At 34.6% G+C, this 72,089-nt stretch overlaps 1 long non-coding RNA gene across 1 annotated transcript; it reads left to right on the top strand.

The window, feature by feature from the left end:
• The first annotated feature begins 52,590 nt into the window (after positions 1-52,590).
• LOC118682587 (uncharacterized) lies at positions 52,591-53,237 on the top strand. Its single transcript, XR_004978403.2, has 2 exons — positions 52,591-52,914; positions 52,960-53,237. It is a non-coding gene; the product is annotated as an uncharacterized lncRNA (long non-coding RNA).
• Positions 53,238-72,089: the final 18,852 nt, after the last annotated feature.

Genomic DNA, 72,089 nt, shown 5'->3' with positions numbered 1-72,089 from the left:
CGGGTGACGCGCTATGGAAAACTGTTGCACAAACAGCAGTAACATAATTTAGCCTGGCAGTCAGCCTTATCGCTTTCACTTGTAGAGCGTTTCGATGAACTCATATGTTAGTGACCTGTAGGAATGGTTTGAACTAATGAAACAATGATTTATTGTCATATCAATATGTTTTTGGAAAATTTAAATAGAAAATGGTTTTGAGATAATACTGAAAATAGTTAAAACTATATATATGTATGCTAGTTACGAATATATGTATATATGGTATAAGTATAATAAATGTTTATTTTTATTAGTTGACAGGGGTTAAATTCCATAACTTGAATAGAGATTTTGAGTTCTTTATAAGTCATCCTGAAAGTTCCAGAAAAGGTTTATTTTTATTTTAAAACTATATTTGAATAAGAATGAGTTTTAAGCTATTTGACATTCCATGGATAGGTTTATATTTTAGCTGTTTTTAAAAATATGTATCCTATCCAAAAGGAAGGTTGAAAAAGAGTTCAATAGTCCTCTCATAATATCATAGGAATTTAAAAATATTCTAGTTTAAGTTGGAAGTTCTTAAAACCAGTTTATAATTCACCGCAGATTTCGTGATTGGAAAAAGTAATCATTGGTATACCCAATCTGATCAAATTTTACCCGGACTGTCTTATTTAAGCTTTGAGAAATATTTTTTCATGGATTGGTACAATTTTTTTTTATATGTCGAGTGAAGTTTGAACACCACAAGTTAATTAGTGTGAGTTTGGCAGGTATTTTTTTAATACGGTGTTTACCATAAAGAAAAAAATTAAAAACAAGTTTGCTTGAAATTTTGTGCTTCCAATCGTTGGAAATGCAACATCGTCAACATGGATTGACTCAAAGCATTTTGGTTAATGTTTCGGGTATGAAGCGTGTCGTAACAATAACAAGTGTACAAATGCAATTTTTTTTTGGTCATTTCAGGTCAAATTTGAACAGAAGTACATTAAGTAGCCGCAGAAATATCTAAAAGATGACTGTTTCGTATCCACGGCTTTACATTTCCTTCTTCAATCATTTCATGCTATTTTAGTCGGGTTATGTCTGTGCTTTTCTCATTTCCATTTTCGGAGCGATAAAGTATGTTGTTCTTTTTTATATATTGGAATGAAATCGCGTTTAAAAAACCAAAACCTCTCCCAATAACTTTGGTCATTCTCTTCAGATCTTCTGCTAAATTTAGACACAAATTTTCCGTATCTTTTAGAATTCGAACCCAACAACTTTCTCTAAGTTTATATTTAAGTTAAAGAAATCAAATGAAATATTATGTGATTTTTAAAAATTATTTCCTTATTAGAGCATATAAACACACATACAATCACAGGAGACGAGAAGCGCTAGCAACTACCTAGATAAAATGCTTTAGGGCTTTTACAGAAAGAATAAATGTCTTTTGAAATAGAAAAATAAAATGAAGAATCGCAAAGAATAAATTATGGTGAGTAGCGAGACATTTGCTTTAAAGTTTTTAATTAAAAGCTCACAAGAAGAATAACAAATCTTAGTAGCGCTACTAACACGAACCAACGGAAGATAGGCAACCCGCTGCGTTAATGTGTAAGGCCACTGCGGTCACCAGTAGAGTTGAAAATTGCAACTGCAAGCGCAACACATTTACAATGCATGAGGAATATCTAAAAAGTCTTGCTTAGTAGGGTCACTACTCTAGTATGTTTGTATGTAACTATTTATGTAGCTCCAACAACTTTGGACACGATTAAATGACAAATACTTGCCGTTATCTTTTGTGCGGCCGCCGCTCGAGTGGCCACTCACTCATTTACCGCCAAGGAGAGCGCTTGTAAGTAATTACCACGGTTAATTAATTTAATGCTGTCATAATAAATAGTGAGTTACTAGCAAATGGTATGTGCAGCCGCACAGTTTTTATAACAGCAGCAGCAAAAGAAATTAATTAAGTTTGCTTTAAAGTTAATTTTAGCGAACGATTAGTGAGAGGGTGTGAGAAAGCACTGATTTAATTTACGTTTTTAGCGCTGTAAAATGTATTTACACAAATCAAAGGAGACGAAGAACCCTTGCATTTGAGCTCAACTAGCTGGCGTCCGCTCCGAACAAAAGCATTGCGAAAAGAATTAATGAAAGCATAAAATCGTTTTAGCGATAGTGAAAAGCGAAAATATTTGCTTAATTTGCTCAGCAATTGACTTTGGCGCGCTGCTCGCGCTCCGTCGAATGAGCGTGGGTCCAACACAAGTGGCTTCTTAGTGTCATTAGAGTGAAAAAACTTTCTCCACTCTTGTTTAATCACCGACAGGTGGTGAATGCGGAGCTACAACTGCATGCTTTGCAATGCCACGTCACGTCAATCTCCCCCTCCCACAGCCCCACCACTAGACCGCTAATTTAGCATTCAAATAGCTGCAACAAATGCTAATGAAAATTACATTTGCAACTGCTGTGATTCGAATAAACTTTTCCATTAAAAACAAGGGAAACATACTTTGGAAATCGAGATAAATTGAATCTGTTTCACAGTTCTCCCGGCAGCGCTTTGCTTTAAGTTTTCTTTATGACTTCTTATGTAAATATGTACTTCTATTAATGTGCCACTGCTTGAGTGTCTCGGTGAGTTCTCTTTACCTTCGCTCATCAATTTTGTTCTGCGAATTGTGCTGTCTCTTTAAAAGAGCTTTCCTTTGTCATTCAAATTTAATTTTCATCATCTTCAAAGTTACTTTTGTACATTTTTCAATTACAATTAGTATACAACAAGCTGACTGCGCTAGCTGGCAAAATACAATTTTCTTTTTAAATTGTCCTGATTAAAGTGTTCCATCGATTAGCACGTTATGCGTTTTGATTCAAATTTGGCTCCAGTATAGACGATTACATCTTTATTAGAGATAAATTTTCAGCGGTTTTTCTTTCGTTTGATTGTGAGCTTGAGCGACGTCCAATTTGCTTAGACCTTCCACATACCAAATTATTTATGAACTATAAGGCCAACACGTTCTTTGGATATCTTTAGCGTATTAGTAATCTCGATCAAGCTCATTTTACAGTGATCCAAAAAGAACTTGTTGGTTGTTTACTGTTCAGAATCGGGTTTGCAAATTCATTAGCAGGGTGTTTTCTGTGCATATATGGCCAGTGTGAATATTAGCGAGATGCTTTCAAAATGGGTCTCTCCCGACCGAGATAACGCTTACCAAAACCAATTTTTGCTATCATCAGGATTTCCTTAATAACCGAAATTTCTCTTTAACCCTTGTTTCCAAAATCAAATGTCCGATAGCTGATAGATATGACTTTTGAGTGTTGGGATTAATTACAAAACATATTAATTCTATTCTAATAAATGTTTCAGATGATTTATTATTATTAAGTAGTAAGTCCTTAGTTTTTTTTTTTTTTTTGTACTTCCTCCTTTGGGTTTATCTTTAGCTTTCCATTACATTGAGAGCTTAATCTCAAATTTACTTCTCATAGGATTTCACAAGCTGACAGTCTCAGTTTAATTCAAATATCTCGGCTTTCGTGACACACTTCTTTCTAGTTTATTTTCATGAAATTTGTATCGACGGGTTCAACCAAAGATAAAAAATAGTTTATTAAGATTTTAGTAGTTTCTTATAACCTTCCAATATCCTTAAAGCTTACATTCTTTATGAATAATATAGTTTTTCGAGTTGATAGCTGACCTGTGTTAGAGAATATCGAATGGAACAAACTTTATCTGCTACTCAAAGTGATTGACATCGTTTGCGGTGCAACATTGCGCTCACATATCTCAGAGACATCGGTGGGAACTTTAAAATTGGCGAGCAGAGAGATAGCAAATCGAGGACGGATACTATTTCGCTACCTTTCCTTACATTCAAATTCACTTGGCATATTCCCTAATGAAACTTGAGATATAAATGAATATTTGTAACAAAAACTTTGATGTTCAAAAAAAAAACTGTTCAAAAAGTGTATGATCGAGACTTAATTATTTCAACTCGAAATTCAAATTTTTAAATTTAAATTATTTTATTAATCACAAATTTATTTAATTTTTTATTTTTTGGCTAACGAACGTACATACCATATATTTGAGGACATTCTTCGAAATTTATAAGTTCATCCGACAAATAGTTCGGGAGATATAAGCGTGTTTGTATGAATTCTCTAACTTAGTGTAATCGGTCTCCAAAAGTTTTAACGCGTTTTTCTCAAAATGGTGTTTTCAGAGTCGGTGAAGAATATTTCTCCAAACCGATTGAAGCGTTCGACTTGAAAATTGTACACAACTTTATTAGATATATTTATCAGTAATAATCGGAGGATCAAGGGTATCAAAAATGTTACAAAATTAATCACAGATTAAATTCTGTAAATGCACATTTTTATTTATTTATTAAATAAAATGCCTCTGGATGGATAGTGGATAGAACCCCTTGAACCAATATCTCAATTACTGACAATATAATTACGAATATAATATAAGAACTGAACTTTTGTAATTAGAAGCATCTTCTAACTGCCTGAAATATACACGAAAGATACATGAACATATATCCAATACTTGCCTTCTCACCACAGGCCACACAGAGACCACAAACGCACATATTTATTATTCTTAATTTCTTTGTGAACTTTGAACACTCGGGTGTTTTTCAATTAGCTCATTGCCAACTCAAAATGCAATAAGGAAAATTTTTCTGCAATACCTCTGTATACTATTATTGCTTTACTAGCCATTACAATTGCAACAACAACAGCAAATCAGGCAAATAGTATTGAAGGTAAAACCTCAAATAGCATTAAATAAAATCTGAAAAAAAACACAAAACAGCAGAGAAGAAATTTACTCAGATAATGCACTTTACTTTTTTCTTCCCATTTTCATTTTATATAACCGGTTGAGGCTGCGCTTGGCTGCGTTGCACCAATGGGAGAATTTCAATTTCAGAATTATTTTTCTTTTGCGTAGAAATTGTGCTGCAAGCCATGCTTGTAATACCTGCGGTGCTGTTACAACCCATCTGGCTGCCCAACGCATTTGGCACTGTAGCCCTGTGTCAGTTTACAGTTAGGTCATGGGTGGCGCTGGTATAAAATTCGCAACAATGGACATACGAGACCCGGGTTAGCATAAGTCAGCATAATGAAATTTAGTGTTGAACAGATCTATCTACATATGTGTCTGTTAACACCCACACATACACACACATACACATGCATGCACGGTTCGCTCAGGCAACAAGCCTTACAATTTAGTTCATTTTAGGCTTTTGTGTTTTGCCCCAAAGGTGACTTCATCAACGGTGTTAGTGCGAATGCATCTGTTGGTGGCGCCTCTAAGCCGATTTGCAGTGCATTGTACACGTTGCATCATTGTTTTCACCAAAACAACGACAAAGCTCTTTTTTGACGTCTGCAAATGAGAATTTTTGATTTCCAATGCCACTGCTGCTCCGGTAGCCTCAGTTGGCAGTGGTGCTCCGGTGTCACTGTGTGTTTGTGCGTTGTTATTACGCTTGCACCGTGTATTTGTATTGTTGCATATCGAAAAAAAAATATATGTAAGCAGATCAAATAACAAAGTGATCAATGCGATGGCTATGTGCTAGCTAAAGTTCTCCTGTTACTTAATCGAGGGTTCATCATTACTTTGGAACCAGATAAATAATTGTTAAAGTTATTATTTTTGACAAGACTCCTTAAAAATAGTGTCAACCTCACTTGAATGAAAAATAAACCTGTTCTTTTACTGAATTTAGCAAAACTATTATTTTTGTTTCAGATTTCGCATAACACCCCACTGTGCTGTGCATCGATAATTCAATGTCCGCTGATACTTTGAGTGCAAAAGTATTGTTTTTACAGCCGTAGGATGGACCAGATGCCTCGCCTTGCTGTTAAAGCTTCTCACTCGAACTAGGAAATTTTAAGTGCACAAAAACCACTAATTACTCAATACGCCCTAGCATATGCCTCTAAGCAGATTAAGCAATATGCAGCGCTGGCACAATGCGGCTTTCCGAAACACAAATGTGAAATTTAATGCATTTCTGAATAAGTAGCAAACAAAAAAAAAATAATTTACCGGATTATGGTAAAATGCATTAATAAGATGAAAAATATCGAGTAATATATGATTTTTTATTTATTACTGAAACATAACCTTTCAACTCACATACACACATAGGCTAAAAACCATCGAATTGAAGGTTAATTATTCAAATATTATTGTAATTCAAGCAAACTATGTTCAGAAGTTATCTCTGCATTAAAAAGCGCGTTAAAAATGTAAAGCTTCAAGTCACCGCAATAAGAGCAATACTTCGTGTCCATATACTCATAAAGCCAACATTCACTTAGAATGAAAAACAATAATATTGACCTGGATATATAATATAAAATATAAAAAGTGTGTCATGATAAAAAAGCTAGTTTCAGATAATTTCCACTTGCATCATCAGCTCTTTCTGCGTTTAATTTTTTTTTTTTTAACAGTTTAAGTCATTACTTTTCTTTTCAATAACCAATTTTTCATGCAAATACTTTATAGTTTCTTTCAAACTATTATAGAATACAAAAAAAATATATATAATATTTCAGTCGATCGAAACATCATATTACAAATTTGTTGGTATCCATGGCAACCTATCTAAAACGAAATGCATGCAGAATTATTGTTTTTTCTTCACCAGTGTATAAACGTATACAAATATTTTGTCATTTTTATCCTGCTTCGAAGGAAATATTTGCACAACATTGGAATTTTATATTATCCTAGTTATGGCTGCTCGTTTGACCGGTAATGCTGGCCGCTCTAAAATTGCTCGTTAACCCAGAAGCAGAGACAAACGCAGTAGAGGAGCATAATCAGGTGTCGAATTTCGTGCTTGACTTGTCTTGTTTCTTATGTGTTGACATTGCAACCAGAATAATGCAGCAATAATGCTATAAATAGAATAAAGAAGAGAAAAATCTTTATAAATTCAGTGATATAGCATGAGATAAATTCTTAAAATATTCACAGCAATATTGGGTAGTCATAATAATGCCTCTTTTTATAAAAGAAGTAGGTGTATTGTTTAATATTTGCTTCAGCTTTTAAATGTAAAATTAAAAAAAAAAAGTATGGACCAATTTTGTTATATCTTAACTACATTTAATTTTTATATTATTGAATTAAAATGTTTAAGCTGTTTAACGATGTTTAGTTCCATGTCTTTGATATATCACACTTACTACATATACAAATTTTAACTGAATAAAAAAATTAACTGAATTATAAAATTTGTCGAAAATAATTTTAACTATAAGTCTCCTTAAACCACTCAATTTAGATAGTATATTGTGACAATTCGCAATATTTATCAATTTTAATTGATCAAATTTTTTTAATCATCCAACTTCCTTCACAACAGCTTCTCTCTTTTAATTTTTAAAATGATGATATCATATTTAAAGTGTTATTATAAGAATTGAGTAATGATAAGTAATTTATCAACAAACTGTAAAAAAGCAATTTAAATTATTTTAATTGGCACTACTGAGCAATTAATTGGAAAAGTTATATTTTATACGAAAAAACCTCTTTTTTGGACAGGCATAAAAAGCTTATGGTCACATATTTTTTGCCTTGTATATACAATACTATAATATATTGATGAGATCTGAAAGTGACAAGGTCTAACAAGGCGCACACAGAGTATAAGGGAAGAAGTTTGGCGCAAACATCCTGTAAAGAGTACAACCCATACGTAAAGTATTGGAAAGAAGAGTTTACCTCCACTACAAAAATCTCTATACCATAGATAAAAATAATCGTTTTATTTCCTCAGTTTTTTCTGAGCTTAAAAGTAGTGGCTAAAATCTAAACTAAACTGGTCTACATCAAAATCATTTATACAGTTTTATCTCGAAACTTTACAGGTAACAATACTATCTTGACATTGATCAGAAAGTATATGTATATAAAGCCGTGGATCTTCGCAACTACCGCTGGACCGCTCTTGGAGTGCTGACTAGCACACTTCTCTAGCCAACGTTGAGTGGCTCATCGCAGTCGAATAGTTGCAGGTGTAATACTTCTAAATTCAATGCTGGGTAGTAGAAAAATAGGAAAAACTCACACGATAAAATACGTGCACAATTCTCTACTTTTATACAAAATTTATCTAAACTAACGTATCATTACTTCCACGACAATGAACGCCATTACTGAATTAAAAAATATTATATGTTAAAAAAATATTGGAACTACTCAAAGCAGAAAAGGAATGCCTATACTTATGTATAAATGTAATTTGAAGGGTAAATAAATTAATATTTCTGTTTTGGTAAAAAAATTTGAAACTGTTGGCAATTACCCAGACACCTCCAAACGTGACGAATTCCCAAAAAGGTTCAACATTAACCCAAATGAGATCCATATAAGAACACTACAGAAAATATAACAAAAAATGGGGCAAGAAATGCTCATATACGATGCCTTTAATGTTATTAAAGAATTTTCTCGACACAAACGGAAGCGGCAGAGCGTAAATCCAAATGATAATGATTACAAAGTATGAAGATTGGCTCGGCTTGGCGATTATGCGAGTAAGAGGGCGAGAAGTGACGAAACGAATGGAAGCACTCGATGCCAGATTGGCGATTGAATGGAGCGCTTATTAATATGCTTACGTACACAAACGCGCATACTGATAATTATATCCTTTAACCGTGTGCAGATGAATTGAAAATTGAAAAATTCTCACGCAATTTTATTACATATACACCAGCTCATTTTTCACTTCGATTTCCTTTTGTGCTGTGCTTTGCACTTTTTGCATTCGCATTTTAATGCCCCGCAGCTTCGTTAGCCTGTCTTTTGTGTGTTCCTTCAACGCGTCTGACAGCCAGCACGACCACATGCACACATACCTTTCAAAGTGTACTTATGCCTGAATGGTTTCATAAACTGCAGTTATAGGTGTGTATGTATGTGTATGTGTGTACAGCGACGCCTCAATAGTTTTCCTTTCATTTCATTCATACGCTGCGCGTAACGGTACAATCCATATTCATTGGAGAAACTACAGCAAAAAAAAATTCTCTAGCGTTGCATACTTTTCAGCGCACCGCTTATAACCACCTAACACGTACGCACATAACTACATATGTGTGCGTTCAATCATTTGTGGTAGCTTGTAATGGCTTCATGGGTACAAATTCAATCGACGCGGCACACACTTCGGGGCACATATAAAATTGTATTTCAATTTAATTTAATGGCTAATAATGTGGCTGCACTACACACTTGCTGGTTTGTGTGTGTGCGTGAGTGTGTGCAGCTATGCCAGCGATTTCAGTTACATTCAGTTTTAAGTGCTCAGGTTAACCGAAGCGCACTAAATTGAAAAGCGCAGAAACGCAACGAAAAAGGCTAAAGGGCTGCCATAAAAATTTTCGACAAATTGAATTTAATGTCACCTGGCGTGCAAATGCATAAATGCCTCGTATGGGAACCCGGTGGTGCACCTGCCGTTGTAAGGGGCTTAGCACCACCAGCCCACTCGAAGTGCTCTTATGGGCCTTCCCACTTCGAAATAAATTGAAATGCATGATTGTTGAATTTTTGGCAAACACTGAATGTTATTGTTATCGCCTACCTGCGTATACTTAGTTTGTATGTGTGTCTGAATATCAATATGAACAATATTTTGAGTCAAATTTTTTTCGAACTAAAATTAGCTTGCCAAATTAGTTATTGAAGAACACTGTCTACATGAATTTCTATATAGAGTTTGTAATCAATGATTTGCATTTTTATTTTTAAAAAAATTTTAATTTCTTAGTGTGCCTCCACTGACCATATACAAGTATATTGAGATGTGTAAAATAAAATAATACATAAAGTTAAACCCTCAAAGCTTCCCTTAGCATAACTCCATGCCTCCGATTTTACCATTGATAGCGGCCATAGGCAATGCATTTCAGCTTTATTATGTTAGTTCCAAAATTTTAATTTTAAAATTAAGTGCTTGAACAGAATTTCGAGCTTATGAAGACCACACTGTTGATAAATTTTTCATAACATTTTGCACCATCGCCGCCGCTATTTCAACACTTATACAAATGCTAGATTTCCGTTTATTTATGGTTGCTGTTTTATCCTTATAGACATTTACTTGATTTACTCTCACAAAACGTAATCTAACCATCCATCACCAAAAGTTCGCTCCAATACAGCACACATATTAAGAGCTGTATCGCCTGTAGGGTAGTTTTCGGTCTTCTGACACCTTTTAGCTTTTAAAATGGTTGACATATGAAACCAAAAAATTGCTAACCATTTGGATATATTTGTCTCCATTAAGCGTAATGATGTATGGCTCCCAACAAGATTATTTTGTGATTGACTGTAATTGATAATCAATCATAATATCATCCAAGTACACAATTTTTCATCTACAAATACTTATCATACAGTAGTGGTCATCGTTAATAAAATAATGTAATTTGGCGTTAAAAAAACATACTCAATGATTCCACTGCCTCGAAATCTGATATTCTGATTATTGTTCATAGAGATTATGAAATGATACTGACTTTTTGTCCACTTTTATAACAGGAATTTACGACCTGTTATTTAGGATTTCTTTTGTACGGCCAGTTAATAAATAAGTAAAAAAATAGAACTTTAACTTTATTATCATTTATTAAAACATATTTCGATTGTATAACTATAAATTTTAAGCTAAAAATATTTTTGGAACATGAGTTACAGCGTTCTGAACACCCCTGCCTCGAAAAAATGGGCTCGCACCTCTTCCACGATCCCCACTTATTGGCTTATCTGCAACAAAACACTTTTGCGGCGTTTTAATCTGTTAGCCTAGATGCACGAAATGGAGAATTATCAAATGAATATACCAAAAATTGGACTATTGGTAGACATGGTTTTGTTTTTTGATATAAAAAAATCAAAATTTTTTATAGATATCATAACAGTTCATTTCATGCGTTTACATGTGTTGAGTGTATCCTATAAATTTTAAGTTATTCGTTCAAGCTCTTTTTGAGATGCGATGGAGGAAAGTTTGAAGACACACATTTTTGGAAAAAACGCGTTTGAAGTTTCAAGTCCGAGAATTCAGCGCTTTGAACAGCTTTTTCCTCCTTAAGACGCCTTCGATTTTTAAAAAGTCGCTTTAATACCGTATTCTAGAAAAAAAAAATAGATTTTTTGAGCCCATCACTTGGTCTGACCCCTTTAATAAATTTATTTGAAACACCTTTTCCTCCCAAATAGTTATTGAAATTTATAAATGGCTTTTTCATGTTTTATATGTTATGAAATAACTTTTTTATTATGTCGCAACATGTTGCACAGAGTAAAAGTATTCATGATAGGTATGGAGTTATAGACCGTTATATGCCCGTCTGTTATATGATTAAGATATTTTGTCGAAACTTCGTACACTTATTCCTTGGCACTCAAAGAGGGATATTGCAGATGGACGAAATTGGTGCCGTAACTAAACTCCACATTTAGATACAAAACTGTAATTTGTGAGACAGTAGTGAGTAGTAAGACAGAGTAGAGTGGCGAGTGACATCATTGGGTTAAAAATGTTTTCAAAGAGGATGTGGCACTACTCTCTAAATATTTAATTGTCTATAACTTAGAAACTTGCTAATAAGAAGTCTTTTTAGTACTTCGTATAACGATCTGTTAAATACCACCTAATTCTTTCACTTTATAAATAGTATACAAATCATACATCAAGGTAGTTATCAGAATAAAACTTATCAAAAATGAATTTTCAGGTTATTTCATCTTATGCCCAATAATTGTAGAAATCGGACTATAAATTTTTAGTTACACAGACACCAAATATGTGGACCGCATATACCAAATATACGGATTTTGCAACATTCTCTTTCACTTTATACCTTAAATATTGGTCAATCTGTAAGGTTTCTTAATGAAATTTAAAAGACATCTATTTCTGGTAATGATATGTTGTTATAAAATTGGGTCAAAATATTCCCTAGCCCCCATCTACCTTGTATAAGAATATTAATAAGAATTATATAAGAATTTCAATTTCCATGTTTTAATGCTGAAGACGTGTGATATTGATCCACATATAACAAGAAAGAAATTGGTATTTCCCCTCCTTTAGTTGATGTTTTCCCCATAGACGCCATTTAATAAACTTAGCTTTGAATGAGTTTATATCACAAATATTGTACATATGTATGTAGCTCATGTAAGTTAATTAGGTTATATTGTTCCGCAACATTTTTTAAAGAAAATTTTGCAACAATTAAAAGCTTTCCTTTTTTCAAATGGCAAGAGTATAAAATGTACAGTTACACCCGTATTTAGCGCTACCTTACATATTCTCGATATTTTCTCGACAAAATATTGGACCCATCAACCGTTTATTTAAACCAGAGCCAAATTTCGTCTAATAAAAAGCTCCTCTTTCAAAATTTCCAATCCCTATCAATAAATTAAAAGTATTCCCAGATTTAACAAAAAAACAAAGCTAATAATTTGTGTACCTGAGCGATCATTTGGGACCAATTAAAGAATACTTGTATGTGCAACACTGTATGCAACCAAAAAAACAGACGCAATGATTTAGTACAATGCTAAGTTAATGCTAAGATCTTTATGATCAGTTTTTATTCTTCTTCTTTGTTTATATAGTAGTTCATCACTTCAATTCTACAATTACAAAACAAACTTGGCAGTAAGTACCAAAAGATATTTCCACTAATTATGTTTTATTAAAAGGTTAAACAAGTGACCCAATATCCTTTGTTTGGCGTGTTTAAATTATGCTTTCTTATTTTTCTTCGCAGATTAAATAAATAGTAAAGTACTCCAAATTAATGCGCCCTTTCAAATATACATACATATTTACATAAGTACAAAAACAACAACTAAGAGCAAGAAAAATAACAGCTTTGCAATTACAAAGCGTTATGTGTCTGTGGAAACAATGAATACACTCAAAGACAATAACTCACCGAAACTTTTGTGTAGAATGAAAGAAAACAGCCGACGGCTAAATGTGGCTGCTTCACAGCATACAAAAGCAACAAAGCAACAGACAACTGGCAACAATTTGCACTGCAGCTGCCGCACACACAAGCACACAATGCAGTTTGTGGGGCGTAGAAGAAAAATAAAACACAAAAACAATTTACGGAAAAGATGAAAGTTTTACTTTTTGTTGTAGTAAATTTGAAGAAGTGCCATAATTGCCACCGACCAGAACTGCATTTTGTATCTCATTTAAGTGAATAGACGCAGCATGCGCAAATTATAAAACAATATTAATAACTGTTTTGCTTTTCTATTTTCTATTCTATTTTTTTTACTGCTTTATGTTTTTAGATTTACTTTTCTAAAAACATAAAGCAGTAAAAAAGTGCGTATACGCAGTGGGCACCGTCAGCTTAGTGAAGAAATATGCGCTCCTAGTGCATTTTTATGGCCAAGTGAGAGGGCTGGTATAATAGAATTGCTAAAGTGGGGTATAATAGAGCGTATGCGAAAGTATTTAGCGGTCAGTTGAAGGAAAAGTAAGACCGCTCGCGAGCTTATAAACGGAAATAAGAGTGGATGCTAACAAAAGATAATGAGTTGTACTCAACTTTGCATGCTTTACTTAAACTACGTTTTTGCTTTTGGCATTTTAATAGTTGTTTTTAATAAATATACGCTTTAACTGTAATTATGTATGTAATTGCAAAACTTTAAATGGACGTTTTCATCATAATTCGACTTCGCTGCGCATCGCTATTTTTTTCACATGAAATGTGTTTGTGTGTGAAAGCAACAGCTGCTGGCAGCGAGATAACTGCAACTAAAAGCTGAGCTGTCAGCGCTTCGAAATCGCACTGTTGCAAGTGCTAAACGGCCAGCTGGTCAAATGGGGCAAATGGCGCGGATGGGTTTGTGAAAGAAGAAGAAGAGCTTAGAAAGTTCCAGTACAAATCTACCGCACGTACGCCGCTGTGCTTAATAATTGCAATGCAAAAGCAGTAGAGTCAACATACAGCAGTTAGCATATGATTACGGCTACGTGCGAGGCCAAGCGTTCGCTGCGGGTCGTCCGCGCAGGAGGAAGCCCGCTAAATGTCCCTTAATTACAGCGAAAGCACAAACGCATATTTCCATTAATGCATTTATTATTATGCAAATAAATTTATTTTTTGTTATTGCGTCACATGCAACACACACATACACACGGAGTACTGTGTGCGGAACTACGATACTTTTGTGGTTTCACCGCTCGCTTATCGAGCGTTTCGCATGAATTATTTGCTCAAATGAAAATTAATTACACATTTGTTGATTCTAAATAATGCAAGTTTCATTCAATGGACAAATGCGACAAAGCTATGCCGCAACAACAACAACAAAAATTAATACAAATACAATTTAATGCCTATTATGAAATTAATTAATTCAAGTATCACAAAGATCGGCAGATAAGATACTTAGGAAATTACCTTTGTTGTTATTTAAATTTGTCTTGTTATTATGCATGCTATATGTACATGTGTGTGTTGGTATGTGTGTGTATTAGGGTGGATCAAAAAACTAATATAAACGAAAATTTTAAATTGCAAAGCTCATAATGCTATACCGAAAATGGCCCGTTTTTTTCATTTTCTTATACTCTCGCAACCTGTTGCTACTGAGTATAATAGTTTTGTTCACCTAACGGTTGTTTGTATCACCTAAAACTAATCGAGTTAGATATAGGGTTATATATATATAAATGATCAGGATGAAGAGACGAGTTGAAGTCCGGGTGACTGTCTGTCCGTCCGTCCGTCTGTCCGTCCGTCCGTGCAAGCTGTAACTTGAGCAAAAATTGAGATATCTTTATGAAACTTGGTAGACATGTTTCTTGGTACCGTGAGACGGTTGGTATTGCAGATGGGCGTAATCGGACCACTGCCACGCCCACAAAACGCCATTAATCAAAAATAAATAAATTGCCATAACTAAGCTCCGCAATAAGATATAAGACTGTTATTTGGTACACAGGATCACATTAGGTAGGGGCATCTGCAGCTACATTTTTTTTTAAGTGGGCGTGATCCCGCCTCTAATAGGTTTAATGTGCATATCTCCTACACCGCTAATGCTATAATAACAAAATTCACTGGTAGCAAATTTTTTTAGCACTTCTATTGACGGTGTGAAAATAGTTGAAATCGGGTGGCAACTCCGCCCACTCCCCATATAACGGTACTGTTAAAAACTACTAAAAGCGCGATAAATCAAGCACTAACCACGCCAGAGACATTAAATTTTATCTCTGGGATGGTATGAGATGACTTTATAGGAACCGCGTTCAAAATTAGACAGTGGGCGTGGCACAGCCCACTTTTAGGTGAAAACCCATATCTTGAGATCTGCTTAACCGATTTCAACCAAATTCGGTGCATAACGTTCTTTTCATGTTTCTATGTTGTAGTGCGAAAATGGGCGAAATCGGGCGAAATCGGACTACAACCACGCCTATTTCCCATATAACACCATTTTCAATTCCATCTAATTCTTTCACTTTCCACTATGCATATCAGGCAACAATGATTATATCGGGGTAAAACTTTGCGTGAATAATACGTTTAAAGTATGCCACCTTGTGACCAAAAATTGTCTAAATTGAACAAAAACTGTTCAAGCCCCTAAGTACTAAATATGTGGACCCCAGAGCCTATAGCGAAAATATCAGCAAATCTACCGAAAATATCAGCCAAGCCACAAAGAAATCTCAAACGAGTATACCATTTGACTTTGCGAGAGTATAAAATGTTCGGTTACATCCGAACTTAGCTCTTCCTTACTTGTTTTTTTTTGTTTTGTTTTTCTTTGATAGGCATTGATGTTTGACGATGAATATCTCGTAAACGATTAACTGTATCGAAAAATGATATAGATAATTTTTGAGAAAAACAATTTGCTACAAGTTTATGAGCTTTGCAATTTAAAAGTATTCTTTTTCTTTGAGTTATAAAATTCAAAAGAAAGAAACAAATTTGCCTTAAAATGGTCAAACATCAACCGTTATTATCTTTTAAACGTTTAGGTTTACGAGAAAACCGTAACATTCAATTCTATCTACAAGGTCTATGAAACGATATATTTTTTCAAGTATTTGAAAGTGAGATATGAATTTTACTATCTGCTAATAAGAATAAAATAGAAAACCGTTAGACGGAGGACCTTCCCACTACAATTAAGAGCTCATAGTTGGAGTTAGTACGAAGCGAAAAAAAATATTATTATTATTGTACCACCCTAGTGGGTATGCATGACTGCATGTGTGCGTAAGCCTTGCAAGTAAGTATTGGATTGTTTATTAGCAATTTCATTTTGTAATAACCGTAATTAATTTATTAAAATACCACTCGGTTCTTTGCAATTAATCTTATTGAACAAGTCAACTGAATATTGGTTTGGAGACAATTGCTCTTTCCATAACGTAGATAAGTATCTAACTGGTTAACATTACATAAATCTCAAGTGCCGAATTGTGGACACTTTATGCATTCTTCTATAGAAACAATGATATCATCTAAATTTAACACTGTCAATAGCACGAATATATCTTTATACGATTTGTTAGTTGAATACAAAAAATTATTTTTCTTCTAATTTCAAAAAAACCGTCACGCCATACATAGACATACAGGTCCTTTGTAATGCAGGACATGAACGCTGTTTGAGAAGTTTATTAGTGACTTGATATCCAATTTTAATACTTTGTTCCAGCGTCCTCTCATACCTACTTCCCTGCACTTTCTACAGTGTCATCGTTAATAATGCTAATAAGGCTCACATGTGATGCCAATAAGTTATGACCTATGACTAGAGCCATTGTTATGATGGAAGACGCTTAGGGCATATTTATTTTGCTCTAGAGCTCTCTATATTTAAGGTTAACGAGTGAAGTGCAGTCTCAGTCATATAAAATCAGTTTGTGTATTCATATTAAATTTGTTTTAATTATAATCTCTTATAGTGCCAGCGTAAACTAAAATTTCAATATCGCCTCTAAAAATATTTTTGTTCCAAAAAATGTTTCTAAAAAATATTCATGGAACGAGCGCAGATAATAGAAATGGATAAGGATCCTATTTTGATAAATAAAATTAAAATGCGGCAACAAATTGGAAAACAAAAAAAAAACATTATACATATATAGTATACGTAGGTTACCTTTATATTTGTAATCTGGCAGCTCACAATTTTATCGTACAGTTGGCATTATTGATGTTATACATTCTCAGAACGTTTTGACATAGAGCGCTATTTGTGTTGTGTATAGTAACTTAAAATATTCATCTCGGCCAAATAATGGAGTTAAATAGCGGACATTTCCGTGCGACAGTTTTTTACAACTTTTGACGTGTAATACCTAAGCAACAGTGCATCGATGAACTTAATTCAATTTTTCCCGATGAAGCTCCATTAAGGAGCAGTGCTTATCGATGGTATGGTGAATTCAATTGAGGTTGTAGATCACTGCAAGTTGAATTTCGTGAAGTTCGTCCAAAATCAGTTATTTTTATACTCTCGCAACCTGTTGCTGCAGAGTATAATAGTTTTGTTCACCTAACGGTTGTTTGTATCACCTAAAACTAATCGAGTTAGATATAGGGTTATATATATATAAATGATCAGGATGAAGAGACGAGTTGAAATCCGGGTGACTGTCTGTCCGTCCGTCCGTCTGTCCGTCCGTCCGTCTGTCCGTCCGTCCGTCCGTGCAAGCTCTAACTTCAGTAAAAATTGAGATATCTTTATGAAACTTGGTAGACATGTTTCATGGTACCGTGAGACGGTTGGTATTGCAGATGGGCGTAATCGGACCACTGCCACGCCCACAAAACGCCATTAATCAAAAACAAATAACTTGCCATAACTAAGCTCCGCAATAAGATACAAGACTGTTATTTGGTACACAGGATCACATTAGGGAGGGGCATCTGCAGTTAAAATTTTTTTTTTTAAAGTGGGCGTGGTCCCGCCTCTAATAGGTTTAATGTGCATATCTCCTAAACCGCTAATGCTATAATAACAAAATTCACTGGAAGCAAATGTTTTTAGCACTTCTATTGACGGTGTGAAAATAGTTGAAATCGGGTGGCAACTCCGCCCACTCCCCATATAACGGTACTGTTAAAAACTACTAAAAGCGCGATAAATCAAGCACTAAACACGCCAGAGACATTAAATTTTATCTCTGAGATGGTATAAGATGATTTTATAAGAACCGCGTTCAAAATTAGACAGTGGGCGTGGCACAGCCCACTTTTAGGTGAAAACCCATATCTTGAGATCTGCTTAACCGATTTCAACCAAATTCGGTGCGTAACGTTCTTTTCATGTTTCTATGTTATAGTGCGAAAATGGGTGAAATCGGATTACAACCACGCCTATTTTCCATATGACACCATTTTAAATACCACTTGATTCTTTCACTTTCCACTATGCAAATCAAGCAACAATGATTATATCGGCGTAAAACTTTGCGTGAATAATACGTTTAAAGTATGCCACCTTGTGACCAAAAATTTTCTAAATCGAACCAAAACTGTTCAAGCCCCTAGGTACTGAATATGTGGACCCCAGTACCTATAGTTGACCTTCTACCGAAAATATCAGTCAATCCACAAAGAAATCTTAAACGAGTATACCATTTGACTTTGCGAGAGTATAAAATGTTCGGTTACATCCGAACTTAGCCCTTCCTTACTTGTTCTGTAAACTATTGATGCTGTAAGCAAACTGATATTGCAAGATCGCCATGTGACCTATCGTGAGATTGAGACAATTATAGTCATTAGTCGGAACAGCGTACATTAAATATTGCATGAACATTTGACTGTAAAAAAAATTCTACACGTTGGATCCCACAAAATTTGTCAATCGCTCAAAAAATGCTCGTTTCGATTAGTCGAGTGAAGTGTTGAAAGTCGATATCGGTGCTTCGAAAGACGACGACGACATCGCGACAGGTTATGAATCGTAGATTTACGCGTATGAGCTCGAAAGTTAACAGCAGCCGACTGTATGTGTGTTTCAAGATGAGCCGAAGCCAACAAAAATATTCACACATGAAGCACTTCCAAGCATATGGTTGCCTGTTGTTTTTTGGAAAAACTGGACATGTCGCAATCATACTACTAGAAAAACGTAGAACTGTAAATTTGTGGAGGTACAAAATCATTTGTTTGCCACATGTCTTCCAAGAAAGCAGGAAAACCAACCGCCGAAGACCGATCACTCTTCTCCACAACAATGCGAGCTCTCATAAATCCACTGAAACAACTGCATTTTTGAGCACTCAAAACATCGTTATGATGCGTCATCCACCATATAGTCCTGACTTGGCACCGAATGACTTCTTTTTATTTCCGTGTTAAAAAAATAAACTAAGAGGTCAACGTTTTTCGACACCTGAACAGGCGATTGACGCATTCAGTAGGCATGTTTTGGAGATACCTCCACCAGAGTGGCAAAAGTGCTTCGACAATTGGTTCAAACGCATGCAGAAGTCTATAGATCTTAATGGAGAATATTTTTAAAAACAATAATAATATCGCAAATAGACTAATATTTGTTTTTGTTCTTTAAAAAGCAATCCTCGTAAGACTACAAAATATGTATTGTACGGCTGTCAACCAAAACATGTCAAATTTTAATATATTAATTGAATTGCCAACATTTAAGTCAATACAGTATATATTAACTTGTGCTATAAAACACTGCTTTTCGAAACTATAATAAAATAGTATTAGAACATAAATATTTCTTTCTTCAATATTTTCAATCAATATAGCATAAACTACTTCATACAAACATACAAACTTACTAAGTATAACTATCATTTATAGAAATGAATTTGATCCTCAAGCAATCTAACCTGTCACAAAATCAACCAACTCGACAGTTCATCAAAACAGCTAACATTTTAGCCGTCGGTAATGCTCGCACATGCCTGCACATTCGTAAATGCCAAATATTCTGACATATGCAAAATATGGAAATAACCTCCAAAACAACGTAAAGTTTAGAAACACACTCACTCCTCACTAATGTCACTGACAGTCCTAGCAGTCACCACCAAACGGCCTACTCCTAGCTCGCGGCGCTACGCTGATGTTAACACATCCATTAATACATATTTGCATACTTTTTATAAAAATAAAATACCGGCAATGAATTCAAATGTCAAAATGTGTGCATTTGTTATGTTAATTTGGTAAATAAAAAGTATGTCGGAAAAGTCATCAGCATGTTGCAAATGAAAGCAAGTCGTCCAAGTGCTCGCCAAACCATCAGCAACCACCAATAACTTACCTCTAAAGGCATCAAAAACTTCGTTTGTATAGAATAAATTAAAAATAAATTACTTTTTAGATTTTTTACAATAAAAATTATGAAAGATGTTATAAATATTAGTAGAGTGGTAGGGTTGTAGGAATATGTTATTCACATTTACTTTGGGGAGTGAAAGGAACTACAGAGTTATAAGCTAGAAATTTTTGAGTACGAAACTAATGCAATTCCACCAAATTAGTAGCAGTTTTTTATAACCCTAAAATGTACAACCCTGATAGTGGTGTTTTATAAGGGAACTTCAGAGGGGTTATTAATTGAACACAATCTTCATTTGTTAAACATCCAGCAACTTGGATACTGCCATCCGCACCGCTTTTCCTTAGCGTTCTATATTTTACTGAGGTGGATTCCTTTTTAAGCTTTAATTCATATAGCTCCTATTAATTAAAAAAATTTTAAAGGTCACTCCAGGGGAGTCTTGTAATCGCCCTACAAAGTTTTCAAGTCTTAGGCTTGCTCTCCATTCTTAAATAATATTTCGGTCAAATATGCACAATTTAGTTGGATAACTTTCCGCTTTTATTAGCTAAAGCTGGCTTCTCTGGACGATTGCTTCGTAGATGATTTCCTGCCAATCCCACCAAACATATAGCAAAACCTTTTTGATCATCAATCCAGACATGGCCACCGTTTACGCCGGCACACCGCTATTCGACCATGACCTCATTCCCTTGACGTTTTCGTAAGTGAGCTACTTTTCATCCCCAGTAACCCATTCGCTTCAGAAATGGATCGATTTTATTGTGACTCAACAGCTTTGCTCATATGTAAATTCGGTCAATGAGCACCGTTAACTCGTGTAGCACCAATATATCGAGCTTTTGGGCGATCGAAACTGCCATGCCACGTTCGTTCCCATATTTCATTCATATTTTCCACAATTAGCCGTAGAAACCGAAATTGTGTGTGATTAGCACTAGTAGCATCAGGACCATAAAAACTCTTCCCATTTTCAGCCGACTGGCTGGCGTATTCGCCTTTACCGAAGAAAAGCGGTAAAATATGGGGTATTTTGTCTTTGCTGGTGTCTATCTATGCCGCGGCTAAAACAATACGGAGTCAAGTAGCTCTATATGTTCATTTATGAAGATGATGATTTTATTAATTTCTTTTTGCTTAAATGTGGTCTGATGTTCCGGAATTCTACTCTTTAACCAAAATATTTCAGACTTTTGCAAGTCTAAGTTGGCTACTATTTGGTTTTTACCTCACTTCCTGGCGCTTATTCTAAGCTATATTATTCTTTATTTCCGATTATTATCATACCATGAACAGGGTATGCTAAGTTTGCCACGAAGTTTGTAACACCAAAAAGGAAAGCTCGGAGACCCTATAAAATATATACATAAATATTCAGCGTTACAAGCTGAGTCGATTTAAAAATGTCCGTCTGTCTGTATGTCTCTATATACTCGAACTACTACTTCAGTATTTGAGAATTGAAGTGATTTTGCACACGTCTTTTTCTCTCCAAGAAGCTGCTCATTGCAAAATTGGCATGGTAACGGTGCAAGGCAACGGTATAATCTCTGAAATAATTGTTCAGATAGAGTCACTATAGCATATAGCTGCCATTCAAACTGACTGATCAAAATCAAATTCTTGTGAGGAATATTTTGTATTTGTGAAGGGTATTATAGCTTCGGTGCGACATAAGTTCACTTTTTTTCGTGTTTTATAATAAGTAAAATAATTTAAAAACCATTATACATAGTTTCAACATTTTTTATATTATACATTGTGTTGTGCTATTTAAACGTCAATAAATAATTATATGAGAATAAAACTTGGCATGACGCTAGAATTATAAAATTTCAAAAGGCTGAAAACTGAAAAGTCATTATTGCTATTTGCTACAAGTCGCTAGAAAAACAAAGCCGTGGACACCACCAGACTTAATGTGAAGCAAAATAATAATAACAACATTCTATTATATATATATATATATATATGTACATGAATATGTGCATATGGGTAAGTTCAAATGGCAACCCTTATCAAAATATTTATGTGATTTTGCATATGCTACGGAAAGGCAAAAAAGGAGTGAACGCGATTGAAGCGATTGGTTGACCGAGCACGATGAGCTTGGGGGAAACGCTTAATGGCCTGTAATCAGCTTAAAAAAATTACCGGGAAATTTGTAAGCCAAAAAGGTCAATTTACATACACATGCAAGCGGTAGTCCGCTTATAAAGTACGCACACACACAGCCACACACATTTACAGAAATGCACGCATATGTGATATTTCACGAATAGGAACACACATATACATATGTGACTTATGCATATTCATAAGTGGATATGTGCACACAGACACATATGTGTGTGTGTGTGTTTGCGTGCATGGTGGATGAGCTGACCACTGGGGTGAATGCATATGTGGAAGTCAACAATTGTAGCATCTCCAAAGGCAAATCAACAATCATTGTTGTTGCTGTTTATGCTTCTGCTTAATTTGCCATCACAAGCCAGTTTAAGCGCACACACACACATGCGCACATGCATATGTATGCCACACGCACTCACGTCCGCCTAATCCTTTTCTGTTATAATTTAAAATTCAAACGCAACGCAACGCATCCTTTTTATTTAATTTCCTTTCATTTTTTCCGCCACAATTTTCTTCATTTGAGCGCATTTACATGTGGCCGAGTAAATATGTGTGAGTGTGTGCCATAATGTTGCTGACCACAATATACGAACGTATCCACTTTCCATTTGGAGTTGCCACATGCATATTTACATACATGTATGTGTGTATGGACATTAAAAATTCAATTGTGGCATGACGGCAGCGCTTTCACAAATGAAACCTGTTTGTGGATGCTTCTTGACATCTCGTGCATACATCCTTTTTAGCTGCCTTATCCTTGGCTGCACATGACTGCACGTTGATAACACGACCGCCGTTGGCATACTGCCTAAAAGCACACGCACATACGCGCATACAAATTTCATAAAGTGATATTGTATGCGTGAAATTAATTCTATGTTGAAAGTATTAAATCCTGTGAGTTAGAACTTTTTTGTTCACGTTTCTGCTTTGTTAACCTAACATTTTTTTTTTTCACTGACATTCGTATGCGAAAGCAGCCCAGTGATAGCACTATGATTTGCTGACCTATTTTTATATTTTTTATTTCAACTCTATTTTGTGATTTGTTAACATCTTAGTCAGCAAGCTGTAAGCAAGTAATTATGCGCAAAATATTATTTGCGTATTTTTGCTTTTGCATATTTCCTTTTTGGCTGTCATGGCTGAGAAATTTTATAGCATTGAAATAATTTGACTCTCAAAGGCATCACATTCAGTTGGTAAATATTCATAAAAATTATGAACTTCTGCATTAGAGGTATAAATATTAAAATCAGACGACGAAGTTGACGTTTATCTCAGGTTAGACATTTGAAATTAGTATGGAATTTAAACTTGTCTCAAATATGTACTCATATGTGAATGTTTGATGAGCTTTTTGGGTGCCAGCCTTATTTTATATTTAGAACATAAATGAAGTTGCCAGTGTGATACAGAGCTCTCATATGCTAGAATAGTTTTTGCAATTTCGGGATGACCCTTGCAGCCTTCATCGAGTCTTTTGCATGCTTCGTGTTTCAATCAAGGCGAACAAATTTGTTTAAATAATCAGTTATTTTTTGTATGACATCAATGACCACAATAGGTATTTAATAAACAAGAAAAAATGTTAACTTCGGCTGCACAAAAATTTAAACATTTCTTACAAGCACTTGATTCAGATTGTTCAGTTTGTATGTCAGCTATATATATGCTAAAGTGATCCGATCTGAAAAATTTTGAAGATTGCACCATTGCACAATACCGGCGGTTCGGACAAATGAGCAGCTTCTAGGGGAGAAAAGACCGTGTGTAATTTCAGATCGATATCTCAAAAACTGAGAGGCTTGTTCGCGTATATACAGATATACGGACAGACGGACATGGCTAAATCGACTCAGCTCGTCATGCTGATAATTTATATATACCTATATATATATATTATAGGATCACCGACGTTTCTTTCTGAAACAATATTCGTAAGGATGATGAAAAGCAAGTTTTTAAGTGAAGCTGATTTCCTACTGACCCGTCCACTTCATACCCATTAATATGTTAGAGCTAATAAAAATAATGAGATTCAACACATGAGTACTATTTAGCGCCACGAAATTTTTTAAATCTCACAGTTAATTTTATTTATTTTATTTTTCTTGTTAATTCAAAGTTTAAATCAACTTCTACATATCTAACTCAATTATTTCATTTATTTCAGTAAACTGCATTCATTCGCAGTTGCTTCGAGAAAACTTCACAGAAATTTCCCATCTCAGCCATTTTGTTATTATAACAGAGTTGCAAAAATAAGGGAATATTTAAATAAATGCGTAGTGTAGCGGCTGCACGAAATGGAAATATTATTTTGCCTGAAAACTTGTGCTCGCAACCGAAACTTTTGCACGGAAATTCAAATGGAAAACTCAACAAAAATTGGATATAAGCAATTTTCCGCCTGCAATTTGAGAAATGACAATGGCAGCCAAGGAAAATTGGTAGTGAGTGTTTTCTTCTTTTACTGAAGTGAGTAAAGCGAATGCATTGTAATTTTCCACATTTTTTCGTTACTCTTTCGTGAAAAGAAGGCAAGCACAAAAAAAAGATTTTATTCTGTTTATGAATTGTGCTTTTAATTCGTGTGAAAAAACAGTGAAAATAGTAAAATTTGCAAATTTTCAATAAGAATCTTACACAAAATATAAAATTATAATTGGGGATTTAAATTTAAAATTTTATTTTGTAACTTTTACCAACACTTCGCCTGTGGCGTAATACTTGCGCAAAAAGCGTGAAAGGCAAAAGGATAAATTATTTTTGGACCGTCTACAATAAAACAACATTTCAACAGATGCCAAACAATAATTAATAGGTTGCCCAAATTTATAAAATGAGAATCCAAAGAAGATTTTCTAGAAGTTGACTTCGATAACTCTATTCATCAAAATTCAATGAAACTTAGAGCCTTCTTACAATACCAAAGCTAACACTTTATGTTAATTAAATTTTGAAAATTTCATTATCGAAATTCGATATTTGCAGCTGAAGAGAATCGTAAAAAATATCAAAAATCGTAGCCTCCTGCTATTACCAACGTTATTTAATAATCAAAATGCATCCATATGCAAGCATACATACGAGTTTATACATGATAAAGCAAAGTAACCCTTTCTGAATGAATTACAACAAAGCGATCTCTTCCATTCATAATATCTCTATTACCATATAATCGATTGTTGTACAATATGCTCCTAGAGCTCCCAATGCCTACAAACAATAATTTATATTGCAATAGAAGTGTCTGCTTGACAAACACACAACTAAGTAGTATCTAAATCACTCATTGCATAAGATACATATTTTCAAGCAAATATTATTGCAATATAGTAAAATGAATAAAAAGATTTAAGCTAATATGATTACATTATTGGTTAGGCAATTAATATATACAAGAGTAGTTTTATAAATTACATACTAGCTTATAGCACTGCTTACTACATTTAATACCTGTCAAGCAATGAAAACAGATAATGTACTGAAAAATCTAAAGAGACGGTTTTATGAAACTATACGGTCTGAATGCAATAATTTCAAGTCTTTGAGATGTACCACCACAATGATCTAACCTTCAAATTATCATTCAAGTCAAAACTGTTTTCATATTACTCATGCTTTCACAGCTGAGGCGTCTAACAGCTTTGTAAAATCTTTTTGGCATTACTAATGTACTGCACTAATAAAAGTACAACCCGGTAGTATTAACTGATATTACTCTTAAAACATTGAGTAAACCCGAAGTAGTCATATTGGTTGATAAGTACACTAGCAGAATTGTAGGCTGTTTCTACCATAAACCTGATTAGAAAAAATCATAGTAATATTTTAAACTAAATCCGTCATGATTTTTCAATTTTGTTTTTAATCATTTTGGTTTTAAATACAAAGCATGATTAGAGTTAAACTCAAGTTGCAATTAATATAGGTATATCTCAACAGTTCGATATATATTTATATTATTAGTTGGGATATTTGAACAGGTACAACAACAAACACTGCAGTTTATATATGATAAAATGTAGGAAATGGTTAGATTTCGTTCAAAATGTCAGAAAAACTCAGGGAAAATAGATATGAAAACCTTCTTGCTCGATTATAGTTCATCGATTGTGGTCTAATAAAGTATTTTTATAGAAAACCACTATGTATGTATATATTTAGATCAAAAATTTTTCACCTACTTTTATTTTACATAGGAGTTTCTAGCTGTACAATGTGTTATACCTATACTATTTTATATCACTCAAATCTCTAAAGTTCTTCTTTCTAAAAGACCTCAACAAAAAATCATATTAGATATCAGTTAACAACTACTTATACACCACTTTACAACTAGTGCCAACCACAAGCCATTCATAACTACTAAGGCGACAACTGCCAGATTTCGTTCAAAAAGTCTGGAAATTCACAAATGATATAAAAAAAAATCTTCTAGTTCAACTTTTAGGTTGAATGGTCCTATGATCTAATAGAGTAATCTTATAAAAACCCACTACATAATTGAACCAAAGTGTTCCTATCTAGCTCTGTTTCACATAGGGGTTTCTAGCTGGAAAGATTTGATGCTTCACTACAGGGTATTATCCAGAAACAAAAGCATAAACATAAATTCCCGCACAAATAGTATGTACATATAATGACACATGGAACATCTTATTGGCCGTAAATGTTTGGCATCCCCACTTTACTGTTTATTAAATAGGAAGTAACAAATAATTTCAAAAATTTCGATGAACCGAGATATGCGAGTGGATACAATTGCCACCACCGCTTAGATTAATGTGCGTAATTTGATCGGTACTCAGTGTTGTTGTGGCTGTTATAATGAATTGGTGGCATCAATCGCATTCATTGTTTGTTTGTAGCTCAGTCGAATGGATACACAAACGTACATATTAACATACACATATTGAAATCAACATTTTATAGGTTCAAACGATTATGTAAGCATATATCTAACATATATACGAGCATAAGCAGCAGGCAAATCGTTAGCAATTTCTCTTTCACAATCCTCACTGTTTATACTCGTGTATAATTGGTCTCGTTGAATGCGATATGTCCGTATGTATCATATACTTGTATTTAGCACGTACTCGGGGATTGGGATTACCTCATTGATATGCATGCGGCATTGTAATGATGTTTAAAATCGAATTAACCTTTGTAATGTAAGGTAATGTATATGAGCTCGGTAATTGGTGTTTGCGGCTCATTTTTCAAATTTAGAATGTGGCATCACTCTCGTTTAGATGAATGTGAGTAATTAAACTCTCAAGTCAGTAACGTATTATTAGACCTTTTATCTTTTATTAAAATGGCGCTTGACTAGTGCCAAGTCTTAAGCTCAGATAGTAGGTAGTAAAGTCCTGCACAAATCTAGATTTGTACATCGGATGCATTGTACCATAGCGAAGCCTATTGGTAAACACAAGCTAATTTTGTTTCTTTTGATGGTAAAAATATTTAAATATTTCGACTGGGACCTGGAGCGTAAAATAATAGTTTTTATCATACCCAGAAAAATTTGAGAAACTACTCATCAATATTCAATCCACACACTCGAAACCACTTAGTTTCAGACACTTTTCAAAAAACTTTCGAACCAAAACATCTTTACTAAAGTTTTGTTACACATAAAAATTATTGAATCTAAAATAAATAAGATTTTGAACTAATGGAAATTTTTTGTACATTACTAGAAATAATGGAAAATGAACTGAGTTCGAGAGTACGGCATAACACATTTACTTTTAATAATTGGCGATTTATTTTGAAAAATTTTAGATGCAATTGATGCCTTAGCCGATCTGCAGGAGAACCTCCGAAAGAAGGTTTCTGAAGGTGAAGAAAGTTTTTATGCTTAAAGTTGTAGAAACCGATTACACTAAGCTAAAGAATTCTTACAAATACGCTCATATCTCTGAAACTATTTGCCGGATCAACTTCAATTTTTTGAAGAAGATTTTAAGGCTAAATTTACTATTTATGAGATTATACGTTGTCGAGTGATTATGGTATTTTTCAACATAGCCAATTTATGGTGGTTGAACGTGGACGGTATTTAAGTTGTCTGTGAGGTGTTTTAAATCGGTTTACACGCCCACTTTAAAAAATGTGGGGTAGCAGAGATTCCGCTTCTTGCAAATCAAAGGTCTATAGCGTAAATAGTGATTTGCTTATAGTAGTTTATTTATAACATTTCCAATTAACGAGACAAGGTATTAACAGTGCAAGTGAAGCTTAACCAATTACCTCCCAAAGTTATGCCATTATTTTTGTTATTGTTCTAATAGAAATATGTCAAGCAGTTAAAAGTAACTTGTTTGCCAAAGCAAGAGCTCGAAGTGTGCGCAGTGATCTGCTTTTGAGATTATAGTTCTCCGCTAGCGCAAAAAGCAACCAACGCAACCGGTGTCAGATGTCCTTGCCATATTTCCACATCTCCAGTTATTGTGTTTTATTATTTCCAGTATTGCCGACAGCTTTTCATTTTAATTTGTTATGATTGCACTTTATTTGCAGCATCGCAGTTTATTTCAATAATTTTTCACAACTCAAACAGAAATAAAAGCAACACCACCAACACACCCACACAAGCAAACAAACGGTATTTGTTCGTTTCGTTGCTCCAGCTGTGCTTCTCGTACTTGTTTTCAATTATGACTGTTGGCATGCACAATTATTATTAAAAAGCAAATATTGCATATCTTGCATGGCCATTTCGCTTTCATAAATTCACGATTGAGCGAACACGGCAAATAACGGCAAGGACAGCGAGCGCAGTAACGGGAAACGGCGGCATTTTTTATTGCTTTCCTTTGCAGGGCAAACAGTTGCGTGGCATGTTGACAATTTGAAAAATCTAGGCTCAGCACAGTAGTAACAGCGTGCAACAACGGCAACAAACGCGTAGAAGATGAAGTAAGCACCTGTAGAAGTGCAAGGACACGTTAGCGGTGGAAATGAAGGAGCAAAAAAAGCCGTTGGAGTGGAGTGGAAAACTCAGCCAAAGCGGAAGGTACAGCGAAACTGCTGCGAAGAAGCAATAGTCATGTTGTTTTTGTTGTTGTTGCTGTTGTAGCAGTAAACAAGCGAATTAATGAACGTATAGCTGGAAGCGATGTTTTCTAATCTAATTCCACACAAAAGCACAAAGCAAAACATGCAACGACAATAATTCCACCTGTAGCAGCTGCAACAACAACAGCAGCAGCAGCAAGTAGTGGTAGTGGCTGTGGCAGTTGGCAGCGCCAATGTTTGTCATTTCTCATTTATTTATTACTGCTGCGATTTTAATATGATTTTGCTCCTTTGAGTCGCACACATATTAACATATGCACACCCACACACATATTGTGAAAGTCAGGACCAGTGTTTTTTGTTTTTTTGTTCTGCACCGAAGGTAATTTTGATTGCGAGCATGGTTGTCATCTGGAAATAAACGAGTTCCATAAAAAATCTTGGCAAAATTTACACTAGTGAATGGTATTCATTTATAAGGTTTTCAAGTGTCATTAACAACGCAATGCATTTATGGGAGTAATGTAGTTATTTAAAAATATAAATAGACGATTAACACAAATTCGCCTACTATCTCTCGTAGTAAGCCGTCATTACCCATTATAACATCTAATTATATCGATATAATTTTTTATTTCCTAAATTGGTACAAAGTAATCTTCTTATGAAGTTCGATCTTCATATGTCAATTAGTGTGTTTGGCAGCTGTTTGTTTACGACACGAAAAGTTTGTCTGGCGATTTTTACCATGCAAAATTGCGATGCACTGTTCCGATGGAATCACGGAATTGTTAAAGATGCAGCAGAAGTGTTTTAAGAAGTCTACTTTATCATGAACGAAGTGGTAAAAAGCATTCAATAAAGGTCATGATATCATCAAAAACTTACTAGCACCTTTTGCGAGTCTTCCATTCACCTTTGTAAATTACGATAAAATCGAAAAAGTAAAAAAAAACAGTGCCTTCTCTTATGGATCGACTTAACACATTTTGGTAAATGTTTCGCGTATAGAGCGTGTCATACTAGACTCGCGCCAAATTACCAGAATATTTTGCAAAAACGACGACGAATAAAGGTCGTAAAAGAGATGGTTGACAACGTAGCTTAGAACCCTACATTCACCAAACCCATCATTATTGGTGATGCTACGGGGTTTTGGGAATATAACGTCGAAACTGTCTAACAATCTAGTAAATAGCGCTCCAAAAGTAAGCCGAAACCGAAAGAAACCACGACAAAGTCGGTCAAAATCAATGATGGTCATCGTTTTATTTGATTACCGTGTCGTAGTTCACCATAAATTCTTTGCACAGAGTCAAATGCTCATTAAGGAATACTACTTGGATGTTTTGAGGCGGCTACGTGAAGCAATTTGTCGTAAACGACCGGATTTGTGGCTAAAAATTCATGGAATTTCAGCACGATAATCCGCCGTCACATTCTAGCATGATTTTGACTGACTTTGGCTTTTCTTAGATTTTTTCTGTTTTTGAAACTAAAAAATCGCCTTCGCGTACGCGCCATGAATCCATTGAAACCTTTAAAAGTCATTCGCTGACAGTTTGAAGGCCAAAATCTCATCTCTCATCAGCTTCCTACTTAAAATATAAATAATCAGCATATGTTTTTTTTTGTTAAATTTGGCAACCCTGTTTGTCGCTTAATGCAATTACAGTCGCATATTCATATAAAAAGATTCTGAAAATTAAATTTTTTACTAATATAACAGCCAATCCATTCATTTGCATACGGCCACCCCTCATGTCGCATGTTAACCCGCAAAATGTGCGTTCGTATTTGCATATTTATGTAGCCTTAGCAGGCGCGAATATTGTTTTTTGTGATTTTTTTCTACCTCGCACACATGCCCGGCAGCTTTTGATTCCGAAAATTTATTTATAAGGTTATTTTTCTCAAATTAACTGCGAATTGTGTTGCATAACGAGTGAAGGAAAAAGTTTCTTATACCGTTGTATTGTTCGTTTGTTGTGAATTGGCTGTGCTTGCATAATAAAGGAGGTCGTAATGAAAAGAGTACTTCAAACAGGGTCTTAAGTCTTAGTAGTAAACCAATATTTTAATATTTATTTTTTGTCGCATACGGTCCGACTTAGTAATTTTAGGGTTTATTAAAAATTTTAATCTATAAACTGTGTAAGTTGTATCGATTATATAATGAAAAACGAAAATCCTCGAAGATTATGCCGAGATAATAAAATAGAAAATTAAGCATTAAACTTTGTAACAGTAATTTATTGTGAATAACTATATTATATAAACAAACTTCTTTCGAGTTTTCGATTTCCAACAATGGAAGGAAAATGATATAAAGGAATTGGTTACCTAAAAAATCACTAATCATTTTACTGAGATCTAGCTCGGTAGTGCTGGACGCATAAAATCAGAATATAAATACATCATAAGCTGATTGTCAACTTCATAATATTTCTCATATATATTTATAAAAATTTCGAAACCACCCTGTTTGAACGGCTAAAAAATGCGCATATGTAAATGTAAGGAACTCCAAGCTGAATGCTGGTAAATGTACAATTTAAATTAAAAGTTATGTCAATGAATGCTAGGCTGTTTCTTTTTTAACACAACACAAAACATAAAAAAATATGTCTGTTGTTACAAAATTACTGCAAACATTTCGTTGTTTAAAATTGATTTTTTCATTTTTTATACCTTTCACCTTTTTGTTCTTTTTCAATAGCAGAATGGGAAAACAATGGAATATATACAGGTGGGTTGAAGAGTTTCTGCTCTCACCAAGAAATAGCAATACTAGCTCCAATTTTTGTTTCCCAAGTTGGTACATCTGTCGTGAGGTAAAATGCAAAGTTACAAGTCAATTAATTATTTGTTTAAAAGTCATTTAAATTTGACGTGTCAGAGTGATTAGATTCTTGAAGACGATCCACGCGAAGGACGATCAAAAACCGTAACCACACCAGAAATCATTGAGCCAGTTCATAATATTATTAGTGAAGATCCAAGTTTGACTAAGCATGAAATTGCTAATGCGATATGCATCTCAGACGAACGAGTACCTCATATTTTACATGGAGAATTACATATAAAAAAGCTGTTTCGAAAGTTAGTGCCGCACACGTTAACAATTCAACAAAAACTGGAAGGAAAATAAATGTTTCAGCATAATTTGGAGAGTTTTAAGCAGAATAAAACCGATTTATAGCGTCGTCTTATAAACATAGATGAGACTTGGATCTACCACTAATATCCTAAATTGAAAAAAGAACGTGTACAGTGGACTGAAGCTGGTAGTTCAGCTCCAAAGCAGGTGATCGTTGAGACATCAGCAAAGAAGGATATGGCATCAGTTTTTTGGGATGCGAAAGGAATATTGTTAATTGATTAAAAATTCGTGAGAAAATACCTTATTTGCAGCACAAAAAATCATTTTTCATCAAGACAATGCACCTGCTCAATAAGGTATTTCAACAATGACAAAATTCAATTAAATTACTAATTTAACTCCCTCTTCAGAAACCTGAAATAATTCCCTCGTGGAAAGCGTTTTTCGTCCAATGAAGAAGCTATTACAGCCGTAGACAGGTCTTTTGCAGAGCTTCCGGAAAGTCATATTATAGGGATGGCATAATATTATTGGAGGATCATTGGAATAAGTGTATTGAAGTTAAGAGAGATTATATGGAAAAAAATATATATTTCATACCCAAAAACAGTATTTTTTCATTTTGAGTGCAGAAACTTTTCAACCAGCCTGTACATAATTTATATATAGTTATTAAATTAACCACTGTTTCCAAGACTAGTTGTGCTTTTATTCCAATTATTCAATTTTATTCAGTTTCTGTTCCAAATTTAAGATGAGAATTGAGATTGTAAAGGACACTTTTTTGAATATTTCAAACAATCAATCACACAATTATATTACTAGACTATATTATTGGATACAAATTTTACATCTAAAATTAAAAACTCTCCCTGAGATTGCTATGTCAATCTGTTGCAAATTGATTACATGGCACATAGTGTAAAATTTAAAATACAACTGTCTGAAATAGTTTTTGAGTTACAGTCTTCTAAATTGTAGCCGCTCAGTTCGATCCGTTTAATCAGTTTATCTTCAAATGCTATTCTTAAACTAAAATTTTCAAATTCGCAATTTTTGTCAATTTTTCGACCATAGATCAATGTACAGACAATACAAGTATATTTTAGAAAATTATTTGTGTGTGTGTCATCCGCCTAGAAGGACGGAATCATTGAGACCGGAGATCGCGTGTGAGTCGAAAAAAATTTAATTTTCTTTTTTAATTTTACTGTCCCTGTTCCATTAGGTATTTTCCTTAATCGTTTAAACAGAATTAAAACTACTACTTAACTTGTTTAGATTTCTGTTCCGTGAGTTTCCATTAGTATCGATATACAAGGTACAATTCAAAAGTTCCAGGACTTTTTAAACAACGCGGCTTCTAGTGGCGCCATCTGTCTGAAATTGTTATCCCTCAATTGTGTATTCTTCAGTGTTGTCGTATAAAATTTATATAACAGCTGACTTGTATAACAGCTGAGATATCGCGCTACATGTGACATTACATTTGTAGTGTCGGTCGGAAAATGAGCATCGAACAAAGAGCCAACATTAAGTTTTGTTTTAAACTTAGTAAAACTTTTACCAAAACTCATCAAATGATGAAACAAGTACCCGTATTCACGAGTGGTTTAAACGTTTTCAAGAGGGACGAGAGGACTTGGAAGACGACGAACGTTTGGGCCGGCCAAAAGATGTTGTGAACGAAAAAAAAACGGAAATTGTGCGTGAATTCATTAAAAAAGAGCCGAGATCATCGCTTAAATATATGGAATCGGAATTATTAATATCCGCAGCGTCGATTTATCGTATTTTGACAGAAAATTTGGGCCTCAGAAAGGTTTGTGCTCGATTTGTCCCGCACACTTTGAAACAACACGAAAAAGATCTCAGAATTCAACATTCAAGACCAAATTTTTGACCAAAAATCGCATTCATATCATCAACCATTCACCCTATTCGCCTGATATGGCACCCTGCGATTTTTATTTGTTCAGAAAACTATATTTGGCCATGAAAGGAAACAGCTATGTTGACGTTGATGCCATCCAAAAGGCGGCGACCGCCATCCTCAACGCTATACCGACAAATGACCTAAAAAAGTCATTCGATAACCTTCTTGAACGTGCAAAACGTTGTATTCAGGCGGAAGGAGACTATTTTGAAATCGACTAATAAATTAAAACAAAAAAAAAACAAATAATATTCGTTTTTTATTAAAAGTCCCGAAACTTTTGAATGGCAAATTGTATGATACGAATTTCAAGTTAGCTTTTCTAGATATGATTCGCACTCGTCACCACCGTTATTAGAAATTCGGTTAGCGGTAAATCTGTATCTCATTACATTGATTTTAAGTAAATATTTCATTTAAAGTTTAGCCGGAGGAGGGAAAATTTGCGCAGAAAGGGAGACTACTCTTAAAAAAGGTGGCATATACAGAAATATATTATATATATTCATATATACAAGTATATAAGCGTTACAAACTCAACTACTTCAGTTGATTATAACTACTCATAAGATACTTACATCCCAGTTGCTGGTTAAATCTTGCAAAGCCTTACTGCGATTCATTGGGCACTTTATGTCTGCTTACGGAATAATGTAACCGCAGAAAGTTGAATGGCAACTACTTTTGTGGGCTTACCGAGATTTTTATTTGCTTTGCTCGAGTGGACGCTGCAAGTAAATCTACCAAATCATGGCAGGGCATCAAGTGGCAGCCGGGCCATTCCGGACATGCTAATGCGCATCATTCGCACAATTTCCGGTTAACTCGTTGTCACAAATAGCAACAAATCCATTGACTACAACTACAACAACAATGCGAATACTGTAATTTAACTTTCCACTTTGGATGTGAACAGGATGTGAAGCACTCTTGCCTCGGTCGCCTGTATCGTCTCTGCGGCCACTGTGCGCAACTACAACTGCTTTTGTGGTTTCCATTTGATGTAACTGTAAAACCGACCGCAATAGCCACGAAGCCAACACAACTCACCTGAAAACACTTCACCCATCCACTTGCGTAACTCCCCACCATCACCATTCACTACAACAATAAACTACTAAAGTCTCACCACCGCTTCCGCCCACATTTGTCATTTATATGCTGATTCCGCCACTCCGGCGGAGTGAAGTAAGCATCACAAAGCAGCAACAACAACTACATTAATGGGCTTTGTGTCTCTGTGTTGAAGGGCCTATGAAAAGTCAATTGAAATGAGTGATTTTGGTGTTTTCGAATCGCTGTTGTTGTTTGCTGTGGCCAAATTAATATTAATCCCTCATTTCATTGGTTGATGGCTGGCTTAAATTATAATAGCAAAATGTTGTTGCTGTCTACACTATGGCCATTGTGTCGTCCTTCAACTTTCTCTAGAGTTTGAAATTGTATTTGATATGGCAAAGGTTAAACACGGGTCTAGATAAGGAACAGTTCTTTAATTGAGTTTAATTGTAATATTCATTTCGTGCCTTTTAAAAATAACAAATCAGTATTTAAGCTCAATAAGTTTTATAATTAAATATTGTGAACATATCTGATCTATCTAGTAACAAGACCGAGGAAGACAGTTTCGAATTATTTATTATTATATTATATCAAATACCTGGACAAAAAGAAGCAGAATATGTCAAATCTGTAGAATTGCAGAGGTGGGCAGTCAATATCGTTTATTTTTTGCATCAGAATTTTTTTTTTTTTTAAAGTAGTTTGATTTGCAAAATTTGTTTACTTATTTGCGATCAAACATATTAAACCTACATGCATCGACTGTTGTTGTTGTATGTAGACTGAATCTAAATACTTCTTAGAGGAAAGGTTAAATTATTTGTCATCAATTTCATCTAACGGAAAGTTCTGGAAACGAGCTGTTTCAACGACTTCGGACCATGTTGTTGTTGTTGTTGTTTTCGCGGCAAAAATTATTTTTGAAGTAATTTGAAAGAATTCTGCTGAGTTGACAGTACTTTACTCGATAAAACTCCGTGGTGCATTCTGGTTACGTCAACCCAACTGTCGTGTAAACGGTCAGAGCATAGAGACAGGAGTGTTAAATGCCATCAAAAAAATGGTTAGCCATATGCAGGTGCATGCACGTGTCAGAGTCTATTCTAAATACAATACCCAGAATGAATTTGGACGAGATTCACTCTGGTCTCACAAGCCAACTTGAGCTCTTGTTCGATTATGAGTGGCAATTTGACTCTAAGAACACAATTCACTGGGAGAAAGTCGATGAAGGCGAAGTTTCAATGAAATTGGTCGTGTCCAAAGTCTGGTCGATTAAATGTTTTATAACGTCAACATATTTCAGAAATAACATACCGTTGTTTCTGAGAGGTGGTTTCATTTTTAATTGGTGACTCAAGGAAGATTTCTGTGAAAGCATACAACCATAAACCGCTTTGAAGTGAAGCTTCGTTCTGCTAGAAGTTCTTGACTAGAAGTCTCAATTATTCATTGCACAGGTGTGTTCAGGAGACATAAATAGGACTGGATCCAGGCGACCATATTGGTGCTGCGTTGTTTATAACCGGCCGACCGGCTCTGTACCGCGATCACAACCGCGGTTCTTTGCATAATGTTGAGATTATTAATTTTCGGAATTTAGCTTCGTTAAATAAAATATTAAGTTTCAGTCTATCCTTCTTCGACCAGTTAATAAATCAGTGCCTTTGCTGCGAAAAAACGGAACAGGTCAATTAAATATGATAAGTTGTAGATGTATGATCATACCATAATAAAGGAAGGGCGCATTATCTTGCAACTATAGTTTTACCCTTACAATTAAAACCAGATACGACAGCATAACAAATCATGTGCAATATTAAATAAAGATTATTATTAAATTATATAAATATAAAAAAAACCCTTTACGCAAACTCTTTTCACAGACCAATGGTTGCTGGTTAAATGCAGCGAATAAAATCGTGGATAAGAAATTACTACAAATTCAACAAGTTGTTGGTGCTGGGCGCCAATTTCTCTTTCCCTAACGCCTGTTGCACTAAACGTTTTACGAGCGAATGCCCACAACTCCGCTGTGGCAGCAGCAACAAATGAGAATGTCAATCAAGAGGCTATACAATGTCGCAAATGGATGCGCCTTCATCTCCACCACGACACACAATCGCAAATTCACAAACGATAATAACACCAACGTTCAACGATAAATGCATCTGTGCAATTGCAAAGCTTTCACACACACATACATATATGCGCCTATGTTATATACTCCTACCAATGATGGCCGCACCAATGTTGCATTTTCAAGTGACCTTCCATTCGTATTACCACGCCTGTTCGCCCTCACTGATCGCAAAGCCTGTGTACAGATAAATGCCATATTCGTGTGCATGTATGTGTTTATACGCTAAAATGCAATGCCCAGACACGGCGCCATAGGCAATCTGTCCATTTGGCAATGCTGAACGCAGCGCTGGTGTGCACGAGAGGGGTGTGTGACATGCCATCCCACATGCCAACCACTGAAGCCATTCCAAACATGGAATCAGCCAGTGGAGCATGTGAGCTCCTGGCTTACCTGTCGCTTTTGGCAAATGAATGAATAGGAGCATTTGTGGAGGGGGGCAGCGGAGCTGAAACGCATTCGCATATACATATGTGCGCGAAAAGTGAGTCACAAAGTGTGCAGGAAAATTGGTGACATCTTAGTACAAATTATTTTAACAAGCAACCAGAACTTTTTGAAACTAATTTAGCCAGAGCTAGATCTCCGGTAGCCATGATTGTTGAAAAATCTGAGCAACCGATAATCGCTAAACTGTTTATTCATGTTAAAATACTGTTTTCATACTCAAGTTCGCTGCTATTTAGAGCTCAACCTTTAACTCGAGTTCAACTTATTTTACTAATCCTTAATTTGAGTTAAATTTATGGCCCCATAATGATATAAAAACACAGGTGCATTTCTTTTCAAGGTTCCTGATACGAATAAACTTTACATAACTAACTGATTAGTTATGCGTTGGAAACGACCTAAACCAGAGTTTCGAGTTCAAACCCCAGGCAAGCTAAAACTTTATAACAGCGCTCGGTCTGAGTATATTTCAGATAAAAAAAAGATGTCATAACTTCGCAAAAATCTGTTCAAGGGTTAATTAACCTAACTTATAATGTCATTCATTTGTCAGATGACATTATGCCAACCATAAAATATAAAAAAAGAAATACATTTTTTAAAATGGATGATTAATTTAAGTGGTCAGTGTATATTTACCTATACTCCCAAACAGATCCACACATTTAGATACAACTTACAAATCCATTGTTTATACATACGTACTAGCATAAATATGTAGAGACTGCACGGGACCTTGCTTTTATTGCTATTGTTTTTGTTGTACAGGTGACTTAACGATTGCGTTGCAACTGCTTCAGAGCGAACAATAGCAATAACAACATATGCATACAACAGAACGGACCAAGCAGCAACAACACCGAGTTGCACGAAATAATCGTAAACTGCGTTTCTTTATTGCAGTTCTGGGTGCAATTATCAGCGAGAGTAACAGGTGATCAATTGTAATAAAACTCCCAGGGTGCTTTACCTATTCATTTTGTGCCTTTCACCATACACCGTGGGCGCGATGGACGCTACAGAGCTGTAAATCGGCACTTAAGTTCAATGTGAATCCAGAAGGCAACTTGATGATCAAAATTATGAAAAATTATAATTAAAAATATATTTTGTCTACAATCTTAGAATATGTCATCACACACAACGTCATAATATTAAATATATTTGAAATATAAAAAAAAACTACAGGAACTGATAAATCATTTTTTAATGAAGAAAATACTTCTGGTATAAACTTTTTCATTTTAACTAAGTTGCAGTATACTAAACTTCTCAATGCAACTTGATCAAACTTATGTAATCAAAGCTGTTAATGAAAATTTTGAACATATAAAAATGGACGCACATGTATGTAGCATGCAAATCGCTTCTTCACAACTTAATTGTATATTCTAGTAGCTACAAATATTTACCCATTGAAGGGTGACATTCGAGTCCATTTATCGTCCGCTTCGTTACCTTCAAATGTTCTTTTGCTCTAACAATAAATTGTTGTTGCTGATCTCCCTTTTTGTAATCACTTCTTATTTACAACGATTGATGAAGCTGCTTCAATAGCAGGAATCAAGCGGAATGAATGCATAGAATTATGTGTCCAACGGTGATTTCGTTTTACAGAGAGAAACAAATCGTGTTTGCATCGTAAAATATGTACGAACTCAAAAACAAACAAAACCGTAATACGACTAAACGAGCATAAAGTAAACAGTTAGAGAAATTAAAAGTGTTTAAAGATTGCTTAAGTCTAAATCGGAAATTTAAATTCGCTCATACATGGGGATACATACATATAATAGATTCCATACTAGTACCATAATAGTTGCCAGTGTGCGAGCTACATACATACATTGCGGGCACAGACATTTTTTTTTTATTTGTCATTTTTGACAAGTCAAAGCAAATGAATTTTGTCCTGTCAATAGCTAATATAACACGTTTGACATATCTCCGCTCGCACAAAGGACAAGATGCAATCCTTTGAAAGCAATCGACCACCCAGAGTAATCACTTTGATGCGGTTTGAAAATAAGATATTCATTATATTTGCAGCTAATTACTAAAATAAAGGTAAGTAAGATATCTATCAATGTGTGCTGATTGTTTATATTTTAAAAAATGGTTCTATACATTTTCCATAACGAGTCGGTTTTCTGAGGGTTTACATGTTACTCTGTCAAAAAAGTCAAAAATGTGTCAAAGATCTGTCGAAATATGGCAAAAAAAACTCTGAAGCATGAAAAATGAGAGAACTTTTTAAAGATAAAAATAAAACTAAAAGGACAAAATACATATTCCAAAATATGGATTCTCGATTTTTGCAAGATTAACATCGTTGAAACAAAAAAACGCGTTAACTTTGATTGCCCAGAGTTCCATACAAGAACTTGATTTTGATTAATGCTATATGCTACAGTCATCTGATATAAACAATTTATTTGGAGGGATAGCGTTGCCTTAGATAATAATCCATGCAAAATTTCGTGAAGCTATCTTGTCAAACAAAAAATGGCAACTATATGATATAGTGATCCGATATCGGCGATTCCGACAAATAAGCAACTTCTTGAGGAGAAAAGAAAAAATTCAGAACGGTATCTCAAAAACTGATTGACTTGTTCGCGTATAAACAACAGACAGATAGACGGGCATGGCTAAATCGTCACGCTGATCATATACTTTTGTATGTACTACGTAAGATCAGCCAGGGTATGTTCAACCTAACAAACAATATACTCTATTTTTTCAAAAATATAAAGCAACGATCGAAGTCGAGTTTCCTGATTTTCGTAAGATAAACATCGTTGTAAAAGTGCTAGTAAGCGTATTTATATTCTAGTACTTTCCGAAAAAATAGCAACGATACAGTTCCAAAGTATTGTATTATATATTTAGAAATAAAATATTATCGAACAGTCATGTTAGAACTGTAACATTATAAATGAAAAAATCGCAAGCAGACAATGTCTTCTAAGACGGATCTATCGGGCTCTTCACAAGCTAGCAACTAGTAAAATTGCTGCTCAACTATATAGTAATCATATAACGACAAAATTTTGCACAAAGCAAATAAATAAAGTCAAAAAGTTATGAAAACTGAAATATTGCCGAAGCATTTCTAGTATCAGTCCAATTTAAGCTGCAGTGCTTATTGATTTGACGCACGAATTTATATAGTCATAAACATACATAACATACACGAACATCTGTCTGCAGCATGAGCTATAGCCGCGTGAGGTGGTGTTTCTGGGCGTTCAATTACATACACTAATGTGTCATGTTAAATTAACACTTTAATTTATTTCGAGTTACAGCACAAAGAGCATATTTAATCGCGTTGCTTTGGCTTTTGGCCTGCTACAAACTTCGTCGCCCTCCAGCAGCGCAAAAGTGTGCAATATTCCGCACGAATCGTTGCAAGGTCCTGTAGGAAAAAGTTTTGATAGTGCTTTTCTTTTATGAAGTTGTTTTGAAACTGCAGCCAGCGATATTTATCTAACTTCTATCTTCTTATTAGTGCTACAGAACACCTTAAGTAAATAGTAAATTGCCACTTGGTGACTGCATGTGTTGCATCTAGAAATTACATTAACATATTTTGGTGAATACAACCATTAAATCGCATATCTAGTTAAAAGAAAAATTATTAAAATTTACTATATATATTTTTTTTAATTGTGATTTGAAGTTATAACATAAGCTTAATGCATATTTATATTTATAAAAAGCTTTTCGTACGAGCGGTATATTTATGCACGAATTTGCTAGTGTGCTATGCGGCGCTAAGCTATAAATGTATTGTACTATGTTCACATAACCGTTTTTTGTTCTGCCACATACTAATTTTTTATTTATATTAGTACATATATACATATATATTTTTACTTATATACATATACTACATATATATATATTTATGCAAATGCACACATTTGTGTGCGAAATTAAAAATTCAAACAGAATTTTAAAGCACGGTTTAACATTTTATACATACATACTATATATTATACATACGTATGTGTGTGTATAATACTATGAATTCCACTTTTGTTGCATTACCACTTTATCTCGTATGTAATTTTATATAATTTACTGGATATTAAACATCAACACAGAATAAAAGTTTGCCATAGATATATGCTTATGGGTAAAATTCTATTTGATTAGAGTTAAGTGCAAACAAGTAGTAAAAACTGTGCAAGTATATTCGTACCTGTTCTTAACTACTTTCTTCGCTAAAACAAGAAAAAATATTATTTTGACTGCACCGATGCTATAATACCCTTCATGGTTGCATTTTTTATAGCATAAAAGGATATAAAAAGATATTTACCTTCATTCATTTTTTTTTAACGACAGCTCACAAATGGGCAGCTTCTCGAGAAGTAGAGGACGTGCACACAATTTCAGATTGATATCTCAAAAGTTGACAGACCAGTTCGCGTATACACAAACGGGCAGACAGACGGAGATGGCTAAATCGACTCAGCGCCTCATGCTGATCATTTAAATTTTTTCTTTTTCATTTCTTTCGTTTCAATTTCGAAAAAAATCTAGATAAATTATCTAGATCTATCATATTATCTAATTTGACCTATTCGAGACTCCACTGTTTACGTATTTCTTTGCGCTAATGTTAGCTATCAAAGCTTTAAATTTTTTCCGTCAAGTCAAATAACCAAACGGTCTAGAAAATAGACGCCACTGCAAAGGATCTTATCCAAATTCAATCCTAGTAACTGAACAAAATAATATTTTTTTTCCAAAAACGGTCATCCATCGGCAGATGATAGTAAACTGCGCTCATGTATCTGCTCTTCGGAGGTGGCTGAAAACATAGTTGGAAGGGGAAACTCGCTCCAACAGCTAGAGCAACTAAAAATTACACTTTTAGGATTTAGATTTACTCAATATGTTTTAAATATCCGTGCAAATAAATTTATATAATTACTACTAAATAATATCCAGATATTATTTCCTAGCCAAGCTAATCGGTGAGGGAGGTGGTCTGCTCGATACACACAAAAGACATTGAACGGACTTAGAGAACGGTAATAAGTAATGATTGATGCGTAACACAATTATACCTCAAATATGAATATTTAATTCATTGACCTGCATCTTTCGGAAGAGTAGTGCAGAGGGACAGATATTGTTGTTATTATGATGACATAGAACACTTCTTTTGTGATTTTGGGAAACGCCAATGTGGTGACAGTTTTTAGCATAATACTTTCCAGATCCTACTGTAGAGCCAACGAGCACTGAAATCACAGCTTGAAAATTGTATGAACCTTCTATGACACATCACACTTTCCATCGGTCAAATGCCACACATCTTTATGTTTATCAGCATAATTTTATTATACGTGTAGAAGAAATTAGTTGAAAGAACAAATTGCCTTAGCAAATTGTCATCTTGCTGCTTATGTGAGCCTCAACTTGTACTGGCAAAAATTTAATTTCGGCCGAAAGCAGACCGCGCACAATATGCGGACAATAGAAGTGCTTAGACCATGGAACAGCATGTGGTAATGAAATTGGGATTTGTACGAAATGAAAAGCTCCAATCCAGGTGGTTGGCGTCGGAATGTTTTCTCCGTCTGCTCTTTCATTTGTCACTGCAGTATGCAACAGCGCCACCGTACCCATCTACTAGCGCTGGTGCACTCAACACCCAGAAGCGCTGCTGAAGGGGTGGTGCGTATGCATTTATTGCCTCCAATCCTATTATGTCGTCTTACCTATAAACAATGGGCATTGTCAGCAGACATCAATCGCATGAAAAACATTCCATCGACCTTTGTCCTGTCACCGCGGCAGTGGCCCTACGTGTGACTGCCGAAAATTGTACATAGGAATGCATGTGTACTGTGTATGTATGTAAGCGCAAATATTTACATGGGGACATGAATATGCACAAGCGTTAGGGTTTCGCATGAAATATGGAATTTTCTGTAAAAATTCGCTTTCATACACTTGTATGTCGTTGCATATTTCATTCACCACGCTCACCAACTGCATTTGTTATTATTTGCATTCTTAAGCTTCATACATATTTCATTTATAGATTTTTGGAATAATCGCTGTCACAGCTGGTGAGTTTATGTTTTATAAAGCTTTTCATAAGAAAATAAACGAATTATAATTCATCTAATATCAAGTTCTTTCCTGAAACTTAATCTCTATATTATTAAGTGAAATATTAAAAAAAAAAGTATTTATATCATTAAAATAAAGAGCTATGTACTTTAAGGAAGGACATTTATAAAACTTGCAACACAAGGCCTCCCTCAACGGAAAAGCAAGAAAGTTTTAATCGGTGATTCAACGTCAAAATAGATAAAGAGTGCATATTCTAGAAGGAAGAACTTACAACTTCTGTACCCAGCAAAAAAGCAGCAACAGAGGATGAAATTATGCCAAATGTAAGACGTTCACAATTGAACTAATCCCTGATGAAATGAAAAAATAGACATTTCAATTAATCTGTAAAAAAAATCTTGGTTATGGCAACCAAACCTGGGTGACAGGTATGCTATACCAAATCCACAGGAATAGTTAACTCAAAAACAGTGCTAACTAACGTAGTAATATTTGTCTAATACAAATCACATAAAAGATTGCTTGAGTAAAGTGATGCTTGAAATAATTAATCCCATCGTCCAGGACTGACCTTATGAGCTGGGTTTTAGTTCAAGGAAGAAAAAAATCTACGTCTAACCATTTGTTTGTATGCTTAAAATTCGCTTGCAACTGTTTCGTGTGATCAATGCAATAACAGGGTGTACCAGTATGAAGTGAGCGCTAAGATATAAATGTGTTGGTAGGGAACATTTGTCGTGGACGAGCCTTAATTTTTTTTCTATTTGGTTGACCTGACATCTGTCTAATATATGCAATAACCTGACAGTCATTTAACAAACCACATCATATTTTTTATGGTATGGAAAATGAAAATTTTTTTATCAGAAAGTGATGATTTGCGGTAAGCATTAATTTTTGTTTCCATTTTAAGAAAAATGCTGCAAAATCGCATCGAATGCTTGTCGAGGCATATGGTGATCATGCTTTAACAGAAGCAACATGCAAAAGATGGTTTCAGCGTTTCAGAGATAATGATTTTGATGTGAGAACTGAAGATCGTGTAAGACCACCAAAATAGTTTGAAGACGCCGAACTGCAAGCTTTATTGGATGAAGACTTTGAACAAACAATTCAAACCGTTTAAAAGCTATGGGAAAGATGACTGATACACTTGTGAAATTTTGCCTCAAAGACACTAAAGAAAATCAGTTATGCATCGAATTATCACTGGCGATGAAAAATGGATGTATTTTAAGAATCCTAAAGAGAGAAAATCATGGATTAATACGGGACAATCAACATTGACTGCAAAAACAGATCGTTTCGGCAAAAAGGCAATGCGCTGGATGAGCTTCTAAAATTTGTTGAAACTGTTAATACTAATCGCTACCGACAACAAATGATCAATTTAAATCTTACATTGATCGAAAAATTAACAGAATGTGCCAGAAGACACAGCAAAGTAATTTTGATACACGACAATGCACCTGCACACAAATCAAAATCGATTCAGGATACAATCAAAGTATTTGGCTGGGAGCTGCTATATCACTCGCCGTATTTAACAGACTTGGCACCTTCCGATTGCCATTTTTTTTCATCGATGGGACATGCACTGACTGAGCAGCACTGCGATTCCTTCGCCGAAGTCAAAAATTGGGTGTTTGATTGGTTTGCTTCAAAAGACGAACATTTCTATTGGCATGGTATCCACAAATTGCCAGGAAGGTAGTTAAAATGTGTAAAAAGCAATGGTCAATACTTTGAATTTTTTTTTTTACTTTTCTATTCGAAATTAATATTTCATTTACACAAAAAAATGCTGACTTCTGCAAGTCACGATCGTGTTATTAACAAAGCAGACAAGTGGAGCTGGTTGCCAAGAAACCAGTTTTAATATAAGAGAGAAAGTTTTTAAGACCAGGGGATATAACAAAAGGTTAAATGATAACGAAACTTATGATACACAATCAAGTAAATAGTAGAATCGAATATGCATTTCCACGAAGTTTATATTGACTGCATTTTCATAGTATTCCAACTTTCTAATTCTTAGATTAGGGCCTTCGATGGTGTTTTGTATCATGTTAAGGCATTGTCTATACTATGGACGCTTTAGTAATATTTTAATATTCTTAATTTTAGATATCTCACATAGAAGATAAGCACAGTACTTCTGTTTATATATTATATAATGTGATTCGTTACTACGGCATCTGTATGGCCTAAAAAACTTCGACAGTTGCTTATATGTAGTAATGCACATAAAACAGAGATGAGGAAATGGCGACCTGAAACACGAGCACTGTAAGTAAATTTTTAATATTATTAAGTCCGTCTGCAAAACAATTTATTTGGGCTATTTAAATATACTTAACACAATAAACAAAAAGCATTACTACTTATTGAATTTATAAAGAAACATGCCATCTTTTTGCACATCTGCTTCAAATTCATTTCCTGTTACGAATTTTACGCAAATCAACTCGACCAAAAGCTCCTGTTACATACGTAATTTTTCGTAAGTAAACGACCAACTTTATCCTTGCAAATGAAAGTGCATCAGCTGGTCCAGGAAACTGTTACTGTATATGAATGTGTATATAAGTGAGATTACCCTTTTTCAGCAATTGGAAAATTTATTTAAGTGTTTAAATTATCTCTTGTAACTACAGCCTACGTGCACATGATAAGCACACTCTAACCACACACACACACGCAGTCGAGTAACCACTCAGGTGGGTTTTTACATTTTGAGCCTCAGGTGATTTTTCACTTTAACTTGCTTAATTAAAATTTAAATCTTGCCTTGAAGTTAATCAAAGTAAAATATCTTCACCTCTCTAAGCGTTTTTATCCCTTCACTGCACATATTTGTACACAAATGTGGGCGTGTGTGTGGGTGCTGTATGTGAGGCCTATAGGCATTTCTGTGTATTGCCTGTGAACTTGCTAGTTGGCTTCTGCCTCATCGTGCATGTATTAGCACTTCTTTCGGTTTATTTTCCTCACATACGAGGTGAGCTTTGCATTCGACGCACATGCGGCCTACTTAATCAGATTGGAAAAGGATTTTGAGGAATTGCTTTACTTATCCAGGTGCGTCCTCACGGCATATTGCTGGCATCAATCGGTTTTCCTTGCTGTTGTTGCTATTTACGTGCATTCGAGGGAATTTTATTGGATGAACTTCATTTGCTAATGAAATTCACAACGGGATATGTTCTATTCACACATTATGCGAGTAAGTTAGCTTGGATTTTGCATTCGAAAGCTATTTGTTAATTAAGGATTTATGAAATTATCTACTTGATATGAAGTAAAACCATGTTTTATTTGTCTTATTTCAATATTCCTTTTTTTGCTCATAGTTTATCATATTGAAATTTGATACACAATAAAATCACAATAAAAAGAAAAAACGTTTACTTTGGCTGAACCGAAGCATTAAAAGATATAAAAAAATCTTTATTACAATTTTCTTGATATAGAGCAGGTTCATCTCCGCGCGGTGCATCCTGAGTAACGCTAAACGACCTGCCGCCTCAACATCCTTTAGACTCCTACGAACTTGTTACACTTTGCTTGACATGAACCTTGCTATTGGATGGTTTGGTTTGAATACTGGGATGTTGGTCGAGGTATTCTGACACCAGATCTTGCCCAGCCACCCTCCGTCCCGTTAAAACCCTGGCAGGCCTCGGAGTACGTTCCCCTTCCGTCATCATTAACTTGGTGTGGTAGTTGTAAGTTGAGTTGACTACTTCTTTGCGTCGGTCGGCTCTGAACGTACTGCCTCATGAGGGCGTGCGTCAACCCCGTGCTTGGGCTCGTAACTGAGATAACCTTGGGACCGTACAAAGCGACTATCTTTACGCGTGGTAGATAGCGGCTTTGAATGGGGCAATGTTTTGGATAAAAATCTTGGCCAATTTTCGTGTAGGCACAATGTTCACTAAAAAATTTTCCTATACAAGGCCGTGAGTTTGATCGGTAAGTTTGTATGGCAACTATAGCATATAGTTCAACAAATAAACAGTTTCTTAATGATAAAAGGAAGTGTGCAAAATTTTAGACCGATATCTTAAAAATTAAGGGACATCGCGGACGTGACATTGCTTTCTGAGTATTACAAACTTCGTGGCAAACTTAAGCAGATTACCCTGTTCATATACCCTGTTTAAATCGTTATCTTAAAAAGTTAATGGACGTCGCGGACATGTCTAAATCACCCGTTTATAAGGCTTCTGATATTTCTTTCTGGGTATTACAAACTTCGTAGCAAACTTAAGCCTATACGCTGTTCAGGGTATAAAAAGCTTTTGAGAAAAAATTTGATAAATTGGCAAACTCTTGTACAACTAGTTTGCAGTTATTTGCAATCAAAATTTATTGGTTGTTACGTCAGTACTGATTACTCACACATTTTAACTTTTCAATAAACAATTTTATCGATAGATCTCTATTTCAAACAAGATGGTGCGCCTGATGTTTCACGTCTAAACAAGGACACATTGCTTGCAAAGTTTGGCGACTAGAACTCTAGTGGAAATATTAGAAATATTATAAGTAATCTCTGTATCAACCAACCCCATTTTTTTTAGAAAAAATCTTCCTACGCAAAGTCTGTATCGAACGCAAACTCGGTTACGAATGGCCAAACTGTAAGCAAAATGTCTACAACAATAAAGAAAATAACCACAGTTTTCACACTTCCAATTGTTCTTTAAGCGTACAAATTAATTAATCTATTTGTATATATGTGTATATATCTTTTTTTTGATACCCAGCTGAACAACTCAAATTGTTTCTTTTGCTTAAACCAATTAAATATCTGACAAAAGGTCCGTAGTTTAATTATAAACACATCGGAGGAAACAGTACAGCTGTGGCATTCTCACATAACGTAATGCAATTTATTTAAAAAGAAATCAACACTTAACTTTCGTCCTCCTTCCACTACTTTAGCACCGGTGCAGCACCTTTCCTAACAACTAACCGACGATTACGCGTCAGCCAACGCCAACACTTCATCAACAACTCAACAGGAACTCCACTTACTCGTAATTCATTGGCTCAATACTCCCAGTGACGTCCGCATTCACAAAAGGAAATTACACGCAAAAGACTACCATTTAACCGACAAATGGCGACTGGTGGTGCCCAAAGCGCCGACCGACTGCTTGGTGGCGAATCCAACTCATTCATCAAATGAATAAAAATAACCAAAAAAGCGGTAAAAACCAACTCTTTTCCATCGTCGTCCATTGTGCGCAATTTACTTCTTTACCCTTTATGCCTTGTTCCTTTTTTGTTTTTAATAGTGGGTACAATAAAAGAAAACGCCCGCTGGTCATGCCACCGCCCAGTCGCAAGTGCGGCAAAAACAATGTGTATTCAAAGGGAAGCTCATCCTCGTGCTGAACAGCGACAGCTTTGCATGCCGTCTGTCAGCGCACCGATTGCTTCAGTGAAAGTGGTCAGACGCAAAGAAAACACGGAGTTCAAACCGCAGCTTCCAGCCGCCCTCCGCTGTCCAATTTTTCAAAGGCGGCAGCGCTCTCTACATAGCATATGAGTATATGTGTAGTACCTGGATCTGGACGCATATTCATCATCTTGTTTCGCTTCATCTCGTTTATTGCCATAGGATAGAAATTTCAATTAAATTTACTCAAAAGTGGCAAATTTGTTTTCTTTATTTCCGCTTCCTCCTTCCACACGAAACCGATTATTTCACTCATTGTGTGTGTTTTTTCTTGTTTTACTGTGAATTATTTCCATATCTTGGGTGCAACAGTTCAATAAATCTACACTGGGTGAAGTAGAAGAGAGGAGCGAAGCGGATGCAGTACTACTGAAGAATACCCTATGATGAAATACACTTTTAAAAAAAAAAAATATATTTACCGTTTTTCGAAATTCTCGTCAATATTCAAAAATAGTTTCCTAACCTCAATATCTCTTATTTATTTTTTATACTATTGCCACATGTTGCTACAGCGTATAATAGTTTTGTTCTTACCTAACGGTTATTTGTATAACTTAAAACTGATCGAGGTAGATATAGAAGTATATATGATATATTTATAAATGATCAGGGACGGATCATCATTTCCCACCGTGCAAGCGCTAACTTGAGTAAAATTTCAGATACCTTGATGAAACCTAGTACACGTGTTTCTTGGCGCCCAAGGGGGATTGGTATTGCAAATGGGCAAAATCGGACCATTCACACGCCCCCGAAATGCAATTAATCGAAACCCTAAAAGCTGTCATGACTAAGTTTCACAATAAGATACAAAACTGTCATTTGGTACAACGAATCGCAAATTTTGATAATGTGGGCGTGGCTCCGAAATCGAATAGGTTAAACGTACATATCTCCCAAATCACTAAAACCAAATCAACCAAATTTTATCGCACCAAATTAGACATTCGATTTTACATCCAGGACGGCACGAGACGGCCTTATAAGAGCCGGTATAAAAATTGGACGATGGGCGTGACATCGCCCACTTTTAAGTGAAATCACATATCTCCAGAAATACTACTAAATTCAGTACATCACATTATCCTGGCATTCTTAAATTACTGTGCAACAATTGGCGAAATCGGGCTACAACCACGCCTACTTTCCATATAACACTATTTTAAATTCCGTCTGATTATTTAACTTTCCAGTATACGATGAGCAGGGGCGATATCAAGCTGCAAAATAGGGCACGACCCTTTAGCAGCAATTCAAGATGCACGACGCCCTGCAACCGAAGAAAACTGTGAGTAAACCCTTCACATTAGACCGAATTTGGCGCGCTTTCTTTAGTTTCCATTGGGATGATTGAGCTTCGGTTTCCACATCATAACCATAAACCCATGGTTGGTTACGAGTTATGATCTTCTGGAGTAGATCTGGGTCGTCGCGCACTGAGTCCAACATCCCCTGAGCAATATCAACGCGACATTGCTTTTTGTCGAAATTGAGCAATTTTGGCACAAACTTCGCCAAACCGGCTCATCTCATACCCAAATCATTGGTAAAAACCGAATAACACTAGCCAATCGATATGTTCAGTTCCTCAGCAATTTCTCGAATGGTGATTCGACGATTGGCAAATACTATTTTCTTCACTTCATTAATATTTTCGTCTTTGTTGACGTGCTCAGGCGTCCGGTACGCTCTTCGTTGTTCACATCTTCTCAACCCTCTGAGAACATTTTGACATGCCACCGATAAACGTTGCTTTTGTCCAAGCTAGCTACACCATATGCCACAGTCACCATTCGGAATGCATCCGTGCATTTCATTTTCTTTTTCACACAAAATTTTATACAAATTATTTGATCCATTTTTTTGAATAAGCAAAATCGCAGACGAACCAAAACGCGTCCAAGCAAAAAACCTTGCCAGCATAAGCAAGGTATATGAGTACCAAGAAAGAAATTCGAATATATGTATACCGCGAAAATTGAAAATTCGCGGTACGTTTTGAACAAACTTCGTATGTGGACGCCTTTTCCTATTGCGAACTTTTTACCGAAAATATCGGTCCACCTGTCAAATATACTATTGAAATTCGCAATTTTGAATTTTCCCCGACTTTGATCCGTGCAAGTTGAGAGAGTATAAAATGTTCGGTTACACCCGAACTAAGCTCTTCCTTACTTGTTTTTTATTAATTTTACTTCGTGAAGTAAAGTGACAAGTGAAGTGGCAATAAGCTAAATTGGTATTTGTTAGGAATTAAATTTTAATTATCCAATCAACTTAGATGATCGATAAGCTAATTGGTATTTTGATTATTTATGTGTGGACAATATATTTGGTTTAACGCATATTTGATTTTCAAATTTATTAGAATATAATCCAACAACAGAAGTTACAATTACAATACAATGAGTGCTGGCATGTCTATTGCTATTTGAATGTGTATATTCTAAACAAGCAAATATTTACATCAAAAAATTTATATAAAAAATTACTTTTTGCATTGTGGGAGTTATTCGGTGCATAACTTTTTCAATTGTTGCACTGAAATGCAAGTGTCGAAATAAATGTAAGTTATTTAGAAACAGTTTTTGTTAAATTTTGTTTGAATGAAAAAAGATTGAGAAATTTGAGAATGGCATTTGGGAATTGTTCAGAACTATTTTATTTTCATTGAAATATATTTCTTTGGAGGAAAGTTCCAATTGAAATATTAATTTTTAAATACGAATTAACAGTTAGAAAAAAAAATTATTATGAAAAAAATTCATAGAAATTCTTTTCAAATAAAAATCATAAATTTTAAACCTTATTTTTATTTCTTAAATAATCTTATCTAAAATACACCTTTTAAACAACACTATTGTCTGCGACGAACTATGAGACATAAATAATTCAGATATTTCCGTACCGTACAAATCTGCCAGCAACAAAATAATTTAAGCATACCACAACGGAAACGCGTGCCAGTTTGCGGAAATGCCAACCAATCGAAATGTTCATACGCATGAAAATGGACGACTGATTGCAAAAAAACACCTCTCAAAACTCATATGCGAGATGTTATGTAAGTTGGTATGGTACACGTGTATACATATGTATTCAATTTCAGGTTAAGTAAAGTTGTTTTCACAAGAACAAGCAAATCCCGGAAATTAGAAATCTATTCGAAATCAAATGCGATTATAATGATGACCAGAACAACAGGTGGGAGTGTATAAGTACACTCGTACTCTGCGTGTACTGATATAACGGCATAAGATGGATGAACGAAATAAACATTTTTATTAGGAAATGTACATTCTACCTTAACAAATATATTTGATGAGCTAATGAGATGTTTTTCAGTTGTCATTTATGACGAATAAAATTTGATAAGTTATTAAATTATTTTTCAGAATTATTCACTCAACGAAATAAACAGTATTTTCATATTCCAGTTGATATTTACTTTTAATATAAGTTAATGTGGATCATAATATATGCATAGAACATCTTCAATTACTTCAAAATATCTTAAAGAAGGATTCTGCGAAAATTGATTTAACAAGTTTTAAATTAGTGTTGCCACCTACTAAATAAAACTTCAAATTTTACAAATACATAGTCTGAGGCGTTCATTAATATATTCCTAAATATTTCAATTTGAACTTATTTTGAAATAGAGTTGCCACATAAAGAAAATAATTAAACCTGAGCAAAACATGACAAATTTATTTTCCAAATATAAGACTTTTAAGTGGTAAACCTAGTGTGAAATTACAAAAACAAAAACTTTTTTATATTTCAATAGATTATAAGTTTAAAAATAACATACTAACGTTTTAAATCGATATCTTAAATCGTTTTTGAGTTAAAGCCTTCTAAGTGTAGCCACTCAATCCAATTAGTTCGATCAGTTTTTCAGTAAAGGCATTTTTCTCGATTTTTATCAAATTTGCTCGCGGTCCCATAACTATCAAGTTTTATCAGCATGTTCTCAAAATAGTTCACCATGTAATGTCCTACCAGTTTTTTGATCTGATCAAAAATCGAATTTTGGAAAAATTTCAACTCCATTTTAAAGCCTTTTCGTCAATTTTTTATTATTTTTTTTCACAATACCTTCTAGAGAGATTTTATTTTTTTGGGTTATGATAAAGCCGGAATCACTACATCCTGGGAGATCGCGTGTAATTGGAAAAGCTTTTAATTTTTTTCTTGAAAAATTTTACTGTGCAAACACTCTAGTAGGAGTACTAACAGACCACTGTCTAATAGGCAGACATGCTAGTAGACTTAGAACGCCATGTAACGACCATTAAACATCTTCTATGCGATTGTACGACTCTATATAGGAAAAGAATCGCTGCTATCGGTCGAGGGTTTCCTGGCGAAGTCTCGGAGGTTATACGGATAAAACTTGTCTTACTTATGAAGTTCATCAGAAGTACGGGGTGGTTCAGAGAGAAAGGAATAGATTGAGAGGACTTTGGTCCCGGTGGTATCCCAATGGGCCTCCTAAAGGCATAGGTGTGTCGAAAAACAGCCACTCTACCTACCCACCTGGGCACTCTTTACCATAAATATTTATAAATATACAGTTAAAATTATTCATACATTCGTTTATTTTATAACTTCAAAAATTCCCTTCCTTTGAGTTTGTCACTCTAAAGTATGAAAAAAAGTAAATAAAGAAGTATAACTAATCAAAAATTTTTTCTATGCGAAGTACTCAAAATGGGATAGGCAAAAACTTATGCTTATACACATGTTATTCCGTACAATATAGCCTCCAATGCTTTCAAACCTCATATTATTCAAGTCTGCATCAAATAATAATTTTAGGTGGCCGCTAAGGACTTTATCAGCGAAAAGCGACTTTAATTTGCTATCATTGTGGCAGCTGGAATTCTTTATTTTTCTATTTGCATGTGTCTCTTCCGGTTAATACATATTAGCATATGTACATACACCCATTCTGGATGAGCCAACCTAAATACGCTACCCGACATTCATTGTGTGTTGCAAATGAGCGCAATCATCTGCCATTACCCAGTGATTTAAGGGAGCAAAAAATCGTAATTATGAAGAATAGCAAATTCTGCAGCAGAGAAATTATGGTCAGCTGACATGTGCCCACGCTACAAAATGCAGGTTTTCGGTGCTCACTGTTGTCTGTGGAGACTAGTAACCTTTATCCATCCATATTTCCTTGTATTTACACAATAGTCGACCACAATAAATGTTCACATGAACGCTTTTTAGTCGCCATAAATAACAGTCATCCGATGGAGGCCTTCGGTGGTCGCTACAGCATCAACGCCACATATTATGCACTCATCTATGCTTTCACAACTCGTTGCGGTCCATTTTTCTTCGTTCGTTTTTTTTTTATTTTTATTTCGTCTCGAATCCCTTCATTGCAGTTTAAATGTTGCAATATGCGCGAAAATGTATCCTGCGAGCAGCCATGCTTTTACACACATAATTACTTCACTTGTTTATTTATACATACCCTGCAGAAAATCTTTGATGAAAGGACTTCCTCTCGCCAAAGTTATATAAAGATTACATTAAGTAAGCTAAAATTTCTAACTAATGTATTGCTTATAGTTTTGGTTTCCTTCATTTCTTAAGCGTTCTTACACCGCTACATAATCTCATTTTCTAATTTTAAAATGTGTTAAGAGAGGTAGCTACTAGATTATTTTGAAATCTCTTCTTCTTACAAAATTAAATAGTTCAAATATTGCAGAATTTGTCCATCATAAGGAAAAGTTAGGGTTTAAATTTAAAAGCAAAATATTTCCTTTCAAGACCTTATCTTATAAATTTTTGTTTTCAATATCTTAATATATTATTTCTGAATTATTTCAGCATTTATAAAATGCTACAAAGTCCTATACTTTCCAACAGGCCAAGTATGGAGATGAAAGTTCAAATAAAAAGGGCAAAAACAAAAACAGGTAAGTGAAGTTTGCATAAATAATAAAAAATGTAAATATCCACAGAAAAGGAGAAAATAAACTACTCAAAAAAAATACCTGCCGTTACAACAAAAATTATAGCTGTCTACCATCAACCGCCTCATCATCTTTCAAAATGAAAGTACCCATGAGTTATTATATTCTTTAATCCTTTATGCTCTGTGTACCTTATTTTGTGCACACGAGTGAGCACGATCCTCTCCGGCAGGTTACCGTTTTGACTTTTGACAACGAAGAGAAATATATTTAAGCACTTAATATGCACCAGTTGCACACCAATAGACACACATGGATGCACCGTTCGGACAGATCGGCCATATGCAAATTCGTGCCCATAATAAATTCCAATGCATGTACATGTGTGTGAAATGCGGTTGTTTGCTGCTATTTTCACGTTTTTAATAACCGTTTATCGCACAGTCACATTTTCAAACGTTTTCGAGGTTATGAAAATTTTGAAAGGGTTGTTCGGTTGATTGGCGGAAAATTGCTTCTACACGCTTCGATTGTGGTGTCAAATCGATTTAGATGAAGCAGTTTTTCAATTTCTGGGCTCAGGTTTATTTAGCGAGGCATAAAATTAAACGTGATAATAATTATTTTATACGAAAACTGAAAAGTACAATATATTAGTCTTACAAGTATCATATGGACCTCTAAGCTATAAAATAGCCGAGAGTTTATTTATTTGATATCTTTACTATAATGGTATAGAGAACTCAAACAAAATCTTTAGAAAGAACTTTTAAACTATTTCTTAATGTATTATAAAATATGACCAAACTGGACTAAGTGGTCCTAGCTATATTTAGTGAGAATATGTTTCTGGTTAAAAAATTGCAAGAATAACAAACGACGTGAAAATTTAATAAAAGCGGTATATAAGGCTGAAATTAACCTAACTAGCTTTACCTAAAGTAATCTTATCTAACTGATCACATCCGCTCGAAGTACAGAACCCTTTATTTTTATACCCTGAACTGGGTATATTAAGTTTACCACGAAGTTTGTAACACCCAGAAGGAAACGTCGAACACCCCATAAAATATATGCATAAATTATCAGTATAATGAGCTGAGTTGCCGTCTGCCTGTATATATACAAACTAGTCCCTCAGTTTTTTAGTTATCTAACTGAAATTTTGCACCTGTCCTTTTCTCACTAAAAAGCTGCTCATTTGTCGGAACGGCCGATATCGGACCACTATAGTATATAGCTGTCATACAAACTGAACGATCGCAATGAAGTGCTTGTAAGGAGCCTTTGTATTTGTGAAGGGTATTATAGCTTCGGTGCTACCGAAGTTAACGTTTTTTCTTGTTTTCTGAAATTAAAAAAGATAGATTCTATAAAAATGATAGATCAGTAGTAATTCCTAGAGAGGGGGAGAGAGAGAGACAACTGTCAAACCCGCTGTCAAAGTAAACAAAAGTGTTTGACATCTATGTTTGGTTTAGTTAGACAAATAACCAAGCAAAGGCCACGAAACAAATTTGAAAGCTCGTGAACAGTTTATGCCAAAAGTGGCTTCTAAACTTCTGGCTTAGCTGAACAAAATTTACATAATCATTATAATTGCAGGAAAATAATGCACGTTGTTATTCAGGTAGTTTCTGGAATCCGAGTGAAAGTGAAAATTAAAATGAATAAAAAAACGAGTGATTTTGGTTGTGTGGTTCTGAAAACGAGAAATTTGTTCATTTTTATTTATTTTCCTTAAAACAAACGAATGAAAGCTTCCAAAGTATTCAAAAAATAAAATATGTTAAAATAATAATAAAAAATGAGTGCAAATATACTTTGCAACGATTTTTATGGAAGAAGAGCTGAATGAATTCTCTACCTTCAGAAATGCGCTCCAATAGGTCCAAACCTGATTAGCTTAAGAAAACTTCTGTAGAATAGAAATTACTGGTTTTCACCTTTTTCTATTTTTTTAGATATGTGGTTTTCAATGAGGAAAGACTTTTTTCAGAATTGATCTTTTTAACAGTTGTTACTAGATTTATACTGTTTGGTTTACCATTTTATAGTTAACAGACTTACTCCGGAACAACGTTGGCAAATCGTTCTAATTTATTACCAAAATAGTGGCTCTGTTAACGCGACGCATTGAGCGCGTCCAAACTTCTTTCAACATAATCGCCTAGCAGAGTCGGTAATTTAAGCAACCATGGATCGGTTTCGCGGCACGTTTCCCCTTGTTAAGAATACGCATACTCTGACTATACGGCGTAGTGCACACCGAAGACGTTATTGCTACTGTGGATCAGAGTATCGAAGAAGACCCGAATGAGTTCATTCGCCATCGCGCGCAACAATTGGAGCTGTGCCCATCAACTTTATGGAAGTTTTTTTTTCGGAAGGATCTTGGGCTTACATTATCTAACTCGTGCAAGAATTGAAGCCGAACGACAATCACCTGAATTGCTGCAAAAAGTGGTCGAAAGTTGAAGCCTCAGCTTGCGCGAAATCATTTTTAAAACATAATGGCACCCCCTTATCTTTATAATTAAGCGAGATGTCCGGCAATAACATTAGATTATATTTTTACTATTTTTTTAGCGTTTTATTTCTTCTTGATATTATTTTTTTTTATTTTATTAGCGTTTTATTTCTTCTTGAAATTCACATGTCTAAAAAAACACCCTTCACATTAAGCTACCCTTCACAAAGCCTCGACGATGTTCCTTCAGCTTCCATCGAATCGAATATTGATTGCATACTGCTCTGCGTTCTTAGGCTTCCCTCTCTAATAATTTACAATTATTTTTATTAAATTACTATATTAAATTTTGTTTTTCTGCATATTTTTCGTACTATAATTTACTATTGTTTGCGCGTACCAAATTCACGCAATTGATTTTATATGAATAACAACCCAATATTTTCTTGTGAATTCGTTTTTCAGAACACTCATTTTCATTTGGAATTCATTTTGAAAAACAATTAGGAAATTAAATAGTGAAAGCAAAATATAGAACACCAAACGTCGGATTGAAAGTGGATTTGCTTCAAATTTACTCGGAAGTGAATTACAGAAATTGCCTGATTATTTACTATCGAAACTACATAGCTAGGATTTCGAAAGATTACTATACCGCAGGACTTTATGCCTTTTCAAAGTACACAAAATGTGAAAATTTTAAATTAGCAGCACATGAAATACATACACTGTACATCGTTTTCTGCTCTCGTGTATGCAAAAAAACGAACAAAAAACCTATTGTATAGGTGGGTAATCATGAAAAGCATGAGTCATGCAACGTCTGCTGAAATATTTCATATGCTTCGCGTGCGAATTTTTGCGTTAATTAATACGTGATTTTAAGGGAAAGTACGATTTTAATTAGAACTGCATTAGTTTCACAAAAATGTAACAAGGCCGAAGAAATTAGATGACGTTAGGCGCCGTTTTTCAATATTGCCTCATTTCGTTAGAATTCTGACGATGTATGTATAGCATGTATAATTATGTGCTCTAGGGAATGTAAATGAAATTTCACATTTAGTCAAACGAAGTCGAATCATTTTCTATTATATGTGGTTAATGCCAAAAGTTGCATATCAACTGGCCACTTTTTCGTTGATTTCTTTAAACGATTCTTACTCAGTTTGTTGTGGTTGGAAGGAATCTTTTCAAAACTATGAGATTGCTCTGATTTAGAGAAAGGGGTAAATAAGAGAGTTGTAGATAAAACTTTGAAATATCAATGGATCACAACAAATCGTTGAAGATGTTAAAGCGGGAATTTGTAAGAATTTTTCAACTAAATAGCGCTCAAAAATATTTTAAAAGCAAGCTTCTAAATAAATCTTCTTTTTATTTAACATCCACATACATTTGATTACTTGATTCTACGTCTAAATCTTTCCTAAATAAAATGAAAGTATCACAAAAAAAAAATTTATTACAGCGGGCCATATCACATATTCTTAACAGGTATACTATAACTAATGTTTCTATTAGCCTTGCTGGAAGTCTAAAAGTTTTAGTTTGCTGGTACATATTGACTACTATTTATTGTAGCTATAGTGACATATATTTTCCAACTATTTTTGTAAAATGTTGTTAGCGTTTGGTGAGTACCAGGTCGGCTAAACAACTGAACCCGCTTCGGGTAGAATTGACTTTCGTGGCAAAATAATAGTCAATTGTCCCACCCATTCGCTTATCTTTAAAAGCGAGGCGATGAAGTGTAATTTAATTGGCGATTTATTTCTGATTCTGAAAATTTAATTCAATAACCACGGAATCATATTTTACTGCTATTCTTAATATTTATTTATGTAGCAAAATAATTGCGAAACTGTGCGATTTTAAAAGTAAAATATTTCGCCAAAATTTGCAGAGCAAAAACGAATGAAAATGCTATTTGAACACACATGTTTTAGATAAAAAAACAATTATATGGGTTGTTTTCTATGAACATGCAGCAATTAACTGTGAATATTTAGTGATGCTATCAATTTCACACAATTAACTACCAAAAATGCTCGAATAACTTCTCCTTGTTCAACTATTAATTCACGCCTAGCGATTCAGCAAATTTTGCTCGTGACCACACTTTATTGCGCATACTCAACAGCATGCCTACTAACATGCCACACACACACATGTGTAAATGTGTGCATGTGTGCGTGCGGTCTTATAATTGCCGGCGCGTGTGTGAAATGCTATATCAATTAAAATGAAATCAAATGAAATTAATCTTAAACAATATTTTTCAACCGAAAATTAACTAAACTGCCAGCGCCAGACCACAAAATGGCAGCTCATAACGGTTAGTGTCGCTATTAACTGCCATTACAGTCGGAGGCAGCTAAAACATTAGTGGTGGAAGCCTTTACATTAAGCCACGAGGCCTAACAACACGTACGTGTCCATATGCACACTTACACACATATACTATGCAAACATGCATACAAGCGTGTATCACACCGCGACTTCATTTGCTGTGGCGAATTTCGAAAATGGCCTACAATTAAGCCGTCATTGTGGTCGGCAACGGATCGAAAGTATCGCCACGTATAGGAATGTAAATATTTGTTCCTTTTTCTGTCGCTTGTATCCGTTAGTTTTTACTGCTGCATGACCGCCTGTTGCATACCATTCGGCATTTGTTGCATATCCCCAGGCGCACTCCATTCTACGCCTAACAAAACCAACAATAGCGCTCATTTGCCCTTATGCAATCGCTGCTGCCACGAATTTAGGCTCCAGCCTACCTTCTAGCTGCGCTTCTGCCTCCAGCTGCAGTCGGGAGTTCGCTATTACGCCTACAACTATACTTTTATTTTATGCGCTAGTGCCTACTGTTCCTTCTAATGACTTTCAACTGTTGCTTGTGTGTATGTGTGTATGTGGGCGGTTAGATTTGCCAGTAGTTCAGTTGTTATTGTTATGGCAGAAAACCGTTACATTTGTGCATTCACAACATTTCATCGCGACGAGTATGTTTGTGCAACTACCAGATCCAATGAATACGGATGCTTTTTGCAAGTATGTGTGTGTAGCTTCTGCAACATCACTGCGCAATTAGCACACATTCGCGTTGCTTACTAATTGCACACCTTTTTAACATCGCTTCACCCGCCCTGCTACTATATGGTATCTAACTTTCCTTCCTGCACTTTGGTCTCTACTTTTTTGTTGAGGATTTTCTAAATTTTAATGCTGGTCATTTAATATGCTGTAAGCCAAAGCCAACAACTAAAACCACACGAGCAAAGGTTATAAGTGACATCACCGCAATCTACACACACCATTACACTGAAATAATCGCGGGTTATGTAGTGGAAATATGAAGCTGTAAAAAGCCAGGCAGCTGTTACTACGGTACGTGGATAAATAAAACCAACTTTGGTAACAGCTAAATAACGGGTTCCTTTTGGTTTATAAAGATCATTATAGATAGAGAGAGAGAGAGAGAGAGAGATAATTAGCGAGAAAGACAGACATATATTATATTTATATATATTATTCTCTTTGCTAGTGTCTATCTTTGACACGCGTTCAAACAAAACTTAATCAACCTATTACGAAACTATCAAAAAAGTTTTCTAAGTACAAAATGTCATCTTTCTAACGCCATGCAACCGAACTCGATCGGACTTATACAACGCGAGATACAGATAAATAACGCCATCTATTGGAAAAATAATGGATTTCGTGGTACTACTTCTAATATAGATATAGAGAAAGAGAGGTTTTACTATCTGATACCAGACTGCAAGTTTAATCCTCCATGGCTACAGAAGCGTTAAAAATGTTGCAGAAGTGTTTTCGGGAGTCTACTTTATCACGAACACAAGTATTTGAGTGATACAAAGCATTTAGTGAAGGTCGTGAAGTTATCGAAAACTTTACTCTTGTGATGACATCGAAAACAATAAAAAACACAGTGCTTGAAAATCATGGTGTTGGCATTACAGAGAAAGCAGAGAATCTCAACATCTCTTATGGTTCCACTCAACACATTTTGGTTAATATTTTGTGCAAAAAGCGTGTTAATGCTAGACAATGAAACATATTACTTTACATTATTGGATTGCTTGGACGAGTAGACCAAAGTTAGATCTAGGCTAGTAAAAGGCTTTCAACCCATTTGCCCAAAAAATGAGTGAGAATATTTTTTACTGATTGCATGACAACTAGTCAAGCTTCCGTTTCCATTGAAAGATCGTCACTTTGAAGTTGAACTGTACCAGGTCGTCCTTTTTTCTAACCTTTTCACATCCATGCACATCATGCACAGTCCAACGCTGCTGCCACGTTTGATGGCGTCGCTCAATTTTTCAGTTGCCTTATTTTAATTACACCAATTTTTTATTTCATTTCATGTTATGCTACATTTTAATCAAGTCCACCAACTCCACCCACATGGCTCGTATCGTCACTCGGCCTTCGTGCTTTGCCCGCACATTGTCCATTTAAAAAGGATTTTAATTACGGCATTTATGTAATTTGTCGAATCATTATAATTTGCCGGATCACTACATGCATACATTTATGTTTGAATATTAGATGTGCGGTCACTGAAGGTAAAGCCACATTAATATTCTAACTGTGTTTAAATGGATTTTGCAGAAGGTTTTGATATAGTTTTTATGTTATTATTGTTGCACAAATGAGTGGTTTATAAATGAGTAAAATTCAAAGCTTACTATTTTAACTATTAAAGTGTTATTTAGTTGTCTGAAAAAATTTATTAAAATGTTGCTCCGAATTTAATATTTATTACTAGGCGAAGTTGTATGCATGGGGTAACTCGCCTTTCTGCATAGTTTTAATGTGGTGTCTTTTTTATTATTTGAGAAAACAGCAGTTTTGGAATTCGGAGATTAAGAGTAACAAAACCAATTACCTCTAGCATATAAAATAAAGTTTACAGAAAGAAAGGAAAACATTTTGTTCCATTATATGAGTGTTGGATAGAGTTCGTTACGATTTTTCCATTCCTTAATCTAGATCTCAATCAATGTTTTCATCGAGTTTGTCGAGATAATTCAATTAAATTGTAAAATAGGTGCAACCTCTGTGGCTCTCTCCGTTAAAATTTAAGTACTCTAGCTGGATTGACTTAATAATGTTGCATCTTATGTAGTTTGTAGGTGGAGATTAAAAAAATCCCAAAATATACAATCTTTCGGAATCAAACCGCGCAACATCCTTTATAACGATCCGAACAATTAAATTACCGAAAAAGCCTCAAAGAGTTCGTAAAAGCAGTCGACAATAAAATATATAAAAGTCAGACCTTTGTAGCATAGCGGAATAAGAGGTTACCTTTACCCTCATTTCATCACGTTGGAACCAGTCGGTATTTGGCTGTCCTCTTGCACTATAGCATTGAATCTCCTGGCTTTGGGCGACTATGAGATCGTTTTGGCTCACATTGTAACCGAAGAGGTTCTCTGAACAATTTTCCCTTAGCAAGGTTTATCTTGTCGCAATGAGCATTGTTCTAAGTAGACACTATCCAATAAGCTCAGATGCGGTAAGCATACATATCTGGATGGATGAAAATTGTTTTAAGTTATACGAAGGAAGTATAGTGGCAAAATCTAGGCACATTACTTTCAACTGTCCAGCTTTTGCCAGACTGAGAATGAAACATCTCGGTACACACAGCTGCGGCTAACCCCGCGAAGCAACTGGGATTAATATTAGCTGCTTTTAAACATTTGTGATAAACTCAAAACGCTTTGCCGAACTATGAGCGTCTAGTGAGCCATATCTAGAAGATTTGGCGATCATAAGGGATCTGCGTTCATAGCTGTCTAAATGGGATCCTGCGTTACCTTTGGTGCAAGGATCAGCCAAATAGCCAAACCTAACGTAACTTAATCAGATTTGGAAAGGTCCAGTATACAAATACAAGTCGGTGACAAAAAGTTGCACAAAAAAAATCTAATTTTAGAATTTTGAAAAAAATGTTTGTCTTAAAATATAATCTATTTAATACCAGACATTAACTAACACACACATACGCAACCTGGACAAAGTCTACAATTTCTGCGTCTCTCGGAATATTTATGAGTTTACCGACAAAAAACATAAACAAAATAGTCACAACTGTTGAAACGTATGCCTCTGGCAATTCTTAAATGTTGCAACAGTTACGGCACCTGCTACCTTGCAACTTTTGCCACAGCATAACAGCCGGAAGTGAGATGAAATGCGAGAAGAAATACGAAGATTTCAGCTAGGAATGTGTAACTGTAGTTTCCCTATTTACAATTTACTATTTGCCTTGTTGCTATTTGTTTGATTTTTCAACCAAGAAACTTCTTCATTTTATTTACAGTTAAGCTAAATGTTGGTCACAACAACAAGCAATACGCTTACATACACTTTCCCGTACAAACAATGGGACTTGGGCAAAGCACAGAGTTGACCGTGTCAACAAGAATATTCACTTCACTGCTTCTTTGGCTTGTATAAGCGATTTATTTAGTATTATTACAGTTATTGTTTGTAAGTTTTCACCATAATGACCATTTATGAGTGCGGTAAGTATTTTCTCTAACCAGAGAAAATCTTACTTATTCAAATAATATTTATTTGTTTCTCTTTTACACTGAAGAAATTCATTTTGGTGAAATAAATTATAGTTTTGCTAATATTATTTCTTTGGTTGCCACATTTTAACATTTTCGTATAAAATGAAAACTAGTTCAAATGGTTCAAACCTATCTACCTTCGTTCTGGGCTGCATTATCTCTGTAACCCTTTATATTAATATACATATACCATTTATGTATATGCATTCGCATAAGTAACCATGAACACATGTTTGTGGGATGCCAACAAATCTGTGATGACATTAAATCCGCTAAACTTTCATTCAACTTTCCATTAAATCAATAATAACATAAATTGTGCTGAAACTTCTGAACAAAGAAAATTCAACGTTCCATAACGTTAACGTCTTACAACGGTAATTATACGCCAAAAGGGATATCATCCAGCTGCTGACGAAACCGCACAAAAGGCTTCAGCTAAAGCCCTCGTGTTCTCATCTAAGTGCAGACAACTTCCATTGGTCTTCTATATGTGCACATGCATATGTATGTATATATATGAATATATGTAGACGCCATGTAACATAGAGCTTACTTTTCTTTCACCGTCCCTTTATTCATCACAACGCGACTTTGTTACGTTAAGCCAACCAAAGTGTAATGAGACCATGACACGGGTATGAACAATCAAGCGAACGACCAGCTCTAAAATTTTAAGGGGGGTTACGCACATATAAATACTACACATGCACGCATTACATGTCTGCTAAGGTGTGTATGAATTATACCCGCATTTTTGCACAAATATATATTTGTATTAATGTGTATTCTAGATCTTAAATATGTAGCTTATACAAGTAAGTCACCTGGAACACATTTTTTATTCATGTGACCATAGAAGCACGCAATTCACAGAAGCGCGCCCAATTAACTGAAAAGTTTGGTAATGCTTTTTGATTCAATGTAACAAAAGACTTGTTCAACATTCACGGTATAGCTAGTTTTCTGATATCGTCGTTTTTTCGCGGTATAATCCTATTGAAGCTAAATATCCATAACTCATTTATCATGACTCTTTAGCGCTCGCCGTAGCCAAAAGTAGGCTAAAAGTGCTACCAATTTGCTATTAAAGATTAGAAAATCAAAAAATAAACATTAATGTATGTATAGTTTTTCATATTTCAAAAGCATTCTAATTGTTTTCATAATTATAGTCGTTTTCGTCATGCTGGTTTGAGCGAACGAGCAACTTTACACGCATTTTTCTCGAAACTACTTCTTTCAATGCGATCGTCACGATATCCCAAGCTCTAATCTAAAAGTCTGAAAATTTCTAATTCGAAATTTTAAAAAATTCCAGAAACTTAAAAATTTAGTAAAATCTAAATCTAACATTATTTTTGAGTAGCCGAAATCTAATGAAAAAAAAAAACGTTTTCAGTTTTCCAGTTTCATGCAACAAATACATTTATACTGAACAAACGAAATGTGTTCCTCTCAACTAAAATATTCCATTAATCCCAGTGGCTAGCCATTATTTGTCAGGTAGAACTGTAAATATGTTTCGCTCATTTGTCATTTTCATGTCCATCAAATTTTTCACCAGCAGATGTGGTGGAAAACTTATTTCCAATGTAAAAGATATCTCTATCTAATGGAAATTCATCTTAATGAATGATCATAGTTAACGAAAAATACTAACATGTATGCTGCTCCATGTTACAATAAGAGAAATATTTCTAAAATTGTAAATAGCTAAGCACATACCATTAAGACCAGAAAGTTTCCGGAAATTGTAAATAAAACGAAAAATTTTTAATCTTCATCAATATTTATTTCGCCGCCTTCAAAATATGCTCCTTCTGAAGCGATACACATATGCCACGTCTTATTTCAATCATCGAAACATGCCTTGTATTTTTGGGTCCGGGATCGCCTTCATTTCCCGCTGCGAATTTTTTTTACGGCCTTAATCGAGTCGAAACGGGTTCCACGGAGTGTTAAATTGAGTTTTGATCGATGGTATTGAACGAGTTTTTGGTCTTAAAATCATTAATTATACTCAATAGCAACATGCTGTACCATGAAACCAGAAAGTTTCAGGAAATGGTTTTAGTACGATATTCGAGGTTTGGTTCATCATGAATTCGTTCCAACGAGACAGACATTCAATAAAGAGTATTATATGAGCGTTTTGAGGCGTTTGCGCGAAAACATTCGTCGTAAACGGCCGGAATTGTGGGCTAACAATTTCTGGAAACTTTCTGGTCTTAATGAATATGTATGTATGTCTTCTCCGCCTTTTAAAAATCAACTAGAAGGGATATGTTTCTGTTTGATTAACTTCAAACTCCATATACATACGTTTGATGGCGAGCTTTTTCAGTACAAGAGTGGCACTCAAAAAGTCTCTTATCTAAATAAATTTCTTTTTCAAATAATATTTTATACTATATATGTGTATAAAAAGTTAAAACCCATACGCCCATATAAATTTTCAACAAGTCATGGAAACAAACTCTGTTTTGTCATAGAACCATATGCCGTTCTTAAGTACTCTTGAGCCATTTGGTACATTAAGAGTTGTAAAAACATTTCGTATCTTCAATTTTCAAAAAAAAATCAAACAATTACAACTCACGAGCTTAAGAAAAGCTTAAAGATTAAAATATTATATATAATAAATGCCATCTGATTTGGTACGACTAATTTCGAATGTTCGTCTTCTCACAGAGCAATAACTACTGATGAGGTATATTTTTTTTAATCCCCACATACAAAGTTCAGAATACTATAGTACAAAAAAATTGTACAATAAATTCACAACAATAGTATTGTTAGATATTAATTACCGTATAATGAAAGCTGTTACACACATTCCTCCCTAATCCTCTTACCGCATTGCCCAGCTAGGCGTCGACGTAATGATTTGTAATAAAATTTCAATTAAATTAAATTTGTGAATTCAAGCAAACTGTTCATTAGTGCTCCAGTCTAACTGTACTGCAGCAAATTCACATAAATACAAATTAAATATGTATATGTGAGTGTGTGTGATATTCGAGACTTCAACTGCACTTGTATTTGCATACATATTGACTGTTGAACTTCGTTGTTGGTTTGAATGAGAGGTGGGAACTTCATTTTATGTCTCTAGATTGTGTTTATCAAGATGTACAAGAGCGTTGAAACATAAAATTAATTTGTTGCAATTACACTTGTTATTAAAACATCAATGCTTGTTGTTGTCATGTTCGAATGTGTTGCCAGCTGGAAAGAAACTTGAGTATTTTAATGCTTGTCGAGGCTATGCAAATTATAAATAATACTACTTTAATTACTCTATACAGCTTATACTAATATCATTATATTATCATATTCAATTTCATACCATATAGAGGAAAATATAATTAAATATATGTACAGACTGAGAGGATTGCTGATTTATGAAAACCTAAGAGGCTTTCTGCGTATGTGGAATTCTAAAGTTTTGCCTTTATAGTGTTTATAAAAATCAAAGTTTATTTCAACACTTTTTTGTAAATTAGTTACTTCACAGTTAGTGTGAAAATCAAAATATCCAATAATTTCGATATTATGCAATAATTGTTCGAAGTGATGTTAATAAAATATTTGAAAAGAGCTAAGTAAAAGTTATGGAGCCTCAAACGTACAAAATATTCGCTTCTGTAAAGCTCAAGAGAGCTAATGAAGCTTAAGAGCAAATATGGATACAAATTTAATTAGCCAGGCTCTAAGTCAAAGCTCCTTTCATTATGGATTCGTGTGAACAACGCCTGTTATAACATTAAGCTTAAATACATATAATTCGCATCCGAAAATTTGATGCAGAAAATAGTTTCGGAGATATGAGCATATTTGTATGAATTCTTTAACTTGGTGTAAACGGCTTCAAAAACTTTAAACGCGTTTTTTCTGTTTTCAGAATTAGTATGCAAAATTTCTCCGAAAGGCCTTCTTAAATATAAGTATGTATTTGTTTGAAAGAGTAATATTTTAACTATAATTTACATTTATAAAGCCCATTCAAACTGCACATTTTTGCACAAAAGACTACTTTTTTTTGAAAAGCCGGCAGTTTGCCAAAAATTAAAATTTTTATAAGTAATTCAATTATTAAAAAATGCACAAAAAGTGCGTTTTACTGACTAACAAGTGGATATAACCCCATAATAATAGTTGTTTTGTGAATTGCCATACTTAAGAAAGGTAATTAAATACACGGCAGTTCAACCATTTATCAAGTGAGTGCATTAAATTAACTACTCTTAGTAGTACTCTTAGCTTTTCGAAGGTTCAAATTCAGTTCCAAGCAGAAGGTGACATATATTTTTTGTTTCGACGTATAACATCAAACGTCGGAGAGCGATTTTAATATAGTTACTTCCATTATATAGGATCCACCAACGAAAATCCCTTAAATCCAATCTTCAAAGTGGAAGTGGGAAATTTCGCTCCATCAAATTGATTTTAAAAAGATTTGCTAACTGAGTAATAGTTATAAGAACTATATGATATGAAACTTTTATTAAAACAAAAGCAATTATTTCGGCTGAAAAAGTGTGTTAGTCCAGCAAAAATGTTGTATTATAATACTTTTTCAAAATAACAACCACAAAGGCACTAAACATAATTAACCCATAATGAAAGTACTGGCAGCACTACATACATAACATACAAAGGTATGAAACATGTGCAGTGTATATGAAATGACAAAGGTGCATACTTCATGGGACGAGCACTCAGAGAGTACAAACACTAAAGCATTGTAACTGCAACACAGGAATACAGTTATTAGAGTAACGAAAAATAGGGTAAAATGTTGATGGCAACCAATATGCTACAAATTCGTGGTATCCAAAAAACATTGAATATACGTACATGCACACATGGTGCTGAATGGATAGATAGAGAAACCGAAGTATGGCGAACAATGTATTGAGCGTTTCGAGTGCACTCCTAAATGTATGCAACAGCAAAATATGCATGTACCTGAGTACTCGTTGCTTTTAATTAATTAACTGTTAAACCATTTTGCAAATTTTCTTATGGCGTCACGCATTGAATTGTGTAATGAAGCAGCGTGCTCATGTATTGTCAACGTTTGAAGGCAGGGATGTTGATTAAAAATGCTAATTTCAACATTAAGTTATTTTAACTACAATTTAGCTGTCGGGCATTCGGTTGTCCCAATCGCTCTTTCTTTTGTTCCGATTACTTTCTCTGCTGCTTTCAGTATTATATTTGACGTTTACGGAAATGACTTTGAAATTTCATTAGCAGCGGGAAAGCTTAATTTTATTCTTTGCTGCCACCAGGGACTATTTAGCGCTTTTCAGTTAACACGATTTTGCCATAAAATCAAATCAAATGAAATTATTTGTCAGAGTGACAGGTGGTCCGTTTGAGTGGCTCCATGAGAGGGAGAGAGAGAGCGAGAAAGAGAGAGGAGCGAATTAACTAAACAGCATTTAATTTACCTTTCTTACTCATTAACAGCAAACGAATTGTCAAAAACTTTCAATCTCGGATGTAAAAATTAAGATGGAAAAAAATAAAAGAGATTTGAGACTTGAAAATGAGGAGCAAATATGAAATGACGTACAATTAAATTTTACATTTCAGCTGTCACATGCAATTTGCTTCCCATTATATTCCTAAATGCAAAGGTAGTGGTAGCTTCAGGGCGAAAAAATAAACAAAAACAAATAACCAGTCGGCCACAACTACAACAAAGACAATGCGGATAAAGCAATGACAAGAGATAAAACAAAATAAGGCTAAATCATATAATTTTCTTTTAACGCAGTGGCTCAAGGCTCCAAAGACGTAACGATGAATGAGAGAGCGATGTGTGCGGTTGGCAGTTGATTTGGGATTATGCACTAAGATACTCAGTTGAAATTAAAAAGAAATTAATTTGTAAAACTTTTAAATATTAATTTTGAATGAAATGCTCAATGGTGCTTAAATCGAGCAAAGTTCGCAGAATAAAAAAATCGTAAGAAATAGACATTAGTATGAGCTATATAACACACAACAAAAATACTTAGTAATAAAATTTTATAAAATTTAATATTAAGGATTTTATAAAATTGAATATTTATCTCGCATCATAATTGAGAAAATTGCTTCGAATATAAATTCTTATTTTTCATTTTTTAAATTTTTCAAACTACTTTTCTAAAAAGCAAAACCTTTCGAGTGGTGCTTTCCTTACTTTTCATAAATAAAACCCCAGTAATAGTGCATGCAACGATTCTTACTCACTATCCATATGGAATAAAATAATTGTTTGTTTTTGCTTTCTCTGATCTTTTTTGTATTAACATCCCTTATCTACTTCAGATGTAAAAATGTGTGGCTCTGAAAAACTAAAAAATAGGCAATCGAGTATTTTTCTATCAAATTTGTCACTGAGTAAAACAGGTCTATAAACTCTTCGTATATTCATATCCAAACGTTTATACACGCCCTTTTCTTAATATTGGAAATTGCACACATATATGACACATTAATGTGTATGCATGTTCACAAGACCCTTGGCAATCGATGGCCTTTTACTTATTATATCCGCTTGATTGCGCTCTGGCTGCCCGGTGCTACTAAACACTCGTCCATTGAGAAAAATTAATAATTCAGAAGGTTATCAATCGCTGTTATATATTTATTTACTGAAAGTATTGATTTCCTCCTTTTCAAAGATTATATATTTTCTATTCCACTGGCTTAGATTGAGAATCAAAGAAAAAGGATTTTTTTGTAGAAAAATTACATCTGTCTCAGAGTGAAAAATCACTTTAAATTTAATGCCTTAACTTTATAGTGGTCACTAAATGATTATTAGAAAATCATAGAAGGGTAATTAAGTACCCTTACCCCTAAAATTTTATGTTAAAAATAATTCCGCTGGACATTGTCCTCAACTCGAAAGAGATGAATGAATTAATTGAAGTGTTCCACAAAGTTTTGAAGTAGACTTTGCTCACAACGAGCTTGATTCGGAGAAACCCCTCCATTGGCAGAGTTTCTTTTCACCATATAAGGGAAAGTTGATACAATTTTCGCTTCGTGTCTCTATTTAAGTAGCTCAAACATTTATTAACATTTAGCTTATGCAATAATAATAATAATAGCTCCAGTTGTATATATTATATGTAGAATGTATTGTCAAAAATATACTGCCTTTCAAGCTGCTCCAAACTTTTGGACCTTTTTCGATTAA

This window comes from Bactrocera oleae, chromosome 2 (assembly GCF_042242935.1).
Source record: "Bactrocera oleae isolate idBacOlea1 chromosome 2, idBacOlea1, whole genome shotgun sequence".
NCBI lineage: Eukaryota > Metazoa > Arthropoda > Insecta > Diptera > Tephritidae > Bactrocera > Bactrocera oleae.
This window is presented reverse-complemented; position numbering and strand designations above follow the sequence as displayed.